Source organism: Papilio machaon, chromosome Z, assembly GCF_912999745.1.
Source record: "Papilio machaon chromosome Z, ilPapMach1.1, whole genome shotgun sequence".
Lineage (NCBI taxonomy): Eukaryota > Metazoa > Arthropoda > Insecta > Lepidoptera > Papilionidae > Papilio > Papilio machaon.
Genome location: NC_060016.1, coordinates 6,993,450 through 7,054,307, shown reverse-complemented (window position 1 = coordinate 7,054,307; position 60,858 = coordinate 6,993,450). Strand labels below are relative to the sequence as shown.

Genomic DNA, 60,858 nt, shown 5'->3' with positions numbered 1-60,858 from the left:
CCAGTTGCAATAAACATTTCAACGAATCATACATACGACATAGATAATTGTCTCTACATCCTCTCTTATGAACAATATTTGATTTTCAATTGAATTTTTAATGCGGAAGAATCTGATGAAGAAGTACTGAAGGCGATTGTAATGATTGCAGTCCCATGTAGACTAATTAAATATTTAAACTTTATTGCATTCAAACATTGATGTATACCATATATCAATATTTTATAACTAACTCCATACTTGGAACCACAGTGGAAATACAAACTTGACAACTGAAGGAAAGCCTTTAAGTCCTTAATGAATATACAATTGCTACTGTCCAATGTAGCTAACTGCATCCATGAAATTTTAAATCGAGGTCTTAGTTATTATTCATTTTTGTAATGAAAATAAATGTGGATTTCCACTGCTGAAATAAAGATACTATGTTAAATACGAAGTTGTAAATAAAACATTAATTATATACATTACTGTTTATTTTATGGTTCAATGGAAAAAAAAACAATTCTAAAGCTAAATAATACACACAATGCAAAATAATGGAAATATCTATATTATAATATTGCAAATACATTTCACAGTTGCACATAATATCCTCTTACTTTATCGTTTTTTCACAATTTTGACACTTATTTTTTTGGAAATTTAAATATTGCACAATATGCTGTGAGGCCTTTTAATATTTATCACGGTTTATTTAAAAACTATTTTCCATTTACTGAATACATTAATTACAAATTGAAAGTAAATAAAAATTGATTAAACATTTTATTGATGTTTACTTCCTTTCTAACTATTGTTCGAAGAGATAGGTACATAATATTTTGGTATCTTAATATTATTTTTCATTACTCGTGCACAATAACATTACACCTGATTTCGATGACGTCATCGTGTCGAACATGTTCTGTGTAATATAAGAGGTAAAATAAAAAAATGTTACATTGACGGACAAACATGTCTGACTCAATGGCCATAAGTAGCAAAAATATGAAATGTCAAAAAAGTCACAAGATCCTTGTCGGTATATTCCGACAATCATCCGACATCTTGTGACTTTTTTTCTATAGCTCTGAATTGTTTTGTGTGATTTCTGTGCTTAAATAGATTTCATATGCCTTTTGATAGTTGCTATAACTGCTCTCATCGGGTCAGATAAGCTCGTCGCAATATATCTTGTTGCCCGTGGGACTAACATGAAATAAGTATGAAGGAATCACAGTATGTCTTATTATTGTGCACGAGGTATACACGTTTTGTGCGCTACTTATTTTAGGAAAATGCTTGAACGAGGCGTTACAGAGTCATAATTCTATAATACAATCTTCATATTTCATTACATTCAGTTGAATTAGTAATTCGTTAACTAAAGTTAAATCAATTTAGAATAGTGGTAATGAAAGTATTTTTAAATAGCGTTATTATAAATGATAAAAATATCGTTGCTTTTATGATACAACATTCTGAATCATATTCTCGGTCAGAGATCATAAAGTATTGTAGTTTCAAGTGATGTTGTATATAAAAGCAGTTAAAAACATTCGAAATATAGCGAAAGATCATAATAGGCTTTCACAAGTACGAAGAAAAGTCTAATTATATTTAAATAATATGTTCGCTGCTTATCGACCCATGTTAATAACATTTAGGCCCTTCAAAAGGCTACGCAAATTTCAGATACGAGTCTTTCGCCGAGAATTGAATCGCGAACGCGAGTCGTCTATTCGTTCATAACAGGCATAGCGAGTACACAGCTGACATGAATTTACAAAATCTCAACTGTATAGTTTTGCTCTGCCATCTTGAAAATCGCGGCAACTTTTGCAACCACACCGTGAGTCGCTTTGAGACTAAATTGCCCGGTATCAAAGATTTACGTAGCTTTGTGCTCGAAGGGCTAAGTGGTAATAATTCGTGTTGATGATATACGTTTCAAATAAGCTGTGCATCAACAATGTGACGTTATAGTTCTAAAAACTTAAAAAATTCAATGTCAGTAAAAAAGTTATTTTAAAACATAAAAATCTTTACTAAAATAATGCTTTGTTGTAATCTGTATCTTTCTAGCATTATTTGAAATATTAAGGTTGTTCATGCGCACATATTGATTTGAAACGCATATTGCTTGTTTTCATATCCAGACCTTTTTGATTAATTTTCAAAGTTAAACTGTAATCATGAAACAATGTTTCATGTACATATGTACAGTATATTCTACGTTACCTAGGCGAAACCTACATTACAACGTAACGCGCTGGACCCTATTACTTATAGCTTTAATAACACTATTTAAATCGTTATTCCTATATATTTGACAAAAATACGTCAAGAAGTTAGTTTACAAATAATTTTCACTAAATAAAAGCAATTAAATTATGCAATTCCAGACGTTCGTCAGTTTTGACTTAAAAACATTTATAAATTATTGTTATATTAGAATTCTATTTTTATTATTTAATAATCTACGAATAACAATAATTTCGTTGAATAATTAGCAGAATAGGTTAAAATTTAGCATTATATTCGTAGGAACTGATCCAGTTATCAGGTTATTAATATAAAATGTTAGAATTTAAATTAAATGTTATTAAAGTTACACATTTCAGTGAAAATATATATGTATATGAAACAAAATGGAAATTAAATATTATGATAATATGGTACAATATTTTTCAAAGAGATGACGATTGGATAATCTTCATTCTAACATAATATTAGAATGCAATAATATATGACGACTTATTCTCCCTAATCCTATGTATATATGTTTATGTATATATGTATAACACATTACTAAGTCTGTAGGTACTTTTGGTATATAGTAGTTACTTATTAGGAAGGAATAATTGAATGAAAAATTGACGCACTACTTGTAAAGGGGATTAATTTATATACTATAAATAACATACTAAATACAAAATTAGCTTTAAGCGTAAACAAGTTACAATAATTCTTAAGTTAAAGGAGAAACTGCAAAATTTGAAAAGCATGAAATTAATATGAATCAAAATATGTTTAGTAGTCACATATGAAAATGAACACATTATATATGATTATTTACTTTTGATGGATCTTTTAAATAATACATTGAACCAATAAAGATGTCTCATACAGCTATTTTTAGTAATAGAAAATAGAAAAAATCCAGTTGTTACCATACGATGCGACGTATGGACTTGGAATAAAAAGCATTATATACTTTGTCACTTTTAAAGTATGTAGGTACATAGTATAATAAAACACTATATCTAAACTGTTCGAATAGACTCTTATTAAAGTTCAGATGCACTTAATAATTACCTTATATCGATTGCTTATTCCGTACAAAAAAATATTAAGGCCAAGTCATTAATTTCACGATGATCCTATCTGTGCTTTATCTACTAAACGAATCTCTTTCTAAATATACATCCTACACACTCCCACGTATCTACTGCAACGCATCACATATTTAATCATCACCCAAGTCTACATCTAGTGTAAATATAGTCTAAGTTCAGACTAGATTGACTACAGTTTACTTTATATCTAGTTTTATATACGTCTTGATACTTGCCATTACAGAGGCAATGATTAAATGAAATTATAAACAATGATTACTTTATTAACTATTTGAAAGATTTATTTGGTCTTGTTGTTAAATAACGTGAAATTATTAAATACATCATATTTACATTTTATATAGTATTTGATAAGAATCGAATGAATTTAGTAGATAGGGGAAGGAGTTCTGAAAATATTTATTTTAATAGATTAACTGAATATACACCGAAATAGTAGCATCACCTTCATCACCGAATAATAATATTATAACTATGTTAAATTACTTACATTTATTTAAACGCCATCAATAAAAGCTATCACTTAAATTAACGTTGAATTAATATCCAAAAAATTTTTTTTTCGTTGTTATTCGATTTCGATTGTATTGCTTAATTGAATTTATTGCTTTTAATTTCGTATCACAAAATTTATTCGTTATGTTGAATATCTAAATTATTTAAATATTCAATAGGCTGTACTATAAATTATAATAAAACACTTACATTTTGTGTTTCTACAAGTATTAATGTATAGATAATTTTAACACATTCAATGTATAATAATAAATTTAGTTATAAGTAAAAGATTTACTATGATTCGTGGACGCGTCGAGGCCGTCTATTCTGTACCCTTGATAAGCCTAAAGACAGAATACATCAAAAGCAACGTTGCGTTTTCAGAAGATTTTGAATTAATTTGCTTAAAAACAAATACTCGTATAATGAAAAAAAAGAAATACATTTATATGATAATCTTTTGTCCAAAACGACTAAGCTCTTTTTAAATAGAAAATATTAAAGATTTCTTTATCATGATATAAATATAAAATGGCCTGCAAATTTATTTTAAAATGATTTACTTAGATAATTCAATTAAAATATTGATTCATTGTACATATTTTATGATTAACGAGAATAATATGAAAAAAAAACAAAATATTTAACATCATAAATTATATGAACAGATAGTTTTTTGTATTTGTTGTGAAAGGACGCATATTATATAAGTGAGGTGCTACGAAGCGAAGGCTCGCACGATGTTTAGTTCTCTCATCAGTATTAACATACATATATATCACTTGATTGCAGTCTCTGTTCCCTATACAATGCCGACTACCAATGACAATTATTGCTTCTCAGTAACAGTAATATAATTACTAATCTTAACAATACGTATTAATTTATTGCTCAATACTGTAATTAATTATTTTTATTAATTTAATATTGCTTATACACTTCTTATTTGGACAATTTATTATTTTAAAATATTATTTTCGAAGTTTTTATAGCTGTTGATTTGCAGGTTTTTGATTGAGTTGGTGAGATGTAGTTTGGACAGTTTTCGGTATGGATTGTACGTAACATGGAGATTGTTTTCATTATTTTATTGTTAAACCAGGTTGTCATATATGTATGTTGACACATAGTGTGTTTCAATTAATTTCTTTGTAATATTTGTTGTTATTTTGTATAACTTCATCTTTTGTGTTCTTCACTAAATTGCACGAAACTTTGGACAGTATAAACGGAAATGTGGGCATAACTGAATTCCATTTTCGGGTAAATACTCGCTTCCAACTATCACCGCAAATGGTTCCAGTAGAGTATGCTCAATTCTGTCCCAATTCGCAAAACCGCATTATGAAATCTGTAAAATTATATCTCTTAGCCGGCTCCAAATGTATGGTTGAATGAAAGTAGATTAAGTATAATTTTTTCGAGTAATATCTACGATTACAGTGATTTTTACATTAAGATACTGTTAGTTATATATCACTAAGTCTATAAAAATTGTAAAGAAGGGAACTTGGTACACGGGGAAATATTTACATTTACATGTAGGTATATAAGATTTTGTATATAAGTTGGTTTCTTTAATACTAATCGTTACATAATTTCGTACTGTATAATTCCTACAATTATCATAACGTTAGTATAAATATTTGAATATTATATTTTGTCACAAATCATTTTAAAAGCATTTTTTTGCGATTTCTACAGAAAAAATAATGTGACAGCTAGTTATTTTGGGCAGCAAGGAATTGACTCGCCGGGAATTCACTTTGCAGTAAATATATAGATAACTAGTTTCTACACAATAGTGTCTTTATTAAATCTAATAGACGCGTGAAAGATTAATTTATACGTAATTGAATGATTTGTAACATCTGAAGTTACCGTTAACAGATATTTACATAATTTTGAAAAATAAATATCACAATTTTAATGGTTTAAATATTATTCGATGTTAGATTCACTTCACAAGATTTTAAATATAGTACTCACAAGCACCAAAACCTCTATAACTACCAAAATATGTATTACAATAAAAAATAACATAAACTACGTCCACCCTAAAGTATTGCTTATCATTTACTTTAATATTGCTTATTACGCGCAACCATTGTCTGGTAAATGTACATTGTTTAATTGTGAATATAATGTTAGATTGTTTAAGACTATGTTAAATTTATGTGGCACTAAGTCTACGTCAAGTCGGATCACTTGACATTCGAGGAATTTAATAACTAGGAATGAGAAACGTCTCCATTTCATCATCAACTACGTATTGCTATCGCTTTAAATTGACAATAATTATTGCATTTCAATTAACTACAAAAAAAAACTATTCTAATACCAATTTCTAAATCAAAATTATAATAATTTAATAAATTAACCGTTAATTTAATTTTATAAATTTGGAAATTTATTTTTAATTGACGAAATTGAAATTAAATTCCATAATAAATTGACTGTGGAATTATCAAAGTTGACGCAGTGACTAACTTTAGAAACTAATTCCATCTATCGCTATCTATAGCTAAATCAGAGTGGTCAGAGTGCTGTGGGGAATTGGGAATTGTGTTCCGAGAAGGAGGGAGAAGTATACCTGGGAATTATTGGAACTAGGGAACTCTAAGGATAAGGTAGGAGAAAGTCTGCAGCGTCTTCATGACAGCAGTGCGCGACTTGAATATCTACTTTATTATTGCTTTTCGAATACCCATTTCTTACTGAACACCTCGTGCTCGTCTGCCTAAATCTAGAACTAACACTATCTTAAATTACGTTATTTTATTGCCAGTTATATATGCCTTGTCTCTAAACACTCGCACAAACTAAAGGCTTATTAATTGATTCATGCAGTTCAACCCGTCCCAGACGCCGCCCTTTTGCAATAACAATATGTATTATGTACTATTATATACTGTTGTCATAGACGAGCGACAAACGCAACAATGCTAACGATGCGACTATCAGGCATTCGTTGTGCGTCTTTGTAGCCTACGTTACTGCAAGATCAATCACGTGTTGCAGTTGCATTGTCTTTGTCGTTCGCATAGGATTGAATTGTTTCACCATTAGGCAACAAGGTAAGTAAAATAAAGTAATAGAACCTTTTTCGTTAAAATGACACAAAAGAAAGTCACTAGTTGTTAAATTATTACGAAAACTTACAACAAATAAGAAATGGAGAAGACATTATATTTAGCTAGATATAAGAGGTAAAAACTCTATTGTACTCTATTGTGATACCTTAATCAAAACGGTAATTATCCCGTCTATCCTGATTAAGATTCCCACTTTTGTTACGTCACTGATCTACGAAGTAAAAGTACTTTGAGAGTTTTGTATGGATGCTTACTCATTTACCTTTTTTTCTTCAGTCGCATTTTCATACCCCTTTTTCAGTTGAAACAGTCACAGTCCTCTCTTCGCACTTTTCCAATATTATGTTATTAGCAAGTTTGTCGATAATATTCTTAACTTGATTTAAAAATTAAAAAGAGCAAAACAGACTTACATTATCGAATGCTTCGTATCCTTGACTAGGCCAAGGTTATAACGATTTTTTTAATGTCGTGTAATTTATGATGCAGCCGTTAGTGACTTTCTCCTTAGTCATTTGTAATGGTTTTGTTTCACATATTTGTAATGTTCTACTATCGCGTGTTACAATTGACTTTCCTAGATTGTTTCTAATGGCTGCTAAGTGAAGGAAGTTTATTTCTAGTAAATTATTAATACGTAGCGCGGGACGGGCCCGGCCTACTTTTGAATCCTCGCCGTTAAGGCACTGTCACGAACTTGGGGATATTTCGAAGCTTGAAGGTAGACCTTCACATTATTTACGTGATAACCATGAGTAAAGCTTTGTACTAATTGTAACCATAAATATAAGTAAAATCTATTAAAATTGAATTAATGTACAACGCCGTGGAAAATGAATAGAAATAAAAAATGATGGTTAATTAAAATTTTAAATTATGTTGATGAAACTAATAATTTAATAAAAAAAATCCATAGAATCACAATATAAACAGTAACGCCTTATCAGTTTTACTATTTACTATTTACGAATTTTATATCGAAACGTCCCCAAGCAGAGCGGCCAGAGCAAGGGCACTTCTACGCGGTTCAGGCCGTGTCGTCGCGGTTACAGTCGTCGCGCGTAGCTCCTAACGTCGCGTTGTCATAAAACTACATGAGTAGATAAATACCGTTTTTCTACTCATGTGATACGGCGGCGGCACATTTGAAGATTACGACGCGATAGCGGTACGAATGCGTCGCGGTGGCGGCGCGATGGCGGCGCGAAAGCGACGCAACGACGAAGCGAAGGCGGCGGCGCTGCGGAGCTTCGGACGGAAAGTTTTGGCAAGTTCCTCACCGAGACGGATGACGCGTGCGCCCGAGCGCTCCGCCCCTACCCGCACGGTCTCGGCGCTCGGCTCTCGCATCTAGACGCTTAACTTACTCCGTAATACTCTATAACCTATATTGCAGTTGTAAAAGTCACCTACAAAAGATATTAGTTTCATTCGTATTTCATTACTTCTATGTATATTAGGGTATAATTTATAGATAAGTATATACATTACTAAATGTTAATCCGGACGTCTGTCGCTACGGCCTAATGCCGCCGCTGTCGGCGCTACGGGGTTCATACGTGATTCGTTGTTTGCGAAACGTTGCTCGATTGCGAGTCCCCCGGCCGGCGTCGCGCCTTCGCGTCGACGGCGGCGCCGGTCGCGAACTCTTCTTATTGACAATTGTACATTTAATATAGTTCTAACAAGCTAAATTCATATTATAATACTTTACGTTTACATGTAAAACATACGGCAGAGATTACGGTCCCAAGATGCGTCTCGAGTAGTGAGGCAGAGTTACTACTCGGCAGCGGCGTCGGACAGGTCGGGCAAGGACTCCGCCGGCGCTGCCTCGTCATCGCGCACGCACGACGACTCCTGGTGTTTGTTGAGGTAGCTCTTGAGTGCGAATGTCTTGTGGCAACGCGAGCATTCGAAGTTTTTATCGGACGAATGCGTCTGCATGTGCGCACGGAGATTGGAGCGATCGGCGAACGCCTTACCGCAATGAGCGCAGCCGTAAGGCTTCTCGCCTGTGTGCGATCGAAGGTGGCCCTGCAACAGCCAGGGCCGAGAAAACAGTTTACCGCACACGCCGCACACGTGCGACAGTTGGTGTGTTAGCACGTGCATGGCGAGGGCGGGCATCGAAACGTACGCCTTGCCGCATTCGCCGCACCGCTTGGCCGCCACCGAGTCTAGGCTGCGGTGAGTCTGTTTGTGCCGCGAAAGGTTCGACGAGGTTGCGTACCGCTTTCCGCACTCGTTGCACGTGTACTTGGACTTCTGCTCGGGCAACTGGGCGCACTCCTCCGGGGCGTTGACGAAGTTGCGTCGCTTGGAGCGACCGTCGCTTACGAAGAAAGCGTCGTATGTGTAAGCGATGGTCTTTCGAGGCCGCTCGACCGGCGGCGGTTCCGGAATCGGCGGATCCGGCAGCACAGGCGGCGGCTCAGGAGGCGCCGGCTCGGGGCGCGGCTGCGTCGATAGGAACACAGCGTGCGCACTCAAATCCAATATCGCATGAGCCGCGTTGAGATCCTCCTCTGCACGGTGTAGAAACGCATGATCTCCGAGGCAGTAGGGGCGATAAATATCTTTCTTCTTCGGTGGCAAAGATAATATTGCACCCGTACTGGTGTAGCACATGGAGAGAGACTTGCCGCTCGCCGGTGGCGGAGGGGGGGAGACAGGCGAAGATTGGAGCTGTACTTGGAGGAAAGACGGTTGAGACGGATCGGATGTGGAAAGTTGTAGAAGGGCATAGGAGACAGGCTGAGGCGCCGGCTGTGAGGCGGGGCCGGGGCCGACGACCGGCCTCACCTCGCTCGGAAGCTGTGCCGTAAACTGCGTGGAAGGCTGCTCGTCGGTGTATCCTGCAAACAAAAAAATGTTAAGCTACTGTGCTGTTGGTTTTTGATCCCAATAATTTATCCTAGAGTTAACTTTTATAAAAAGAATTATAAGAAGTTGTCGCAAAAATATAAACAAGTCAACAGAAAGGTTGCTTCAGTAGTGGTGTGAGGCGCTGGGGCGTTGGGTGTGCGGAGGTGCAGGGCGGGCGGGGAGGGTGCGCGGCAGGAACTACGCTGCCGTCGTTAATAACTTGCAGGCAACCTGTGGCGCAGAGCACAACCTGTAGCGCTCCTTGCAATACCCTAACTACCAAGTCACTTTCAAAAAGTCAAGTGCAGAAGGGAAATAATTGTCGTTTACGCTCAAGAGCGCCCTTTGCATCACCGTCACACCTCTCAATAAATTAATAAGAATATTACTGAACAAATCGTTGTAGAGTATACATATTTACCAATTCTAACTACAACTGTTATAGTTTTAAAAATAGGAACAAAACAATCATTTTTACAAACCAAGTTGTAAACTTAATGCAGACGTTCGGCAATCAACAGTAAAAAAAAACAAGTAAAGCGATGTACATCTCATACTTAAAAATTCAACTGAAATTATTAAAATTGTCAGTGACTTAATGCATAAAGGAAGAGGACATAGAAGTGAGCACTTAAGCCAACGTCAGACGAAGCACTTAACCCGTCGACATAATAAAGGAAAATATATATAAATAGAAATCCAAGTGACATGACATAAGCTTTGCGAATAGAGAAGATTACAACTGAGCGAATAAAGTAAATGAAACTCGCTCCCCAGTTGGGGATTAGGCAATGGAAACAGTTACCTCGAACAATGTATACGATACTCTTGTGCGCGGATTACATCTGAGTAACAGCACATTTGTTCAAAAATACCTTCTCAAAAATCTTAAGACAATATAATCTAAAAGGCAGGCAGATTACTAATGCAGCGCTTTGTCTTAAAACATTCTAAAATATTTATGTTCGCATATGCTAAATGCAAAGCAATTTTAAATGTAAATAATTAAATTGATTTAAAAATAATTTATAATAATTTGTTTGAATATGAAATGAATAGCATTTATTTTGTTATATGAACAAAGGACATAACATAATTAATATTTCATAGTGATCTATTTGTTTCCATTTGTAGCTCTCTAGAGCTTTCATTAAATTAAAGCATTTATTTACACTCAAATGTGTGAAAATCAAAGTATCTTTCCATAAAAGCAAACTTAACATAATAAATAATTTCACAAATTGTTCTGTAAAATTTCAGTAAATCAGATATTTTGGTCAGCAGTAGTTGCAACTCTTAAACAGATTTAACGAGTCATTAGTTCATTTTGGTGTTCAAACAAATCGGTTGATTCTGGCCTCTGTTTACTGGCGTCATTCGATTAATTGAATACGAGCCCTATTACCCGAGGCCCCACATTTTGCCGATGCGACAACCCGATACAAGCGTTGTCCGCGCTACGTAATATCGAGCGCTTCTAAAAGGTTGGAAATTTGATTGATATATCTTTTTTATATGAACATGGTTAAGATGACATTATAAGTAAGGTAGATCGATATGGAGATTTAAAACCTAATCCACCAACCTCATGTTAGTGGGATAAATACAGGGAGGTTTGCTACGTTACACATTAATACACATTAAACCTGCTAATGTCATAAGAGTTAAGGAATGTAATTTTTCAGGAAAACACAAAAAATAGGGACCTATTTGGTATGTTTTCACTTGTTAAATGGCTGTAGCTGCAATGATCCAAATCGTCAATGAAAATGAAACAAGTAATACAGTGATAGGATCTATTGAATATGCAAGTCAAATATTTATTGATCACTATTATGAAACGAATTACCAACGAGTGCCGTGACTAGTGTTTGTGGAACAAAACAATAAATAATTCCATCTGTAAACCACTTTTGACTCACAAATGCAATTCATAGAATAATAAACAGGAATCCGTGTCGCTTGTTCGTTCCAATAACGAGACCGCGGCGAGCATTTGTAAAGCAGCAGTAAATTTGATCGTATTGTTTTGGAAATGCACAGGTTAAAAATATTTTGTTCATTTCTCGCCATTGTTTCCCTAACAACGTCCTCAGAATAGCCTTAAAAAGAGGCAGGCTAACATAGAAACAATTTTAATGATTAATTAAAAAGACGCTAACGGATTCACTTAAGTCCACTTACACAAATAAGGGCATTACGAAATAAGTATCATGGACTTGCTCCTACGAGATCACTAAATATTAAATAGCGTTAAGGTATAGTGTGCGAGGTTGTTGGAATCTAAAACGAGGTTGATATTGACAGAAACAGCGAGATATTTGTGCCAGGACTGCACAAAATGGAAATTCTACGATATTGGCACACGACTGAGATCACATTTAAATAAAAAAAACTGTAAAGTTTAAAAACTGTCTGGGTCGCGGGAGTTCCTGCTTTAATGTATAATAAATTTTATTCGCATGACGTAATTTATATTTGTACATGTGCATACAAAAATTCCGCATTCACAAGTAAATAATCAATTAAATCAGCACTTCCTTCAGCAGTAGACCATACCCGTAGTAATTATCAAAATAAACATTAAGGCGCCGATTAAATTAACAATAATAGCAAAAAATTAAAAATTGCCCTTAATATGTATACTCGTAGTTTATCAGTTCAGTTATAAAAAATTGCTGTGGCCCATCTCCCTCCGGAGTCCATTCACGAGGAATTAAAAAAAGTTCGTTAGTAGGATATGTATTCTTCCAGTCTATGTTCTACGCCTATGACAAATTTCAGCGAGATCCATGCAGCCGGAGATACCTTCTTACAAACCATCCATCCATCTATTCATCCAAACATTCGCATTTAAAGTAATAGTAAGAAGTAAGATAAGATATACGAAAGTACGACCTTAATAATGGCATTTGTTAATTAAATAAAACAGACATATCTTATATTAACGCAAAATATACAAACATGAAAATTATAAATTGTATTTCCTAGATTTGCATCTAATGTTTAATACATCTGTAAAAAATATTACCCATCTATCAATCAGGCAAAATTGAATATACGAAAAGTAAAATACGAAAGAAATAATTGAAGTCCGCCATTGTGAATATTATGTCTTCCTTTCTCAAAATTTGCCGAAAAAGACAGGCTAATGCCCTTTCAGTAGGCGCTTAAGCGTAATAGTCGTTTTTATCGAGCCCACCCTGATGAAAAATGAACGAAACTTTCGTTGAAAAGAAGGAAAATTTGAAATGGAACGGACCTCTTGTCGCTTTGTCTGCCATTGCCCGAAACTCTGTTGTATTCAGACTTTTTATTCACTCGCCTATATAGTGGTAACTACTTCTGTTAGAACATTAAACTTCTAGATTTCATAGCTTTTTCAATGTAACTGATCGTGTATGTATGCGCTCGGTATTTCTAGCACGCGTCGAAGGTAAGCGGCTTTACTGTAGGCTTTAAGAGAAATATATTCTTGAAAATTATTTGCCACAATTCCTCTTACGTTACTTTATTCAAAGTTGAATCTTCGTCTTGGAACAAAGCAATATCTAAATTAATGTTCATGCAAGCGTTAATTGTTTTATATAAACCGTTTCAGAGACAAAAATATTATTACGAGACACTAAAATTATGATTTTCATTAAGCTTTAAATCTTTGTTACATATCTACCAGCGTGGAAGAAACTTCGTACAAATTTAAAAGTATACTAATTTGAAAATTAAAAGCTTGTGTATTTTAAATTGTAAAATTCTGGCAACTGTACACTCTGTATTAAATAAATTGACGAATTTGCAAAACAATCGTCGGCCGGCCTTTATCATCGAAAATCAATTATGGAGTTTTAATAGGTTTGCATGTGTTGTTTACCGAATTCTGTTAGTTGTTGTACTGCTCAATAATAAGTGCAAATTCATTTGCATTTTACGTGTTTTATTATCACTATTTTTATTATTACGTTTTTAATTTATTATCATTATTATATCTATATATATATAAAAGAAAGTTGTGTTAGTTACACCATTTATAACTCAAGAACGGCTGAATCGATTTGACTGAAAATTGGTGGGCAGGTAGCTTAGAACCAGGAAAAGGACATAGGATAAGTTTTACCCCGTTTTCAATTTTTTTTTATTCTGCGCGGACGGAGTCGCGGGTAAAAGCTAGTCATAGATAAAAACTCATGAATAATTTACCTTTTTATTGAAATTGGTAAACAAGATTAACTAACATAAAGGCTGTGTAAGGTAACACACAAACTACTTACAGTTGCAAATACCATAGCAATTGCAAAATACCTATCTTTTCCACAGGTGACGTAACTCGGATTTTATTCAATTAAAAACGAATATTGCTTTAGCATTTGGGTTTTTAGTGACCCCGAAACCCAATTAACTTCGGTATAACATGTTTTTTGTAACATTTCCTATCACAGTTTTATGTTTGCATATTCCGAACGTGATAACTTTGAATGAATTTCAAACTGTCCGATTGAACAGAATTTGATAGTACGAGTATATTTGAACATTGCCTTACAAAGGAATAAATTCCTTTATAGCTGTAATACATAATTTTACGTATTTTATTGAATTCTTCTCAGACGGGCAAACATGAGTTTTATCATATAAACAATCTCTTCTCTCTTCCTTTAAATAGAAAATACATATATGTAGTCGTGTTTAAAATGCTAATGCAGTTCAGAGCGGTTCACGTCTCGCACATCTACGAGTATATAAAATATATACATATTTAAGTTGAGCGGTTGCTCCGCGCCGCGAGAGCGCAAGTTCAACATGTTGTTTACATAAAATGCTTCAACTTTGAAATTCTGAACATTTGTTCCTCAAAAGTATTTGCGTACTCACAATGGGTGTATTTACAGAACTGAACCCTGACGGGCTTCATACAGCTTTATGAATGATTGTTCATGTTTTCGTTGTCATTATCAAATTGTTTTTGCTGCATTTTTTTATTTTGTATGCGAATTATTTTTTTTAACGAATATTCCCATCGATTTTATTTAGGAACTTAAGGATGATTGAACTTACTAGTTCGTTCGATACATTTATCAGACAAAAGAATAAATCCTTTCATTAGTATTTATTCACAACCTAATTCTAATCCTTACTTATAAATATTATAAATGCGAAAGTAACTGTGTCTGTCTATCTATCTCGCCCTTCACCCAAAACTACTGAACTGATTTAAATGAATTTCGGTGCACAGATAGTCTAGGGCCTGAGAAAGGATTTGACTACTTTTTAACGCAAAGGGGTTGTAAGGGGTAGACATTTTATGGTAGTATCTTAATTTTTAAACTTAGCAGATTTAAATTTATTTTTTAGGCTGTTAATTTGATATAAATAAATATGACATTCAAAGTTCGTAACACACGGACGAAGTCGCGTCCACAGCTAATTATAAATATACTCAAACAACTTTAAAAAAATAGGGAGAGACAAAGAGAATGAAAGGTTGGTGATAGAGGTATTAAAGTTTATTCGTATATAACGATTTTTACCTTTCAACTGTTTTGTTTTTCAGTAAACTTTACAGTAACTAAGTAACGTAGACTTATTAAATACATATTAAATTTGTAGATTTCACATACAGACACTCAACATGTTTATATATTCCTCCGCCTATGTTAATTGTTAGTTACGGTATTATTTTATTAGTTGCTTTAACTATAAGTTTCGTTCTAAATCAGTGAAAAATTATTACTTCATTTATTAATGTTTTTCTATCAGCTGTTTTTGATATATGTAGTAAAATGTTAGGTCTCATCTATCTATCTATATATATAAAAGAAAGTCGTGTTAGTTACACCATTTATAACTCAAGAACGGCTGAATCGATTTGACTGAAAATTGGTGGGCAGGTAGCTTAGACTAGGAAACGGACATAGGATAATTTTTACCCCATTTTCTATTTTTTATTTCGCGCGGACGGAGTCGCGGGAAAAAGCTAGTTGTTTTATAAGAAGCTGTTACTAGTGATTTTACGTAACGTAGTTATTTTGAAGTGTGAGCACTAACGGCGTCTGTTATAAGTTTTCAAATCCATTTTTCAATCGAAACTAATTTTTATTATTATTGTTATTACTTTTTTTTTAAATAAAGAAAATTCATGGAAATTGTTTCATTAAAAAACTTAAGACTTTGCTGTTACAGACGAAATTTTACTTATTTATCAAAGGTGTATCTTATGTAAGAAAACCGTCATTAAATCATTGACTTTCAAGATTATTATTTTAAATAATTAAATCTCTAAATTAGATAATAATTTCACGGATTAAGTATTTTAAAGAAGTATGTGTGAGGTTATAGGCGTAGTTCAGATATGCGGATCTACTTCGTAAAATAAACCTTGCAAAACTTCGCTTCAACAAACTTACTAACGAACTAACCGACGTAGTTGAATAATAGCTTGTAAAACGTGGTGCGACACTAAATTTCTGCGAACTTTGTAGCAATTATTTTAACACTTTTTGGACCTGGGAACTTTGATTGGGTTTCTAAATGTAATTTATAAGATATATCGCAATACAAGTGTAAATTATATGTTAGTATACTAACCTCTATTACTAAATCCAGAAAATATGGTGAAGAAGGAATAGTTGATCATAATTAGAAGCAATTGAAACAGGGATCTCAATTACGAGCCAATCACAATAAACTGTCGTCGCGGACGATAGAAGAAAAAAAGTAAACTGAATAATGACGGAGCTACCCTTATTAAAGGCGCTGGTACAAAACAAAATCAACGCGTAGCGTGCCAACTGTGCGCCGCGGATACAATAGCAAAACAAACCCGGACAGTGGGATGAGCGGAGGGGTACGCCGCATTGCACCAGTTGAATCTCGACCCCTACACACCCCAGGGGCGCTCTGCCCCTCACCTTCCCCGCCGTCCGCAAACCCTCTACCTTCCCTCTCCTCCCCTCCCCTAACCCCCAAGGCCCGTTTACCATAACCCCGCCAAAGAGGGGAATACGCCTCTATAGCGTTGTTGTTGACGTACCTACACATGGTACCCAGTCGCTTGCTATTCGTAAGTAAGTAGATTGATTCAAAAGCAAGCGACCTACGAAAATTGAGCTCTTGAAGAATTCAGACACAAATTTACCTTTTTTCTCGTCATTAAGATTTATTTGAAACACTGTTATTTCAGTTTTAAAGTTTGAAACAATGGAAAATCACGTAAAACGTGGAGTGCTCTAAACGCGGCACGGGAGGAACAATAAAACTGCCATTACGTGTTCACTGTAGGAACAAAGTTGCGATTTTTTTACAAGAAAAAAACCGTACCGGTACACTCTAATTCAAATCGGGGATGAATTAAATAAATGTGTCGGATCGAATACAAAAGAAGTCGTATCTCGCAGAACGCCTTCTGTTATCTGAGAAATTTGTATATAACTTATCCCATGTGCCCGTTCCTTTTAATTGGATGCATGCTTAAGAAGAAAATCTTCGAGAAAATGCTTGCAATAGCAGACTAGTGCGTAGAAATTATGCATCGTAAATTAAAATTAGAAAATAGCAATAAATTTATATTTTACACACAAAGTTTATATTTTAAATTGATGTTCGTCAATATTAAATCGGTTTATAACAGTTAAGTAACAATTTTGCCAATTAGTAAGTTTTCGGATATATTCTGCGTGTCGTCCACTTGGTATGAAATTCAATTTCAACGGTCCAGTTGAACAGTTGCGGATGGGAGACGAGAAATCAATTCGATTAATCAAAACGCGCACGCTCTCCCGCGTCAAAAATTACCTCCGTACGTCGGATGCCCTGCGGCTTGCGTATACTCTAAAATACGATGTAACTAATAGGTCAACTATATCTGATATATCTCAACATGAAACATACATACATATACAAAGATCGGTTGAAAATTCACATAAGCAATTTCAATATTATATAATTGACTACCTAATATAGGATTTTTTTGTTAATTTTAAAAATATAAACATTGACAAAGCATTTCAACGTAAATTAATCTCATTAATATCAACCCATTTCTTAAAATGTTTTTGGTTAATTTTTAAAGCGTTAATAATAATTAAGTAAAGTAAAATTAAATCCAATTAAAAACGAATTGATGTAGGAAAAAACTTGTGGAAAGAAGTACACTTATTCTTGAGGGTATTGAGGCTTGTAAATGGACCGACGATCCTCTAGCCATTGGATGAGTTCATTGGATGAGCGGCGGAAACAGCATTCATCTGTTTGTGTTGTCAGTTCTTAAATCAAAATCATCCTTTTTGGTGACAAAGTGTAAAGACTAAGGTTGTCATTGTAAGTGTTTTAGTATTATAATTTCTTCATCAACGGTAATTGCTACGCGAGGTACAGTCGGGCTGGCAAGTGGAACCGTCTCGCATCTGGCACCACATCCGTATTTTCCCACGATTAAGTGTACACTTGCCCGTTTTCCACCGTACTTACTGCCATTTCTTCGCTAAGAGAAGATATATACTTACATAAAATAAACTTTCAAATATATTTTGTGGTAATTGTCTATGTATCTTTAAATACACATTTCTTGGTAAATCTGAAATTTGAAGAAAATTTGCTATTATAATGCAGGAAATTTAAAAATGTCTTAAACATGTGTTACGGGAAGTATGTTAGAAGTACTTACAAGTAACATTGTAGCAACCTTAATAGTAGTATCAGCTATCTCTATCCTTCGCAGCGTGTGAGAAAAGAATAAGGCGATATTTCGAGCTCTTTATTACGGAGGGATGATTCAGCTTTCTAGGTCAACCGGCAGCCGGGGCAGGTTTGCTGTAGTTTTTACTATAAAGTTAGCTGTCTATATTAAAACAAACTATTGAAAAACTGGGTGAATGACAGAGAAGGAAACACAAATTATACCAATACTACCTGTCGCCCGCGCCTCTGTCGGCACGGAAATAAACAAAACTTAATAATGCCTTTGTGTTCTTCAATAGTTATTATGTTCGATATCTGTGCCCTATCCATACAAATAATTGCATTTATAATATTAGAAACATGTAAATTGAAGACATAATCGCATACAGAAATTATAAGTTAGAGTTCATTGGACCCCGTAATGGATACGGCACCTAAAACTGCACAACAAAAAATACTGCGGCGACTTCGTATAACAAATACTACTTGAAAGTCCATTTCAATGCTTTACAACCCGAAATCATGTTTACCAAATCTTATGAAAGATTTAAGTATAGATGGCTGGTTTGTTGACTTCTCTTTGAGGAATTGTATCTCCCCTGTTAGTTTTAATATTTTAGATATTATTATTTAATAGTCAACCTAAAAAAGAACGATATTCGCCTTCCAATATCTAACCAAAACGATAAGGCTACAATAATTAATTCAAACTGCCTAAAATCCTTTACAGAGGACTGCAAAAGAGCATGCATGCTTAAAACGGCTTTTTTGATTTTAATTTGAAATTCTGTGTAAGCGGAGAGAAGACGAGGACGTCAGAGATGTAAATGACTGTATATTATTAAGAGATTTGACGCTCTTTGACGATCAAAAGAACGAAGTAAAGCCTAAGTTTATTTATTAGAACGCTCTTAGCTTAGAAGCTACCGATTGGGTGTGAATATTTATTTTTGTATTACAAAATGGTTTAAGCTATATCACGGCTAGATCCTAATAAACTGATCTAATAGAAAATAACTCTAAGAGAGAAAATTATAAATCTATTTATACCACTGAGACTCTTAATAACATACACAAACCATAAAAGGGGAAATAAAGTATATTTTCTATGTTGAATTCCTAACCAATTTGTTTCATCCAATAAATTGCTGAAGCGACGTACACGGGTAATACAATGTAGTAATACTTTTCCAATCGAACTACAAGTGCAACCGCTCTTTCGAATTGTCTTTTGTGACAGTTTCTAAGTGTTGCCGGAGCTCCATTTTTACACTGTACCCACTCTTCCTTCAACATCGTAAAAGGCACCTCTGAGCTTGACATCGTTTTTCTATTTATTTACCTACGTACTAATCACTTTGCACTTGGCATTTGTTTCATGTACGAATTTCCACATTATCACGGCAACCCATATTGTAATTACAATTAAAAGAAAAAAAAAATCTTTAATCGATCCTTGTTTTTTGTATTTCGGGACTCAAAAGTTTTACTAAATTTCTACACAATCAATCTTATAATCATACACTCCAGCTCTGCATGCTTTGCAAGTAACCGTTGCTCCTTGCGTACGCAGCAACTGTTTTCAACAGTCACAATGATTTTTCTTCAACACTCCGATGATTCGTTACGCCACAATGAACACTTTCCCGGTAATCTGTCTGTACATATATATGAGTGTAACGCACGTCCCAGCCAGTGCCTACGCGAACGGGGAGACAATTTAGTAACATCTGTTAGTAAAAATAAATTTTGTCACATAAGGAAAATTGCCTCAGCAAAAACATAATTCCGCTTCGCCGTGCCGACGTACATGTCTTTCTTTATTTAATATTCTCAATAACATTAAATATATTCAATATATATGTCGGTTATCATTGTATTATGTATTTTTATTTTCTGATTTTAAATTTTTTACCTGGAGGTGTAAATTGAAATGCGGGATTTTCAACGTCACGAGGTTATTATAAGTGCTTTCGAGTCATTATAAGCATTCGACTCTTGCTTTATTCTTTGGTATGCGTTATTTTATCTCTATAGTGAGATTTTTAAGAAAAGTATTTTTAATGCATGAATAAATTAGATACAAGAAAAACCTCACACAAAAGGCTGACTGTCTCTAAGACGATATCTAAACGACAAACGTCTAAGTAAATATGTTGAAGTGAAAAAAGAAATGACACGAGAGTGAGTACTGAAACTATTTCAATTTTTTTACCGTATAGAATTACTAGAACACTTGAGTGTGATAAACGTGAACAATTTAACGGACGGCCGACACGAGAACTGTCGCAAAGCTGGTGCGAGGGCGGGGCGGCGCGGTGTGCGGCTGCCGGAGCCGCTATAATTTGAGAATTAAGTAGAGCGCTTAGGAACCCGGGCGTGGGCTCACCGCACTCGAGCGATCCGATTTAGGTGGCAATGACACCGGCAAATCGTGTACGTCGCCCGTTTGTAATTTTCCCAAGGAAAATCGTAAGGACTAGGCAAATGAATGAGGTTATCATATTCATGAAATATATGTCGACATTTTGTAAAGATGAATAAAAATACAATGGATGAAGCAATAATATTGGACTGTTGAACATTGAAATCACTGGATCTCTTATAAAATGTCCATTTTACTTTCGCCAATATGACACTTTTTTTGAGAACGAATTCGTTTAAACTGCAATTTGCTGAGTCTACGATTTGCCATGGAAAATTACAAACGGGCGGCGGCGTACACTATTTGCCGGTGACAGCAATACAAATGCGACGCCGCTCCTAACTAAATGCTGTTGTAACGCAACTCCCCAGAATATTGTATTTGTGGCACCTTTCTATTGAATAACGCGAAGCATGTGGACGATCTCTTGGTGTCGTCGCAACGCGTCTTGAAGAAGTATTTCCTATTCAAAAGTTTAAAATTAAAATATATTGTAAATATATATTTAGATAATAAAATATGCAGTTTTCAACGATGTTGATATTTTATAAATAGGAGAATTTTAAGCTAATGGACTTTGCGGAACATTAAAATATTATAATATGTTGTTGATTTGCATTCATGTTACAATTGCATTGTAAATATTAAAATAAGGAATGTAAGGTATGCAAAAGGTTAAAAGCAAACTAAATTGTATTTTAACTCTAATTACTGTGTTTAATTCTATATTTTTATATTGTAGTGTTGTACCGCAATTGATTCCCCTCGGAAAGTATTTCCACGGCGCGGTAATAAAGCTAGAGCAATAAAATCGAGTGAAGCGTTGCGCCAAAGGCAGCTTAATTTGCCACCGATGTTTTTATTTCGTTTAAAAACTCACTCTTAATGATCGCTTTTAGTGTTAAACTATCTCTGAATTTCGATGGCGCAACAATTTAATCTTACTAATATCTGTTTGTGTTACTAATAAGAATTAGATGGATGGATGGATGTTTGTTTGAAGGTATCTACAGAACGACTCAACGGATCTTGATGAAATTCGGCACGGTTGTAGAACGTAGTCTGGAAGTCTGGCTACTTATAAAGCTTTTTTTTCTAAAGCCGCACAGAAAGGGTCGCGGGTGACAACTAGTACTTAAATAAAACTTGGCTTCTATAAATGATAGGAAATTTCGCTGTAGAAATATTTTCATATTCCGAAAAATAATACAGAATCATATTAATACAAATGACGAAGGATAAAAAGAAATTGCTAAATGTAAATTAATATCTACCTTGGAAAACAAAACCGCTTACTATGTAACAACAAATCAATTTATCGAAATCAGTAAAATATTTGCGCTATTTGAAGTATAGCCAATAAATTCTATCGCCCGATTGGAGATATTCAACCGCACATACAAAAATTCTGTTCGACTGTGAATTTGTTATAACCTCAAAGCATTACAGTGCCAAATTCAGGTCGATTTTCTAAATATTTACATTGCAATTCAAAGTGTATGTATCTACTTAAAATAGATGGAGGTACTTGCGTAATTGTTCCGCAATTGATTCAGAACGGAGTTTTTGTTTAAAAATGTTTTGAGTATAGACAAATTATTCAAATGAATTTATCACACCGGATAAAGTTTTCTGATTGTACAGTTTCTTAAACTTAACTGTCAACTAATAACAATGTGACGCCAAACGCATTTTCTAGTATGTTATTAATTTTTCATATCAGAAACGGTTAGTTTAATAAAAAAGATAAGAATAAAAAAATCAGTCTTTTAGAAAAGGTAAGCTAATGCTGTAAAAGACATACATACTCGTATTTATTAACAAAACAGCAAAAAGCTTAGTCGACATCACAGGAGACCGAAGAGCTGGCAGCTACCTCGGACAAAGAATTAGTCTAGCCATTCAAAGGGGGAACGCTGCCAGTATCTTCGGAACCTTACCTAAAGAGACACCTTTTAATGACATATTTTAGTTTTTATGTATTATATTTAAATTAAATCCATGTTTAGATTTTATGTAACTATCATTTCTAAATATTAATAATGTCATGGATTTTTTAAATTGAAAAATGTTAATTACTTTCGAAAATATTATGTAATTTTAAATTTTGACTAGCATATGATGTAAAGAGATTTAACCTACTCGTACATTTAAGAACAGAGACCAATTTGTAAACAGACATTATTTTGATCATTTTATTAATTTATTTATATTATATTACTAGGAGCATCGGTGGCAAAGTTGTTCGACCGTGTCGGACCGAAATATACATGTACCAATGTGTTTTTCAATTGTTGAATTGCATATGTTCATTTATTCGACGATTTTTTACGTTGAAGGAAAACATCGTGCTGCATCCTGCACATATCGGCGAAGGAATTATATGTACATACGAGTATGTAGTCTACACCGGGAAAGCGAGGTTGACCATGGCGTTGTCACCCCTAACTTGAGTAGGTTCCGAGTACCTAGGACCATACATTAGCTGATGAAAATTATTTTACTATAAGCCTATCTTATTTTATAGGAACAGACAGAAATAAAGATAACATAGGTGTTGATGTAATCCCGGCCGATAGCGGCCACGGCGACTGTCTTTAACTCCGGTTTTGACGTCGATGTGCTCGCATGTGGCTTATGTAGCCAATTTTGTTTGTAAAAATCCTCGTACAGTGCAGACATGAGAGCACACCGTTCACGTAATTATAGCCACAGGTGGTCGGGCTTTCAGCTTGTCGCGTCTGACATCCAGCTCAAGGAGCCGCCGGTTTTCAAAGGCTTTGATGCTATATTTAACTAGCGCTCTCGATTCCGGCCGTCTAGCAATATTCGGAAGCAGTAAGTTACGCAGGAGTTATTTACGTGCACAAGCGAACGCGCAAACGCATGTGCACACCCTCGTCTTCATCCATCTTTATCCAGTGGAACGGAGAGACCGATACGACTGGCGATTGAGATGATGTGTCTGTCTGATGAACATAGGTGTTAATTTTCCTGTGAAACGTATTTTTTATAATTGACAATATAAATAAAGGTATCCAGGTGTTGCGCCGCGTCTGTTTTTTAGAAATACATTTTTACCGAAACTGACGACATATTCTCACCCTTTGTTATATTTGGAGTCTAACATGTTTGGTAAAAACGGTACAACGATTGCTAACCCAATTAACTGAGTTGATAAGGTAAGCACTTTTTTTAATCTATGCGTCATTATTGATCACTTGATCAATTGTTTTACGTTAAATATACAACTTCTATCGCCTATCAATCGATGTCGACTTTTTGAACCTTGACTATATTTTAAAATCTAACATCCGCGAGGCCGCATGCAATAAATTGTTAATACACTAGCACTGATATAGGATATAACTTGATTAAATTATTGTGCAATCAATATGAATCAAGGTTTTTATTGATTGAAATCTCATTTGTTTAAAGAACTTATAGAAAGACACGTAGGCTATTGCAAATATTTTTTAAACCCCTAGGAAAGATGAAACGCAATGGGAAGAATAAAAGAGAAACAGTTTTTAAAAACTAAATGTAAGAATTCGTTAAGTTATTATTCACCTTTGTCCTTTAGCTAAAAGAGAATACGGAAAACATTTGCGTATAGTTCTTGTCCGAGTCACCAACCTATTTCTCAATTTATCCTCCCAGGTTTAGTCTTTGTATAATTCTTATCGTTTGAAAATCATAGTTTCATGTTTCTATCATGTTTGGTGGTAATGTAGATTTTAATTTTAAGATATGAGATAAGATAGGCATCGTTTTAAAATATCTCCAAATGACCCGATTTAAGTAATCTTTTTTTTTATAAAATGTATCTTGTCACAAACACAGAATTAACTACAAGTATTCGCCACATAATACCAATTTCAAGTAAAGTAATTAATGTAACAGTAAACTGTAACAGTTTGGCATTTTAATAGAAAACCCTTATTCTTCTTATTAAAGTTTGAAATTCTGTGATTAATTAATGGGAAAATGTGTGAAAGCAAAATCATTAATGCCTGAGTTACGGTCAGAACATAGATACTGGGCGCTACAAACACAAACTGTTGCAACGTTAGTTTGCACAAAATTAGACATTATTGGGTCTACACGCGAGAGTGATGTGAAGCTTAATTGGCAAATTTCACGTTTGGCTTAACCGTTTGCAAATTTCAATTTACTTTTGGTTAATTACTATGGATACTTCAGATGTGTAATTCAATGAATTTACAAAAATCCTTCAAACGGAGAACCAATGCAGCTAATGTGGATAACGTATTTCTAAAGAAGGTTAAATAAATTAAAACATGAAATTTTTCCTATGTCTTTAACTTTTATTATTTAGTTTTAGGTTTTGTGGGACAGAAGTGATCGCTGGTTAATCGTTTAGGATAAAATAACTTATTATTACTACTGAATTGTTTGGGATCGCACGGATGAAAATATATTCGATTTCTATTGAGAAACATTAACTACAAGTCTCACAAAAAAAATGATGAAGGAAAATAAGAAAAGATCATTGAAAAGAACATAAGCCTTTCATGTCGAGAATAGACTTCTGTTAAAATAGTTTTCTATTAAATAAGACCAGTGATGGTTATTGAAATTCGATTTCATTTTAAGATTGTGGTAGAAAGAGGATACTGGAAATGAAAGGGGTCTCAAGTTTTCAATTTGCCGAGTTCAAGTCAGATCTTAAGAGGAAAACAATACTGTCACTCGACGCTTACATATTGAGTTTTGTAAAATATTGTCTTACATTTGATTGTCAACTTGTTAGATGCATTTTTGATAAAATTTCATCAGATTTCAGAAAGGTTCACTTTTAAGTTTTTCTAAAATTTTATGTAATTTTCAATTTGCTCATCTTTGTTTTACTATTTTATAAATATTTAATATCTGATGAATACCCTGACTAAAACGTTAAATTTTGGAAAAAGACTGAATGAATTAATTTGGCAATTAATTAATTTATCCTTCATTATAATAGTTACAATCAGCAAATTTGTTAAATCATCCTAATTCTACTGACAAAATGGAATTCTATTTAAAAATATCTTCAACTACTCATTGAGGTACATTTTACAAAGAGAAATATGTTTTTAAAATATCTGAAAGGATGCTAAAATCTGTCAGGAAGTCTTATTGAGGCTTCAAGTATAAATATTTTACCGCCTTTCAAAGAACTTTTCAATGAGTAAAATACATTATTAATTTCTAGAATACTGTTTCGCTCCATGAAATAATTATTACATTTAACATTCACGAGTGATTTAGTATTTCGTTTTAAATTATGTACTTATTTAATAAATTAATTGTTAGATATTTTGATAGAAGTAAAATGTGACCGAGGAATATGCAGACTAGCTCCACCACCCGCAGCTAGCTATTTCAACGGTGAGCGAGCAAAGTATTTTTGCTATTCCATGTTGCAAGCTTGCATACCTGCATGTTCAACCGTAGCGGAATCAGGAGTATTTCTTTGGAATATTCGCTCTTGGATATTTGTATGGAGGAAAAGAATTCTTCTAACAGTTTATTATTCTTTAGTTAACATTCGAATCTATTACATTCTTTAGTGTTCGTTCACAAGGCAATCAAAGTTTGACGATAAGATTTTAAACAATAAAGTAAAATACTTTCTTCAATTTACTATATACGACGGAAAGTCAATTAAATAAAATAAAAGAGATGACAAGGTAACTATACAGTGTATTGTATAAAACCAGCGTAATTTCCACACAGTAGTTTGCGAGGTGAATAAGTAAACAAAAGTACAACCATAATAAATAATTTGTCATCTAAAATATCACGTACAAATTTTAAATAAGCGCAGGTAACACGGTAAAATCAGGTGAACTCGCGAAACGTGCAAAACCGGTTAAACTTTGTCCTTTCAGACGCGAATTCCGCTAGGAGTGAATTATTTAGTTGGCCCAACACAACTGACAGCTTTAGACAAATCTCGAACTACGTATAACATCCTGCATTATTAATATCGGAGCGCTTAATTTTATGTTGCATTTCACTATATCATATGAATAATTTTCATACTAAAAGCCTTAAGGGAATCAATTTCGTACCAAGAGTGCTACGAGTTAGTTATTTTGAAACGCGTTTGAAACTGAAATATAACTTTATGTTATGATTCAGGATGTTCTTTTTGTTTAATTAGACCGTCGGTAAACTCTTGTTTTTTATCGTTCACACTTATTAACTTTACCATTACCTGGTATAATAAAATAAAAAAACTTCTGCTTTCTCATCATAAGATGGAAGATATGAGGTAAACGAAGGAGATACGAGTAAGCTACTTATCTCCGAGCACTAGAGATACACGAGCACGGTACACACCTGTACAACTTCTTGAGTAAATCTTAGGTTGAGTTTATAAAACAACGGTGGCAAAATTAAAAGTTTAACAGTTTCTGATAGTTTTGTTAGCACTTGCGCAAGTAGCTAAGACAGATGTTAAAATTTTCAGAATTTAATCAACAATTAATCTAAACTTTTACTTCATCTACGCAAGTTATTTTCTAAGAGGTTGGTGGCAATATGAAGGGTTATACGAATATATGAAATAAATCAGTATTATCGCCATTGCACCAATGCAAATACTTTTCACCCTTTCAGTAATAAAATGCTTAGTATTCGGATCTTATTAGGTTCCCATCAAATCTTAAAGATCTTGTGTTCAATTATAACAATATTTTATAATTGTTTATTTATAATGTAATCCTAATAATAAATAGTTCCATATATCATAAAGACTAGCAAATATCAATTACTGTAAGCGTGCTTTGTACACAAACCAAAATTACATTGGCTTACTGTCTGGTTTAATTTATTAGTGGCCGCTATTGTGCTGGATTGCGTTAATCCCCTCAAAGGCAAGTCGACACTGCATTCGGACCGTCCCTCGTCTAGTTTTATTTGAAACTAGCTGTTGCCCACGGCTCCGTCCGCGTGGAAACAAATATAAAAATATTTCATCGATTCGCAAGTTTGTGAAACCCCGATATCATTCGAATAATTAAATAATCTGATATTATTTCACCATACATCAGCTATTTTCTAAAATAAGTCCCGTAAAAATTGGTCCACCCATTTTGGAGATCATCGGGAACAAACGCGAACTACATTGGTAGACGTCAGCAACAATATCTGTTGCACGAATTAGCCGTCTCGCCCGGTGCAATGCCACTACCATACAGAAAAGAGAAGGGAAAATCTTCTCTTTCTGTGCGTCCCCTTCGTAAGTAGGCAAGGCATTTGCAATGTCCATTTGCAGCGGTCGTTTCGTAATTTCGGGGAATTCGAAAAAAAAATAACTTGCGGACAGACAGACAGGCAGACAGGCAGACAAAGCGACAAACAAACAAAATTTAAAAAAATCTCGTTAATTTACATGAAATGTGAAAATTTTATTGAGATACACATACAGACACTGCATTTTTTTTTATCTGCGCAGATTGCATGTTTCCGCATCGTTGCGATGAAATGCAATTGACTTTCAATCTCGTCGGGCAAAGCCTTTATGTGATTAATAGCGACTGTGTTCCAAAAATAAAAAACAATACAGCGAAAATTCCTTTGTCAGATGTCACAACTCGAAACCGGAATAGAAACATTCAACGAAATACGAGTACACAGAGGAATTAAATGGGTTTTCTAATGGATGGCTATATCGTTAATGAATGTATAACCTATATTTTTTCATTATTATCACGAGTACCCATAGCTATCTGGTTTACGTAGGTGTTTAGATATTAAGACTATTGGTTGTCAAGCGGTGTGTGTTTATTAATTACATTAGTTACCAAAGTAAACGATATATTAATCACTAACATCAACTTGAATTGGTAATATTTGGTATAATACTGTGGATAAAAATACTAATTAATAATTTTTATGTAGGTTAGTCCAAGTGACATATTTTCATAAAGAAAATTTGGAATTCCTTTACAGTTTAATTATTAAACCAACTAAGAAGTTAATAATACAACGATTGATATTTATAATTACTTAATTGAAGTAGAATTGGAAGCAACTAGGTTTAGATACTCACTTTAGATATTCACAATAGACTGGTTGGCTCGCCTCAAATTCTCCTTTGTCGATCGTCTCACTAACCGGATCGCTTTATTTGACCACTAGCGATCGACACAAAGGCTTCCCCGCTGACAGCTACCTTGCATGAAAACACCAAGCCACTGACAAACATCACCCTCATCCTCAATATGTTGATCAATAGTTATGATACTGTATAGTCAATACGTAAAAGTGAGCTTAGAATATTTTACTTTATATTGTGAGTGTACAGGTAATCTTATTAACTGTTTTTAATCTATATTTTTTAATATTGTAAAAAAGTAATAAGTGACATCTATTTACGAAATTTTCATCGAAGAAATAAACGCGGTTGGAAATCGCAGACAACAGTTGGTATTTAGGTTCTTCCTACACAAGGCTACATAAATCTTGGAAACGCGAAGATTTTAATCGGTAAGCGACTAACGTCATAGTGTCCTTTTAGACGCCAAAGTCAATCGCTCACCACCTGTTCGTCAAGGTCGTCTTGGGAAAAGTCATTACAATTCCAACATGGCCGACCAATTCTATACAGTTGATTTTTTAAATTCGTGTTAGCCATGTAGTCGCTATGTCTGTATGGATCAAATAGATGAGTTGCAAATATTTACGTTCTTACATGTAGAAGGGCCTTATATAAAAATAATCGGATGAAAGTTGTCACCTACTTTTACATGTACACAAACGAGTAGGCGGTAACTTTGTTACAGCATAAACATCTGCAGTGTCAGACATTCTGTGGCAATACATCGAACAATGCTCAGTGATCAATTATCACCATTTATGGCTTCTTTATATAAAAGAATTGTTCATCAATTCTTAGCATTTTCAATATTTGTTTTATATCGTTTCGTGTGTTTTGAATATTTCGCTATAATATCTATTTACGATTATTAAAATCACTCGGCGACACAAATCGATGAAATTTTTATTAAAATGTAAGTACATGTTATTTTTTACATTAAAAATATACTTTTAAATTTATTTTGAAAAATACACATTTTAACTTACTCGATGTTAAAATGTGTCCGAATGTAAGCAAAGTGAGAAATAACTGTTGGATACATTCCGATGCCAGATCGCTTGGTTTTCGTCACGGTAGCTCTGGCAGTGGTACAATGTATATTGCGCCAAAATGACGTCATAGAATGCGGCTCCATCGGCCTCCCGCAAAATTTGAACATTACCTACTTGAAAACTATACGCTACGAAGCCATAAACATGCTTTAAATTATCACCTCTTTATAGGATTATGATTTGCTATTTAACCTGTCTTATGTCATATGTAAATGAAAATATAAAACGTAAAAAGTAATCTGAAATCAATATAACTAATAACAATTTAGGAATGGATTAAGAAAATACCAATTACTTATAAGATAAATAAATTATAGAAAGGAGAAATAAAAAATGATCCTTCAAGCAATTATAGCGTAGGTAGGCAGTTTAGTCTTTCGTAATGTGGTCTTACACTAACATTTTGGCGAATTCACATTCGAGGCCTCTTGAGACTCTTCTAAAAGATTTATTTCGTTTGCCACTAACTTTGTGTCGCAGCGTAACTTCTTGCCGTTAAGATTGATTCGTGTAAAAGAACAACTCTTAAAAATAACTCAAGGCACATTGGAATTGGAAACGTGAAATATGGATGTTCTATTCAACTTCTTTATGATATATTTACGGTATGAATTACAGCTTTAAGATTTTTTCGAAATATTCATGGTGCTTTAACTATTTCACTATATAATAAAGTAATAAAGTAACGTGAAAAATGTGAAATACTGTAAACAGAATGATTAGTTCATAACAAACGAACCAACAATGTTTGTAAGTTTTGTCTCACAGTTCTCAAATTCTCAAAGTCTCATAGTTGTTGAAAATATACTCACATTTAACAGTTGAATGTAATAATAGTGTAAGAGAGGTAAGAGATGACGCAAAAGACAAAAAATTCCTCTTTCCGAGTCGGTAAATGTAATAAAAGTATTGCTACTTGTTAACAAGGTGTAGGCTTAGAAAATACAAATTTCAACATGAATAGGTATCAAATTTCCACAAGAATCGATTGCGTCAATTTAATCAAAGGGCTAGAAATACAATATCTCGAGTAGGCCGATGCGCTCCCGGGACCCGCTCGCCCCTACGTTAACGAGGTTTCCTGTGGTGTTGTTATAGTATGAAATGAACGTATAGTCTTGTGGGATTGTATTAGGCTGGTGTATCTGTAACCATTAGACCGTCCTTTGTCTAAAACTCTCCGTGTATTTTCAGAATACGGAATGCACGGATATACAGAATACACACATGGCAGTAATCTACTGCTGTATATTTGCGCTTGTTACTAATAGCATCACTATTTAAAATGGAAAAATATTAAGTATAAAAATAACTTTTCCTAATATAACAGCTCTTGTCAATTGGATGGGAATATGATTATTTTGGATACAATTAACGATCGCCCACAAAAAAGTAAGGTAATTTGTTCATAAAAACGTCAAGTAAGGAGACTGTTTAGAAATTAAATTGGTTTCTCTAGTGAAGCCCTCGTTAAGAAAGGTGAGACGCGAACGCACGCGTAGGTAGTATATGTAAAACATGCGAGATATCTGGCCACAGGCGCGTAGCTCAGTGCTACCGCGCCGCGGTGTAATTGGTTACATCCGGCACAGGCTAGCCAGAAAATCAATATACAAGCGGTGACCCTCATTTCACTGAAACGACCTCCAAAGCCGAACCAGCCGAAAAAAAATGTTTTCAGATATAACGTCGGCACTTAAATGAGCATAATTGATCTCGCTTTCGCTCCGCGTGAATGCAATATTCATTTATTTCATTATTTTATTTCGTCTGTATTACATTTTAAGTTAATTGGATGTCCACAATCGAAAGCTTTCGTTGATTGTGTCTGTCAATCTTTGTTGAAAGCAAACCAATCAGTCTTTTATTCACAGTAAATTTTAAATCCGAATTACATTTTCCTTTTGAAAATAAAAGCACTACTGATTAAAGAGATTCAAATTTGGTTGCACTCGAGATTGACGCATACTCCATACTCGTTACTCCAGTAAATATTGTTTGTTTGTTTAATCAAAACGTTTCAACTGGAAAATCGTTTGTGTCTAAATTACACACTTCGTTTCAACAATGTTCGTGAAAGTTTGCGTAATTAGGTTATTTCTCACTTATTAATTTACCTATAAATACATTACTATTTATAAATTTACATAAATAGGACACAGAAAAATCTAGTCTATAACTGTACTAAATACAATGGAATATTCTATGTTTTGTAATTCGTAGATTCAGTTGACATTTTCACTGGGTGTCAAAAAATCGGAACAGTGTTCGACAGACCGTAGATTAACTTGTTGTGTTCAAAGCGAACAGTTGAAACACCGCGTAGAAAAGTCTACAGTTCACTGATTTCGACAAGCCTATTGTTATAACTTAAAAATGTCAGTGTAAAGGGAAAAATACGGCAATGCTGAGTGACTTTTTTTTTAAATGTACAGTCTATTCTGTCGACGATGAAAAAAATGTTATCAATTTAATTAGATATTTAATAACCAATGGGTATATTTTTAATATAATTTAAGGAAAATATAAAAGAATATCGTTATAAAAACGTTGTTTGAAGGAAAAGTTGTGATTAGAACTAGGTACGGATGCTTCGATGACATGAGCGTATATAAAGGAGATTAATTTTGATTAAAAAGTTAGCGGCTACGCCCACAAAGTACATCAAAGGCAAAACTAGATCCTGCATCGAATGACATATTTAATAAAATAAATGACTACCTTCTGATGTAAATATAACAACGTAGAAATTTTTCAATATTTAGATATAAGCAGAAAAAAATCCATCGACACTAATAATGCTACGATAGAGTAAGATGTTGCTGCGCTACGAGTGCGGTTGCGTGTATGAAATTTTACTTTGGCAATTTTTTCAAAATTGAAATATACCAGCAACCAACTAGTCTGCAACCGAATGTAAATTTTTTTACAAAGCCTAGCGTTTGAGACAGGTAATTTCAGAGAATTTGAAGTCCTATAACAATTTTCGTTCAAACAATTTCAAACGCAGACTGTAATCTGATTTGCTGTCCAAACGAAATTCCGACACGGAGTGTACATTAAAGGACATTAATTTCCAACCCGTTTCGGCAAAGTGCTTTATAACATGCTCACAATGCAATATAGCTTCTACCGTGCATGTCCACTGCTGTGACACTTATTGCAGTCTCTGTTTTGTGACAGAGACTGAAAGTGATAACAAGAAGACATTTATGATAATGGTGAAATATTTCTGTTCGATATACGATCTCATCATGGGAAGCGAATTTAATTCTTCGACTGTACACGGCGTCCCTACAAACCCCTGCGGCCAACTTTTCGTGTGGTTGTTCGACCGTTTCATTTCAAAGCTCAATGGTACTCTCTATATACAGTACGATGCGTGCTACTCGTACGTATTTCCACTTTGAATTACCTAATGGCAAGTGCAATTAAAACGTCATGTCCGAATTCCAATTTGCAAAGGGGATATCTAGGGGAGATATCGGTGGCGTTGATTAACAACGAAATACCTATAACATGCATCACATATGACAAAAAGCGTGGTCTCTCGTCTGTTTAATTAAAATTTACTTGATACGGAGTATTATTATATTAACTACGAGGTGTTTGCGGCCGCTGCGCTGTCCACATCATGATTTTACATTGCACTATTAGTGTTTCTGTATAGAGACACTGTAATAGGTACTTAATAATGTGTTCTGTTTACAATATGTATTATTTATATTACTATCAGCTGAAATTGTCAAACAATAAAACATGTCTTAACAATCAACATAATGAGTAGAAATTGACTATTTCGTTATTATTTAGATTAATACATAAACTATTTATTTGTTTCAAAGTAAAGCTATGTTCTCGATTCTGAAAGTGTTAACAATTGGTGCAAGAAATGTCCCCTCTCTCAAATTAAACTTTGTAAAATGGGACCTATAAAAACTTTCTTTAGTAGCAAGTGCTTCATTGAAAGTTGGCGAGGACCTTTAACCCAATAAATACTATCAAGAAAATACTTTTATGAGAACAAATCAGATAGTGGGAATTAATGTTTTTTAATTAATTATCATTACATATATGATTTTTAAGAGAAGAATGAATAAATTAATAAGTCTTTTTGACCTGTATTTTAAAGAGCTAATAAGTAAAATTTCGGTTAATATCTTAAGTAGCTCATTCCAAATTCCAATAATAATTTATATAAATTTGCCTGTCTATCTGAGTGGCCTGAAACTCTGTCTGAGTTTTATAATCTTTTATCGTTGATTATCACTGCCAGTGAATCTACGTAGCAACATCCTCTCAAAAAAAAAACAGATAGTAAACAATGTTTTTTGTACAGACATTTTGGCAGGTAGAAACCTAAAATACTTACCTAATATAAATAATAACTAATAAAATCCGTGTTTTACATGTTGTTTTAAAATATAAATTTATTGTTTTAAAAACGGTTAAAATCAGAATTTTTGTAACTTCTAGGAAAACAATGGCGGAGAAATTATCGACATCATTTTCTGTGCAGTTATGACACGGTTATTATAGGAAAACTACTAAAAATATAAGATTCATACATAATTTTTATCGAATTTAATTGATTGATCGTTTTACGTTTTATAACATTATAAAATGATATAAAATAACAGAAAGCTACATAAAAAGAATTTAAATGTGTAATCGTCCAATACGATTCGGTTTGTTTAAATCTTCCCGTTTAAGTTTGATCCAATCACAACAGTCTCTCGTGCCGTAAATCAGTAAGATCCTCGTAAAATGATATAGCAACGTAGAGACAATATCAGGACATACAGTTTATGACTGATTTAGTTGGCGTCACATCTTGGACGTTAATTTTCCATTTATAATAATAACCATCCCTTGCTCGTGAGTATTTATTTCATTAAAAAAATTCATATTGGAAAATACAGATCTATCGGACGGGAATAGCACATTTCTGTGGTTTATAATATACGAGTATATCGTATGCGTAATTCGTCTCTGCCAGCGTATCGTAAGTTTCAGCTATTTTATGAGTGTTTTTCAAATATCACGAATATCGGCGTAAACGACAGCGAAGGCGATACGACGGTAGATATTTGAAGATTTTTGCTATCATAATTTTAACATAAGCAATAAGTAGACACTAATTAGTAGTCTCCAATCTTTATTACAGAAAATTTTCTGCATAGATTTAGAAATCCGCTTATCTGTGAGAATAGTCTTAAAGATACTTAGTATGCGACTTAATCAATTCTCTTTAACGACGATCTACAAGTACTACCTGTTGTATTGAAGCCTTATGTCATAATGCCAATAGGGTAACGCCTAATGAATTTACATTTGTGACGGTGTCTCAATGTGAAATTGAAGACTATACTTACCTACTTTTTCCAAAAAAACTCAAGGGGTTTTTTTTCCATCAAAGTAATGAATTGATGTGTGGTTAAAATCATTTCAATATAGCGTGTAAAAAGTTTTGAAATTAAGTTCCGCAGGTGGCGTTGGTGAAAAACCTTTTCGAATAAAAACTTATTTGAGCGCTTTATATCGGTGAAAAATGTTCAGCCAATTATTTTTACCAACAAGCGTTTATTTTTCCGCTTCAGTTTTATATTATTTTTGAAATCCTGAATTCCGATCGATAGCGACTTTTACTATGTTTTATTGTAAATATTTTTATCTGATTATATGGACATGTTCTTTTGTAACTTAAATATGATAATTTTGTTAATTGAACCATGATGTCTATTTATAATTATATTTTATATTTAATATTTTTAGCGTTAATTTAGTAGTATAAACTAATGAAAAACAGTTTACACAGTTAATCAGTTTAACAAGATGTTACTAATGTTTTATTTAGAAACTAATGAGATTTATTTTCGTTTTATAAAAATAAAAGGATACAAATTTTGAGTTAAAAGTCGCGGGCGCGAAGCATTTGTGTAATCGTTGACTCACATAAATCAAGTAGATACCTAATTATTTTAAAACAATGAATTCGCAGGCGGTCGCATCTGGCAAAGCATTGATGAACAAAATAAAATATGAAATGACATAATTTGCGAAAGATTTACGAGTTGCGCTATGAACTTAAGTTACAAAATGAAACACGTGTTCTCCTGTCGTAGGCCCGGTACAATCGATGACTGCTTATCTGGTGGACTACTTTTCTGAGCTAAAGGAAGAAATGGAAGAATTTTTAGTCTTCTTGAAAGTTGAAGTCGCTGGATCCAAGTGATGATATGGGAGTTCTGTCTGTTCTCTGCAGTTATATTCAGTGGCTTGGGCAAAGCGTGATTAAAAACGGTATGCTTACCATTGTAAAGGAGCGTGGGCTCAGGATCTCGAGGCGACGGGCCCGGAGCGGTGGCGGCAGGCGCGGGACTCCGGCCGCGCCCCTCGCCCACCACGTCGATCTCCTCGTCCGTGTCGTCGGCCAGCTCCGCCGCAGGAGCCGCCTTCCACTTCTTGGCCATGAGGCAGCGCGGCATGGCGGTGCCTGCATCGGCTTCAGCGCGGCCGCATCAGCGAGAAACAGACGAACAGAGAAAAAGAGAGAAAAGAGAAAGAGCGGCGCCCCGGGCGAGCGGCGTTGTAGGCTATCGCGCGCGTCCTCTTGCGTTGTGGAAGGTGCACGGCAAGCACGCGGTATATATGCGGCAGAGGGTGGTGCGCGCGCCGCGGGTTCGATCGATGTGGGCGGCGGGTGGATAACACCACGTCGCACAAACTTTGCCGCGCCAACTTAGAGGGACACTTTTGGGGACCGCGACCCCGCTCGCGATCAACCAGTGGGAGCGCTAAGGCATTCGCTCGCACATGCACCTCGAGCGCGCTCAATCACCTTTACTACTTATATTACTTTGCGTTTTCACTAACTTTGCCCTTATAGTTGGCATTTTGAAATTACACACTTTTGAGTTTAGCTTTGAAATTTGATTAATCGTCGTTCAAATTACATGTTTTTATCTAATAGACAATCAACTAAAATGAAATCTTTATTAATAGACAAACTCTCTTAAACTCTCCATTAAATATCGAATGTTATAATAATCATCGGATAATTGGAATTATACGTCGAAGCGTTTTGTTTTACCATCTCGTGTTTATCATTTCTCGCAACAAGCATGCCATCATAAAAGGTCCCCGTTTTATAACTCCTCGGTGACCCATAAAGTCAAAGCCGCAGCTTTCGTTTATAGAAAGAATATTTTTGTAATCTAAACAATGTGATGTAGCAATCTCAAACGCATTTTCTTTCCATATATTTTTAGTAAATAACCGTAAGCATTATAACATTATAAGAACGTAAATTACTTTAAAAATGTTATTCTTACATTGTTGCCACACACACACACACATATGTATAATTTAAGGTTTCTTAATAACAAATAATTCTAAATAACTATGAACGAAATTCCACCACAGCGGTACAAATTAACGGAAACTGGAATAGCTTATTACAGTGAAATACAAGGAGCGAAATTAGCAGACAATAGGAATCTGCACAGGGCGGCGGTTTAGCCATCGTCTAAAATGTGTGCTGTGGTCTGGCGAGAAGGTCTGCATGGAACTCATCATAATGCAACTATAGAATACGATTTGAACATTTTCTCTTTGTTATCTCAAATTGTCTGCAATTTCATCTGCTTTGAGTAGTCCTCTCTTTTGTTTCTAACCAGACTTCTATAAATCAGTGTTGAAATTAGTTCTTATAGCTATTTACAATATGATATCCCACAATTTTACCATTGAAATACTGAACTATTACCACTTGTGTAGCAACAAGTCAATACTTCATTACTGTTTTGCTTGCAGTTTCCAGGATTATACTTCGTTCTTCGTTACTTTTTGTAGAGAAGACAAATAAGCAAACGTTTACCAGATATTTTTGACAACAACTGTCTTATAACGTGAGGTGGTTTTTGAAAACGTAAAAGAAGTTTTGAGTTATAGGTGCTTCACTCGCCAAAAATAAATCACGTGCCGAGATCAGGCGTTCTGTAAGTTCTGAATATTTCCACTCGCTTCATAATTCTACGAACTTACCCGCTCGAGTCCGCCCCGCATCGCCTGTTGCTAGTTGAAGTTGTACCGCCCTGTTAATTTTAACATAATCGGCTTTATTTTGACTAATATTTAACCATATTTCGAATAAATAAAACTAGATAAAACTACCTTGTTTTCCTGTTTAATACTTGTTTTAACATAGACATTTGGCCATGTTTGTCACATAATCCATACTTTTACATTTTTTTTCTAAGTTGTTTCTTAAAATATTTAGTTTGCTATTTATTTTATGACTAGCTGTCGTCCGCGTCGCATTAAAAAAATTAATAAGTTGCCTATGTTTTTCTAGACTATGTTCTACATCTGTGCCAAAATTTCATCAAGATCCGTTGAGCCGTTCCGGAGATACCTCAACCAAACTTCCATCCATCCATCCATCTAAACATTCGCATTTATAATATTAGTAAGATGTATTTTTCATTAATTGTTAAATAATAAAAAGAAAAATAAAAATTTATAATTGCAGAGCACTTTGCGCACGACACTTTAATTCAACAGCTAAAGCTGACTGACAGACGTTTTTTCAATAGACACGCTGACATGTTAAGGACTCTACAATTTAAACGTTGAATTATTAATCCATATTTATTGTGTAACGCTAAAAGTTGATGGAATATTTGATAAGTTTCCTTCTTTTCTTTTTCTTTGTAAAATAAGTAACTGTGTGTACAAAGATTGCAGAACCAATTCGCTTATCAAGACGTGTATTCTATTTGGAAAAAAATTGACTACTACAATTATTATAAGGTTATTAACAAAAACACAGTTGTATTCCCGAAAATTATTATTTTAATTTAATAAAAATCTCCATAATTTCTATATAACATCATAGAATAACTATCGTGTTTTTAAAATAACATTCTCTTATATCGATTTATTGCTCTTCGAAGATTTACAATTAAGTTTTAATATTAAGATTTCTTTACGAATTAGTGCCGATAGTAAGAAATATTTAATTATTTAATTATTGCTAGGAAATGTTGATAACTTCTAAAAAACATCAAAATAGTTCTATTTCTCTAGTCATCATCATCATCAGCTCACTATACGTCCCCACCGAGGAGCTCGGAACCTACCCTACTTAGGGGTGACTAGGCCATAGTCAACCACGCTGGCCAAGTGCGGATTGGTTGACTTCACACATATCATTGAATTTTCTTCTCAGATATGTGTAGGTTTCATGACGATGTTTTCCCCGTAAGAACGTCGGATAAATGTACATATGTAAGTCGAAACTCGAAAACACATTGGTACTTGGCGGGATTCGAACCCAGGACCTGCAGATTGCAAGTCAAGTACTTAACCTCTAAGCCACCAACGCTCTAGTTATAATATTGTATTTATCATACAAAAACTGTTAAAATAATGGTGTATAAATTCTTAATCACTTTTGTAATTTCTTATTAATTATATTGTTTGCAATAACTAAGAACTTTTGTATATTATGTAAGTAAGTATGAAATAAACTAAATTCTTTGATGATTTCAGTCTATCAGTGATGTTCGTCGTTCGTCTATACTTTTTATAATTATAATGTAATAAATATATATACTTTTATTATTAATAACGGTATAAACACATATCGACAATATTCTTGTAATCTTTATATAGAGTAGAATCTACGTATATTAATAACCTCTAAGAATTATTAAAAAAATGTTTTTTTTAATATTACATAATTTTACATCTCATTTTATATTATTAAATATAACAATATTGACTTAAATTCTTCGAGACTTTTCGTTGTATCAATTTCCGTTGTGCTTGATGTTTACCTAAGTGCTTAGTATCAAATGTGGAGTTTGTTTAAAATGTGTGATGGGGTAAGTACATTGTTATTATTATAAGAATAATTAAAGGTTGATTTTAAGATATGCTTCGAATTATTAATATGCATATGCAAAATATTTCATGTAATTAAATTCTTTAAACAATAAGTGTAGAGAACTTACAGCCGAAATCAATATTCGAAGCGAAACATTTTTCCCTATACTTGGTGTTTTCCAAATATTGCAATGATAATAATCGAATAATATTATTTATTGTCTGGATGATCGAATAATTTTTGAACACCATTTCATCTAAAGTAACCTAAATAATTTTCGGATTGATCACAATGATCGAATATTGATTTCTGCTATTAGAGGAATAAAAAATTAGCAGTTTAAATATATAAAACTAGCTTTTACCCGCGACTCCGTCCGCGCGGAAAAGAATAAAAAATAGAAAACTGGGTAAAAATTATACTATGTCCTTTTCCTGGTTCTAAGCTACCTGCCCACCAATTTTCAGTCAAAACGATTCAGCCGTTCTTGAGTTATAAATAGTGTAACTAACACGACTTTCTTTTATATATATAGACTAGCTTTTACCCGCGACTCCGTCCGCGCGGAATAAAAAAAATAGAAAACGGGGTAAAACTTATCCTATGTCCTTTTCCTGGTTCTAAGCTACCTGCCCACCAATTTTCAGTCAAATCGATTCAGCCGTTCTTGAGTTATAGTGTAACTAACACGACTTTCTTTTATATATAAGAAGACTAGCTTTTACCCGCGACTCCGTCCGCGCGGAAAAAATAGAAAACGGGGTAAAAATTATCCTATGTCCTTTTCCTGGTTCTAAGCTACCTGCCCACCAATTTTCAGTCAAATCGATTCAGCCGTTCTTGAGTTATAAATAGTGTAACTAACACGACTTTCTTTTATATATATAGATAATTGAATTGTATGTAATTGGAATATGTCGCTGTATTACAAGTGTGTGTGAGTCTAATGGATCACGTTAAAGAAATAAAAAGTTTTATGCAATTCCATTAGACGTTTAGCGCGAGTTAAAATACTTCCTAGTTCACGCAGTTAACGTTTGGTCAACATCTGATGATTTTTGTCCTGATTCTATGAATTTCTTACATTACCTTGTAAATATCTTATGTTGAGAAATATAAATTACAACATCTCCATCTCTGTATAGTAAATCCACAAAACTGGAATAACTTCAGTTAAGATATACTCGTTTATAATAAACAGCCTTTAGCTGTTCATTCATACTATCGTACTGTTATCGTATTGTGTTTGATTCTTCCTTTAAAGCCCGGTTTCTGAAGCTTCCATTTATTTTTCACTAGTTTTTACCCGCGACTCCGTCCGCGCGGAATAAAAAATAGAAAAAGGGGTAAAAAATTATCCTATGTCCGTTTCCTGGTTCTAAGCTACCTGCCCACCAATTTTCAGTCAAATCGATTCAGCCGTTCTCTTTTATAAATAGTGTAACTAACACGATTTTCTTTTATATATATAGATTATCACTAATATGTCACTTCAACAGTGCTATCTATATGATATCTTTAGTTGTGTTTCCAAGTATCAAACGAACTGTTCAACAGTTTTGGAATCGATTAGTAGTCCCACTTTCCGCCAAAGGATAACTCGGTTATGAAAATGCATTTTAAATTGATTTTATCGCTTTAAATTGTCTACAAATATAAAGTGTAAAAGTCGAAATGGTCGTTTTGTTTCCTTTTGTTATATTTTTATTTTAAATTTTATTGCCATGCCATACGTGTCATAAATCATGTAAAAAGTAAAAGACCCAAATAAATCGATACAAATTAAAAAGAAATATTCGTCGCTAAGTTACCGTGTGTTGACACTGCTGAATAATGATAATTTAGTGACAAAAAAGTCAAATTTATGTTTACTACCATTTAACAGCGGAAATTGGTCAGTTACTAACACTTGACGATTAAAATTGGTCATTAAGTTAAAGTAAGTTTTACGGAGTTTTACGGATGATACCTAGTCTGCAAACGCATTTCATTAAATTATCGAACCATAAACACCATGGAATTGATAAGAGGACATCGGAAACCGGGCATAAGTAAATTTCTTTCAATAATATATAATTTATCTTCACATAAAAAATTACTAGTCGTATATAAAGTTTAATCATTTATAATCTCTCATGTAACTACGCACGTGCTTTCTAAAATATTTCTCAAACTCGTAAGTAAAACGCTTAATCTATTTGTAAATATAACAATGTAACGCACCTTTGATTCTTTTGGAAACATGTTGCGATGTATGACTAATTTTGTAAAAATACTACTGTGAAATTTGTGTTCAAGCCAACTATCTAATGTGCCTCATATCTCTACCAAACTTGCGTAAAAACTGGCAAACTAGATGCTGTATTCAACGTCATTCAAACCTCTACTATTGTTATCTACAATATTGAAAACGGAATTCAGTTCTTCAAATTTCTCAATAATATTAAAATAAATATACTTACCTTGATTCCATCTGTGTTGTTTATGCGCATTTTAAAAACAGCCATTTAGATTTGGACTTCGTCGTGATTCCATATTTATTTCCGTAGGTGTGAAACATCGAACCAGCTGACTATAACTTTTTTTTTTTTTTTGAAACTGAACTAAGCTGTCTTAAGCTTCGCATATTATGCTATGTATATTACTTAATAGTCTTGCCGTTACATTAACTTTTGCATTAGGTACAGGACAACACCAAGTAGAGCTCAACAACCAGGAAATCACAATTCTGTCATGATCTTCAAATTAATATAGTAATGTACGTGCCATAGCTACATTTTACCATTGTTCTAAAATCAAATCTTTCAAAAACCTACAGTAAAAAGTGAATCTACTTCTTGGATTTCACTGTATACAACTTCCCAGCGGCAAACACACGCGGCATCATTTGCTAACTTTCAGACTGAGGCATTCCTTTGACGCTCGTCTAAACAACCACTATGCAGTGTAAATACGTCGTGAATTCCAGCAATTTACTTTGGATCGGTACTATTGCATCTGATAGGTATAGGTTCGTACAACTCTGTCTGTATTCAATTTGTCATTTTTTATATCTGTTATCAAGTTTTATCAACTCATGTGTAGGTTTTGGTGAATAATTTAAATTAAAACCACTTACAAAATCCCCTCTCTTTTTGTCTTAAATTCGTACTCCCGTAAATTGGTTTAGACTTAAGATACAAACAGACTGACAAACGAATTTGTTACTTGTGTATAAAGAGAAATTAATATAAAACCAAGGAATCATAAATTATATTTATTTCATATAGAATACAAGTTTTAAAGTTACAAAAAAGTGTAATTAATAAAAAATTTAAAACTTAGTCGTTATACGAAAATACATTTTAGATGTACTAAGTTTGCATAATAACAAAATTATTAAACATAACTTGAAAATCAAAAACTTTGTAAAACTTTTAGTAGAAAATTTATGTCATTTTAAAATTGTAGCATTTTAGATATAAAAAAATCAACAATAAAACCAGTATTAATTAGAAAAATATGATTTTCTCCTAACTTTGTAACTTACAATATTTTCATTTAACAATGTCAGATACGAGTTACATCTAAATTCGAATCAACTTTGGCATACGAATAAAATAAAGATATTATGCGACATTTTCAAACAAATCTCAATAGTCTTACGACATACTTTGGTGGCTGCTTACGCCGCCTGTTGCCGCCGACGGGAACAATTTAAATTTTAAATTTGACAAATTCAGGCACGCACGTTGTTATCCAAATCCAATTTTTTTTTATCATCTCAATTTCAATCAATTTTTAATATAATGGCTATATAATGCATTTTTGTAAAACTAAATACAAATTTAATAACTATATATTAACAAAAAAAAAACCTTTTTTAATACCGCGTAATCATATTATCGGCATAAAAAAACAGTTATAATGAACTTTGAATTTGAATCATTTTCTAATGCAAAACATAGGTAAAGCAAATCACAGACATATAATTATACCATATATATATATAACATGAACAGATTTAACATGTAGGTAATTCTTTGGCACTACAATGTACACATACTTTAAACTCGTAGTTCAAGTTATTTATCTAATATAGTAAAAGCCGTTGTCAAAATATAATATAATGGATGGTACCCCTTAAGATGAACAAAGAGTTTTGTTAAAAATTGGTAATTTCCATTTAAGGAAATTAATAAGGGATCGAGTCATATATAGTCTATTTTTCTTATAAATTTTGCTAGTATAAAGATTTATCAATGTACAACATGTACAGCTTGTAGCTGTAATAAATATGTAGAGATCAAAAAAATGTTTTGCACCTATGATGTTCTAGACCAGGGATCCCCAAACTATTTTGGACAAGTGACCCCCTTTTCTAAAATGAACCGTTACCACAGACCCCACGGCCAAATTATCTACTTTTAAGATCAATTATTGTTATTATTATTATTTTTAATAAATACATGAATACAACAATGGCTACAAGAGATCTCTATTAAATTAAATATCTTTTTGACCAATAAAAAGCATTTAAGAAAAACAGTTGTTTTAGTAATGTTTACACTGGTAGCACAGTAAGAGTAAAACTAAACTTTGTAGTATAAAAATAAATAAATCAATCAATCAATTATTTATGGAAATGCAACATAATGTTGTCACAAAATATTTTTTACTGAACTACAATTGCGCGATATAATTAAACAGCGAGAAATATACAGCAATAAATATACATAATTAAAAAAAAATGACAGACGATTCACACGAGGTCAGTTGAGAGGCAAATAAAATGAACTGTGTTGAGTACAAATAAATGAAAGTAAATTATTTGATAAAGATGCAATAATAAATTACGTGGTTAAATGTTAACGTGATCATCTTACATCCTCTTCCGCTTCTTCGAAGCTGGAGATTTTTCTTTCTTGGCCCTTTCCAACGCTCTCTTCTTGGCCTGTATACGAGCAAGAATGACGCTTTCATCGCTCGAACTGCTGTCGGAAGAACTTTCCACTTTTTTAAATCTACGTCGACGCCTTTGCTTTCGCTTAGAAATGTCGTGTGATTTCAGTGATGGCAACGGTACAGCTTCCCCTTTTGCCGTAGTTTTCGAGCTCGACGGTCCAGCAACAGCGTTGTCTACCCCATCTGCTGAAAAAATAAAACAAAATTTACACAAACCAAACCAGTGTTAAATAAAATATGGTGGTTTGAATATTATTATGGTATAACAAAAGAGAAACTATTTAAAGTATAAAAAAGAACTGCTCTATTCTCTAAAATTACTACTAATTTAGTAAAATACTATATCTATGGTTTAAACATAGATGATTAAATAAAGAGATTATTAAATGCTTGTTCAGTGCATATATTACCTAATACTATTTCTATTTTATAAAATTGAACTCCAATAGCCGTGTGGTGTAGGACACTGATGGTACAATATTTAACTTAAAGTCCCGATTCACCATTCGACTATTGTCTGTGATCTAACTAAAGATTTTTAAAAATTCTAGCAATCATAAAATAAAAACACATTAATAAAACATACATACATTAAGATGACGTAAAAGAGGTCTATTTCAACCAAAAAATTTTGGTAAACACCAAATACTGAACTAAGTAATGCTATCTAAATACGTATCAATAAACCAAAAATATTTTGAGTCAAAGAAAGACCTGAACATGAAAAGACGGTATGATAAATACAGATAGATAATGTCTACACTTAAGTGTAGAACAATTTCCTAGTCTATTGTCTATTGTCTAGAAGATATTGTATCATTTTGCAAATGCAATACTATCACAACATTGTAATATCTTGATCTTCATTTAAAAATCCAATCAATCTTAAAGTCTTACGTTTTTCTTTTCTGTAGTTAAGTACATCATTATTGCTTTAAGGTTTCATATTCATTCGCAATTTAGAATAATGGCTACAATTTTTTTCACACAAAGGTGTAAAGAAGTGAATAGTGAAATTATTCGTTGCAAAGAATTCGCTGTCAGAGTGTTAATTATTAGTAGCAAGACGCGCGCACGCCGACTCGTGATGTTTATTAAGGTAAGTTCTGAGGGCAAAAGTTTTGTTGCAGCGCATGCATTCAAATTTCTTATCAGGAGAGTGTGTTTGTAAATGAGCTCGAAGATTAGATCGGTCAGCGAAAGATTTTCCGCAAACCATACATTTATAAGGCTTCTCGCCGGTGTGCAAGCGCAGATGTCCGCGCAGCAACCAGGGCCGCGAGAACTGTTTGCCGCATTCGCGGCACGCGTGACGCATGCGGTGCGTCAGCGTGTGCATGGCCAGCGCCGACATCGACACGTACACCTTGTTACATTCGCGACAACGCTGAGCCAACTCTGAGTTCAAGCTGCGGTGCGTCTGCTTATGACGCGACAAATTAGAAGAGGTCGCGTAATATTTACCACATTCATTACAGTCGAATTTAGTTGGCTTCTCGTTTGATATACCTTCTGAAGAGCTGGCATCATAAAAATAAATCTCTTGGTCCCTGTTTGAAAGACTCGAATTTGAAGACCACGATGGATTAGAGGCACTCGTGCCAGTTGAAAGATATGATAATGCATCATCTTGTGGAGGGGCTTCGTAGCTATTTGGTTCAGATGCCTGCGATGTTATAACTGTAGACCGTTGATTATTTTGCGCCATCATAATTAAAGTTAGGACGGCTTCTGAATCGTCAGGAGAAAGTAGTAAGTTATGCCCGGTGATGGGCTCTTCAATGTTATCGCCACTTTCTAGAATAAATAAAGAAACTGTGTAAGAATGTGCCGTCTCCCTGCGAGCATCGTGAGACGGCTCAGGGTTACTAAAAGGCAAAAGAAACAAAAAAATGAATTTTAAAGGAAAACACGGACCAATGAGCCTTTTGTTGACAGGTGGTTGATAAATTGGACAATGAAGGTTTGAAAATTAAGATCATGCATGTGATACACGTATATCTCATTTGCTAAGAGGTGAACATTGCTGGGCAGCGTGAGTTCGTATGTCGTGGGTACCAACGAAAAAAATACGTAGTAGACGTTGCTGTGGATGCTTCACAGTGAAAGTATCGATGTATCGTCACGGAATAATCCCCTTATTCTTTGCATTTTTCAGTTTGCCAAAGATTTATATTTTATATTTCGAAGCTTAACATGAACTTTTTCTCATCAGCGTTTAGCCAGAGGAATTGGGAGAGGGGATCTTTATACATGAGATATCGTCTTCTCTACGGTCATCTTCTGATTCTATAACTAATTGATAAAATATGACCTCGGTGGTTATAGTGTACCCCCTCCCGAATTCACTCATACTATTAACAGAAGCTTCGGTCGTTAGAATTGTTTCAGGAGACTTAATCAATTTTTGAGTTCGAGTTCAGCTCCTGTTGCCTTAAACAATCTTACACTCTTAACTGGACCTTGTATTTAAATTAGGTTTTGGTAGAAGTAGGGATCTTGTCTTATCCGTCGTTTCTTTTTATTACATTCTTCATTTGAATTTTTGTTTGTCTGCCAGGTAGAGTATATCCAGTATTTCGAAAACTTTTTCATCAAAAACATTCAAACATCAACAACGCGTAGCAACTAAATATAAAAAAGAAAACAGCGATACAAAGTTCAGAGCTTTAGTATACTTCATTTTTATTTGAAATTTATTTTTCCTTTTTTGAAGAGTTGAACACATACAGGGCCGTGCAAAGATAAGTAAGAAAGAGGGGTAACACGTTTCATATTTTTGTGGAAGCATAATTGGAACCTAATTAAGTATAGCTGGCATTCTTTTATTTGGAATTGTTATGAAAACTATCCATTTTTTGACGCGTATCTTTTTAGGAAGTCAAATTTTATGCATAAAAATTATGGCTTTTAAGATATAATAATTTTATATACACAACAAGCCAAGTGTAATTCTCTTCTCGTTGCCATATATAAGATTTCTTGTGCGTTTAGAAATGGAGTAATAAGTAGTAAGTAGTGGAGTAGTAATAAGAAATATTATAACAAAATCTCATACATGCGTTTTGCACGCGCTGTATGTTACTTATTATTTTCCCTGTAATTCTAGGACCAGAGCTGGGCATTAACTCGTTAATCCGTTAATCGTTAATTAACGAAGTTAACATTTTCCTTAACGGATTAACTTTTAAGTTAAATTCAAAAAGTGTTAACGCTCTTGTTAACTTCCGTTAAATTTCACTTCCGTTAATTTAGTCCGTTAATTGTAACAATAGACACTTATTGACGTGTTGTCATTTTATTTAAATTATGCATCAGGCTACATTCGTAAGTTCGGCTATGTTCGGGGACCGTCGGCGAGTCGAATGGTGAACGAGAACGAGAGAGAACGAGAACGAGCGAGTGTGATGCATGTTATACAAATACAATACACCGAGCGGCCGGGAAAGACGTGATCAAAAAAGTACCGCAGTATCCTTGTTAGAAAATAGTGACGATTTAACCAAACTTACCTCTATCAAATATTGCGAAGTTTAGGCGCTAGACACCTTCAAAGTTTTTTAATTATTTCACATTTACACAAATATCTCGAAAAGTCTATATTACATTTTATTCACATTAAAACTGGTTTTCATTTATTTAACATCACTTTTTTTAGAACATGATTTTGTTATAAAACCAACATAAGGTACGAAAGTACTTTATTCTAAATACAATAATTGTACACTTATATATATAGATAAACACTGCGTTGAATTGCAATCAAAATAATCAAGTGTGCATAACTCTTCAACGTCGTAACTAAATTACAACTAAACTTTGTTGGCGACGAAAATGTTTATTTTAATATTGAAGTTTAAAGACAGCAAAAAATATAAAAAAAAATCGTTTATGGTTCATTTGAAAAGGCGTACAAATAGGATTTTTTTGTCATTGCGTAGATAAGAAACAAACAATGAAAAATAAATTTAAAAATACGAAAGACGAAATGTGCACGCAATAAACATTCCTCAAAAACAAAAGGGATTTAGGTGTTTATTACCGTCGTTTGTTTTTTTTGGGGCTTCTTCATAGTCAACGAAAAATAATTTTGCATTTTAAAAATATGAACAAAGGATCAAATGGACAGCCCGCACAGAGAATACGATAACGAACTCGATGGATTTATGGCCCCAACCCTTCTAATGGTCGGGGATGCACGTGCGCTGCGCAAAGACAATAGCGAAGATAATTTGTTTGTTTACAAAAAAAGTATACGACAAAACGAGAAAGAATGAGGAAAAAGATAAAATAATTATGTTAGTGAAATAATGTTAAATTGTGTTATACTAAAATTCATATATGAAATGTCGTCGGCACAAGTGACCTTTACAATAACATAAAAAACAATCTCAAATAAAATGCACTGAAAAGTAACAAAATAATGTCATGAAAACCCTCTAAACTCTAAAGAAAGTTCTCTTCTTTCTTGTAACATTTATTGTATAATTATTGTTATTTCGCAGTCGGTGTCGGCCGAAGTAAATAGGTGACATTTTATATTTGAGATGTATTAAACATACTTACGTTTATGTCCCTTCTTACTGCATTTTGTTTGAGATTTGAGATTGATATTCTTTTGAATATTACCATAATACGAGTATGTCTCACTGTTTAATAGAAAACTTGTGTTGTCTAAATTTAGTTAGCTCTCTAATTCCGTGAAGTTGGATGGTCGATAAAAAAAATGACTGAAAAGGTCAATTGTCCATCATTGTCAGTGAAGTATATAAGTGTGTGTAACTAGTGCATGCTATGTCATTAATATCGTACAGGCAGTAGTACATCACCCCAATCGTCAAAATTTTATTTGAGTATATTATATAACTAAACTATAGATAGGATTAGCGCTCGCCCGAGATTTCGTAAGCGCAGTAAAAAATAGCCTAAGTTCTATAGAAAGTCGGATTCGGAGATTATTCGTATGGCCATTTCCCGCTTGAATATATTCGTAATATAAACCAAAATTAACTTTAACTGTTAACTTTAACTTGCGTTAAATTTTCTTAAATTAAACGCTTTAACGATTAACGAAGTTAAATTTTTATTTAACGAATTAACGATTAACGAAGTTAACTTTTTGATTAACTGTGCCCACCTATGTCTAGGACCATAAATAATGTCACAGTAATAAAAAAGGGAAAGTACGATTGATTCTATATTTCTTGTTCTGGCATCCTCGGTTAAAAACATATTTAATTGGTACATATGTTTTAGTCTGTACAAGCGTTTTATATCTTGTTGCTCTTCAAAGCAATAATCCCAATCCATTAGTCCCAAATTTTTCCACTCACAAAAAACGCTACTCCATACAAAATTTCTCCTCTCATTTTCCTTTTCCTCACCTTTAGGGGATGGATTTTGTATAACCTTTTACAGTGCTCAGCTACGCAGTAACAGTAACCTCTAAGCAAGTAAGTCTTTAAGTCTTTAGGTCTCGTATCTACGATGTGAAAAATATTTCTAGATATAAACTTCGATCCCCATTTTACACTTATACCGAATAAGTTTCAAAACAGCCCGAAACACGTAATCATTTATTTTTTATAGTGTTGATATCTTTCTTAATGGTCCGCTTGTAGTAACAGAACCCTATGAGCCAAATTTCAAGTCTCTAGGCCCAGCAGTTTCGGCTATTTTAATACAACAGTCAGTCAGTCAATAAATCAATTAATGAATCGGATAAACAAACTACAATACAATATGCGTTGGCAAAAGATAACACGACACTTGCTTATAGTATTTTATACCTTGTCTAATATAAGTTGACGATGTTCATAATGAAGAGAACTACTACCCAACAACTAATAAAGGCCCGTTACAAAAAAAAAACACACAGATGAATTGAAAATCTTCTCCTTTTTGAAGTCGGTTAAATAGGCAAGTTATTTTAGAAACCATTTCAATAAATGAATATGTAAAAAGAATAATAATTGAGCGAAAAGGTGTTTATTATTTAATATATTTTTCCAATAATTATATTATTATAGTTGTATAAAAAAAACTATTTTTATTTTTAATTTATCAACAGGCTAATTTTGTTTCAATTTATATTTCTGCCTAATAAACTGAAGGGAGACTAGAAAGAAACAGTTTGTATTAAAATTAAAGTAATCTAAAAATTTGGAAAAAAAATTTCATTTGGAAACCGCATACAAAGAGTTTTGTGGTAATCATCGCTTAACATTTAATGTTTTCTTTTTTTATTTGAAGCGGTGCATAGCATGTAAAGAATCATGAATAATTTTGAACATTTTAATACAAAGTTGACCTCAAATCTATTTTATTAATCATATTAAATAGCTTTGTCTTGGCGCAACAACGATATAAAAAGCCCGTATCACAAATATACCTAGGAGTCATCCGTAAGAGTATTTTTTTTTTTAGTAAAAAGTAATATTTAAATTTTCAGAATATTATCTTTTAATACAGGTAAGATGTGATTAAATTAATTTGTCTGATTAAATTATTTGGATTAATAATTACCTCACGTAATTAATGGAAGAACACTATGCTAAAATTTGTCAATTTACTGGTTTGTTAGTTCTAAACTTTACTGGTTTCAATCAAAATTATCAATTTATTTTAGACAAGGTACATTCTTAAACTATTCACAAGCAAACCAAGAAAAAAAATTAACTCACCCGAATTATCCTTGGAGGAAACGGTGTTTTCCAAATCACCTGTCGTTTCCTCAGTCTCCTCGAGGCGTGGAGTTTCCTCAGTTTTAAGAGGAATCGCCGACGGGAGATTTTCAGTTGGATTCGCCATCACAAATAACGAATAGGCGGCCTGAACTTCAGTTAAAGTAAGTCCCCAGTACTGCCTACCTACCTTGTATATATTTTTATTTCCTGTTGAAAAAAAAACATTTAAACACGTTTCATTTTATTATATATTTATATATTACTAGCTGTCGCCCGCGACTCCGTCCGCGCGCAGTTAAAAAAAAATGAAAAGTAGATGTTGGCCGATTCTCAGACCTACTGAATATGCTCACAAAATTTCATGAGAATCAGTCAAGCCGTTTCGGAGGAGTACGGGATCGAAAACTGTGACACGAGAATTTTATATATTAGATTGTAAAATACGAGTAGCATAAATATGTTTCCATTTATTTATTTAATAAATATCAAATATATTGGTACCAAAATATCTGTACAATGTAGTAATTAAATTTTTTCCAGTGGCAATACAAATTAATTTTCAATAGATATTAATAAATCAGATCAGAAATGATTCGGGCGAACCACGAATTTTTTATATTTTAAACTTGATATTTAAGATTTGCCTTTTTTAACCTTTAAATGAGTTTAGTGGACGTTATATGTAATAAGAAAATGTTTCGGTTATTACTCTGAAAAGAATAAATTGCACAATGATGACGCTATGTCAAATTTTAATATGATGCTGATAGGATAAATAACACAGAAATGTGTTTTTATAACCAAAATATAAATAAGGCTTAAGAATAACATTTTATTAAATCCATTGAATTAAAATTAAACATATATTTCAAAAATTAATTATTAGTTTCGGTATTGCCGCCAAAAATATAATTTAGAGAAAAATCTATTGGAATAAAAATGAAACCACAAATTTATACAATACAACATTTATTTGTAATGAAACAATATTGTTGGCTACAATCAATTATTAAAATATTAATAATATAATTTTTAATATGGCTAAAATAAGCAGTTAACATAGTTTTAGTTTTTCGCCATGCCATTTTAATTCTTGAACTTAAAATAAAACTAAAATCGGAATAATTTAAAAATAAAATCGGAATATTAAAACTAACGCCTAATTTTAGAAACATTTGGAGTAACTTACCGTTACGCGCGCGTAGCCGATATAAAATGATCACTTGGATTGACAAAGCTGACCTAGAGATGTATATCCTGTCAACACTTGTATCTATAGTGCACTGGACAGACTATAAACAGTGGTTTTTTGTGCCTTATTGATTTTCGCCATTTTTGCGCTAACTTTTATTTATTTTTTTTGGTTATTAACTTTCATGAATTTTCTGCTGATTTTTTTCTATCCAATTTGAAGGCTAAATTAAACATTGCTTAATTTATTTGAATAACTGTTGGTTTCTAAGACAAAAGAAAGCATATTGTCATCCCTGACATTATCTTTGACTAAACAGAGATAGCAGTATGTCTTGAATGGGGATTTTAGTCTCAGAAACCAACGTAATAATCTTACTTATTTTTGTTGTTTTTATTTTCGTAACAGGGTTCTTAGGAAAGAAAAAATAGAAAATAGGAATATTTAAATTCAATATTCATAGTTAAGACAAGACAACGTCTTTTGTATCAGTAAGATCCGGTATACTCATATTTCAAGCTTAAAGAAGACGACGGACAAGTTCGTTAGTTTACCTTTATTGAAAAATCATACTTTCAATGTCTGTGGAGTTCAGTTGGTTACGTCTGGCACGATGGCGGATAATTCATTATCTGTTGAATTGATCCCAAAATTTGTAGTAACTTATTTTTACCAAAACGGTTAACATATATTAATAAATTGACGGTTAAATTTTAATGAAATTATACAAAACATATGTGATTGTTAATGAATTAATTTTATGTCTTGTTTTTTAAATTCAAGTACATTTATTTTTCTAGTGGAATATATGTATTCTAGAAGTTTCTTTTTTTATGTATACGTATTTTTATTTCATGTACAGTCTAGGAATGGAGAGAAAAAGTGCCTTTTGCTCAGATGCTTGCTATAGATGTTATATACAATACAAAGTACTCTATGGACTCAGAAATAAGTATTTTTAAGATAGGCCTAAGTTTTTTATAAGAAAGTAAGGCATTATTTTTTTAGCTAGAATGAAGTATAAAATCTTTACAGATAACAGATTTCAGCCCACTCTTGACGCTAGCGCCACCTACTTAGAGCTTTCAGTTTTTCTCCCCGCTACATGTTAAAATTGAATATCGTACACCTGTTACAATACAGATAAGATATAATTTAGCACATGTAGTGCGACAAGCGTACTTGGGCCGGTAAGAGATGCGTTGCTATCATAGTTAGTTGATCATATTTAATTGTTATCATAGTTAGTTGTCAGGTATATTCAAAAAAATAAGAAACTTTAATTATTAAGTAGTTAGTGCACAACAGCCATCAGACCGAATAATTTAATGAAAACTTTAACATCTCTATAGGTATATTCTGTATATTCTGCTCTTGCTAAAAGGGATTTGCTGTAGCTTACCTAATTATTTTGTTTTGACGGGGCGAAACAGTTTTGTTTAAACTTCGCCGTGATGGTTGTGAAACATCGAAGTTTCAACTCCAATTTCAATATTCATTTAAGAGGAAATATAAGTTTATTACTGAAATGAAACCCGTCTAATAACGGATAAAATATTTTATCGACTTTCTTCTGGAGGTTGCCATCTTGGAATTAAATTAATTGTTAATATAAAAAGTTTAACTGTCATCAGAACAATGTGTGACAAAATTTCTGAACTGGAATGTTATGAAGTGCCAGCTCAGCAGCAGCAGTCAGCTATTATGTAATTATAATTAATAGGAGTTCTTTTTTATTTCATATTACATATTATCATCTTTCATCCTCGTTATAAAATATTCATAAACCTTAGTAGAATTTTTAAATGTTAATCAAATACTTTTGTTTACTCCCTTAGGTCAATTTCTAACACATCAATTTACATATAAGGGAAAATTCTACTAATTCTATTCTATTCTACTAAGGAACAAAACTTCTAGCGCCATCTATGTTCAGTTGAACAGAAACGATCTTTTATAATTGCACTGCGCAAATAATTTTCAACACTTTTATCGACTTTACATTCTAGAAATCGATGGATACATTATCGACGTGACCTCATATTATAACTAACCTTAAACTGTATAATTTTTAATTACGTGAACCATTGTTTCCAAAAGAAGAGATGACAACACTATTTCTCAAAAGATATTATGTCCGCACTTTTGATTAAAACGAACAAGGCATAATAAAAAATTATTCATTCCTATCCATCATTTTTTAATTTGTCACTTTAGGTCGCTAGGTGGCGGTGTTTTTATATCAAAAAGTTATGAAAACGTGCGAAACAAAGCAACAGTTGGTTCTATATAAATACATTTTGTTTAAAAAAAAACAATTAATATTTTACTCTGAGCGGTCGTTTTGTTATGATCCATTAATGAGTATTGACTAAAATGTTGTTTATAGCAAAAGAAAATTCGCAATGAATAACATTTTAAAATGTATTCGGAAACTCCGGGCAGGACCATTAGTAAAGCTGGATAATACCCACATAGTGCTCCTCGCGCTTCAAAAGCCACCTGAAAGCTACGGCTTTCATAATAAATTCGGAAATTCTACCTAATGAAATATTGTTAGGTACGAGTATTAATGATTCTTTTTTAATAATCTATTTCAATTTGCACGAACATACGAATATACTATCGCCATGTGCTTTTCATTCCGTTTAGGATTTCGGATTATTTCCATCAATGCTTTGATCCCCTTTTTAAAAAAAACTTATAAATCAAACTGCAAAGCTACGTAGCTAAATGAAAAATTTCAGTTTCCAAAATGAAAGTGTCAATAATCGTCGACGAGGCAATGTTGAAATCATTCTGGCGTATGAAATGCGTTTGTAAAAGGAAACGCGCGCGGTGCACTCGCATTCAACTCGATTTTGTTTTGTCCCTACAGCCCTTTGTCGCTTTTCGAAGGGACACTGCACGTGTTAAAAGCTAGTAACAAATATATTATAGAAATAATTTCGTTTCTGCATTTTTTGTGTGATGTCTTTTAATGTGATGTGAACAAATTTTTTAAATTAATATCCTACATCGAATCTATTTCAGAATATGTTCTTGGATAAATTGGTTTTAACAATAATGGCCACTTTCAATGATAATAAATAATTATGAAGAAAGATTTTTTAAAATCGGATGTCGGTGGTAAAAAAAATCCAATTAATGTACATAATAGTTACAATAAAACTAATCTTCTTAAAGTGCCTTACTTGAAGTCTTCGTTTGCAAACTTTAGACTTGAAACTTTAAAATCGATAGTTCAGAATCGGTGTTTATATCGGGAAGCACCAGTACCTATATATTCTCTCAAAACTAGCAATAACTGAACAATATAGACCCAAAAATACGAAATTGCTTTTATTTTTATGGTCTATTTTCGTAAGTGTAATTTTTTTTCTAAGTGTTGCTTAACTTAACAGCACTCTGTAGAAAAATTTAATATTTTCAAACCTTTCTACAAAAAATTACTATAAAATATTTTGCACATCTCTTTACTTTAGTTAACTCTAGTGGAAACGGTATACAAGTTGGAGGCATTTTAGTAATGAACGGAAGATGTTCTGGAAAGTTTAAAGTTTATTTTGAAATTTGAGAGTTTGCTTTAGTGAAACTTGACGATTTTATTATTCTGTGGCTTATTACAGATAAAACGTGTGTCAAAGAAACCGTCATCTCCTTTCAGCTTATCGAAAATCTCAACAAGCAATATCAAATCCATTTTTATTTTTATACAATAAAGAGAAAAGATTTGTTTATTCCAAATAATCTCAAACAATATTGTATCCATTTTAACAATGTCACCAATACAACGCTCTTGTCAGCTTTATAATATAAAATTTATTTTCTGTGCACTACATATTGAAGTTAATTTAATTTCATAATTATAGGTTTTTTTATAGATTAATCACATTATTAAAACGTATTATTATTAAATTATTAAAATACATTTTTACAAAGAAAAAATGAAAATACAATTTTTAAAAATATAAACCACATTCAACTTATTCCAATTAATTTCAAAAGTAAGCAAATGCATAAAACAAATTTGACCTGACGTCCGACATTCCCATTAATGTAAACATCTCTATAAAAATAAAACAGACTATAAAAAGGTAAACTGAAGCGGTGACGCTTAATTGTTTACCGGAGAATGCGAATATAAAATTGAACGTTGGTATCAAAAATATTGAAATAAAATACACCTATTTACTTCACTTTGGTTCCGCTTCGCTTTGGTTCCGCTCCGCTTTGGTTCCGGTTCGTTTTGGTTCCGGTTCGCTTTGGTTCCGGTTCGCTTTCGCTGCGGTATACTAAAAGTTTAATATATAAGGGATTATATTTCCACACTTGGATTGCACTCAAGTTTATGTGGAAAATTAGATTAAAAACTACGACTCCTCTCACCGGGAACTGAAAGAATTTTATAAGAAATAAAGAAGAGCTTTGTTTTATGCATTTTGAATATAAAACTTGGGGCATACCAAATAGGTTATTGTCATGTTTTTTGAAGTAATGTAATTTTTTTTGTAATTTTTCGTGAGAAGTTATTATGTAGGAAGGAAGGATTTGTATGTGAGTTTCGTTGTGATCGCCTATAGCCTAAAGAACTGAACCTATTTTCAAGTGAGGTTGTTCGATTCGTATTATTCTATTTTGCAAGGGTACAGTTAGTCGGGTTTCTGGGTTTTTTAATTGGTAAATAATGTTATTGTATTGATTGAATTCAACGAATTAAGTAACATAATTTAATAGATTTAAGCTTCTTAAATAATCGCTGCAACAACGATGCGTAAGTTTTAATAATACCAGTGTTCAATTTAACTTGAGCTGGAACTACGATGATTATCCGATAAAAGTTTAATAACAATGTTCACCGAACACGACATTTAAAGTTACGTAACAAAGACAAACTTAATAATTATTGATACTACACAAGCCCAAGATGATTTGAAAATATAACGCATCGGTTTACAAAGTTGTTGAAATATTTTGTATATTGTGTTTTAATAGATATGTCAACTTTAAATTAGCTTAAATACCATTCAAAATTTACGTCTCGAAAGAGAATTTGTCAGTTAATGACGTCATAATAGAACGTTCACCATGAGAATTAGCGAGCATAATATGTTGAAGAACATGTGAACCCATGACTCGCTCAAAGTTGCGACTGCAATGTTAAAAAATTAAGCAAAAAAGCAATTTAATCAAGCAAAGCGGTTGAAAAATTTAAAAATAAAAGAAATTGACACTTTAAATAAATTGTGCAATAGATTTATTTTACTTACTGTTTACTCTCCAAAAAATCGTGTCCGCTTCAAGTTTAAGATTTCTATCACTTTGCTGTTTCCTATTTTATAAAAATTTATTCAGTTTAAACAATTTATAAGACTCAAATCATAAATTGTAAACGCTAAGTCGCACGTACAGTCGTAATTTATACTTAGACTCATTTATTGGCTAATCAACAACTTTTTATTCGCAAAGGTTAAATTACTTAATTTATAAAGTAGATCAGGCGATTCTATATTTATAAATATATATTATAACTACGTTAATTTCTACTTAACAATTCTACAGATGACTGGGCATAGAAACTTTGAGTTTGGTTCGACAAAGTTGACTACTCATATTCAAAGGGAACGGGAAATTATGTTTGAAATACATCTTACTCGCCGTTATTAGTTTCCTGCTAAATTAAACCATTATGTGCAATGCATGCATTTTCCAATATGGCATCTATCTAATCGTATTAACAAAATTAATAATGAGACAGAAATGATATGTCATACGTGGATATGACAAAGCGTGTAATTTTAATCGGATCGTGTCATGCGGGTAAAATTGAATGATGTTAAAGGTAGTGAGGTAAAGCGGATTATATTTATACAATGATATTCGTTTAAAATGCTATTTTAATGAATGATCCTTTTTGATGTTGCCATCGACATTTATAATAATTTTATAATTAGTCCAAATATTAACTTAAAATTGTTTTGATGCATTTCTTATTGTGATTTTATAAAATCTATATAATTTCGTACGAACTATTTAACGATTCTTTGATATGTTATTCAGATATAGCCGGCCTTCGTTTTATTCGGAGAATCACATAAAAACGTACCAAATAAAAAAAAACGCAAAAATGTCATTATGCAGACCTATGAGTTCTGATCTCGGTATAAAGTAATAATAAGCATGAACGGCTTACTCATCAGTAATCATAATTATATATCTGTTCCAGAACTTTCTGTAAAGGGAACTACTACTACTAATATAGTATTCAGTAATACGAAGATGAACTGTTCAGCATCATTTTAAAGTCGTTCTATGTTAAAAGAGGATCAACGTTTATCTTGAAGATCTTTGTAAAATTGAATAGTTATATTTCTTTCAAGTAAGACTTGCTACCAACAAAAATTACTTTTTCAAAACCCGGTATTGGAAGACATTTTAAAGGAATGTTTTTCAATAAATTATAGTGAAATTCACAAATATAAGCATAATAACAAATATTTTTCAATCGGGTTCATCAATATAAAATATTGAAATGGAAATATTTAAATGTGTACCGAACATGGAATACGAAAATCACAACAAACTTAGTTTTCGTGTAATTTGGTTGAAATCGCACAACGAAATAATGTTTCTTTAAAACATTTTTAGTTGTACCAAATGCATCAAAGTACATTCTGTCAATTTATAAAAAAAGGGTTTCTTCCAAAAAAGACGTAATACTACTCGTCTATTGCAAACACATGAAAAGTTAATAAAACATATGATCGTTTCAGCTGAAATTTAATGAATGTATAAAATTATTTTATTTAATAAAAATACTTTACACTCAAACTCAAATAAAGTAATGGTAGAGGAAAAACCTATAGATTTTTAATTTTCTATTGTACAATACAAATCCTGATACTCTGTATCCATTATAAACTAATTGATACTAAGAGAATCTACTCAAAGTGCTGCATCCTTTGGCTGAAAGCAAAGTTTGTTGGGCTAATATCTAGCACTCTTGCTATAGTTTTGCCAATCTTGAACTTGTAAAATGGAACGTATTGTAGAACCATTAAGCGTTTCCTTTGATGTTTAGATAATGTGTCGTATCGTCTAAATATAAACACATAGATGATTTATAACAAAAAAAAAACATTATAAATAAAAGCATACACTCGCATAAAACACAAACTCGCAAAAGAGTCAAAAATAGCAGTAGCAAACATTTAATACATTAGCAGTTTAGTTTTGATAACAAGTGTATTGATAAATCGGTAGTCGTTATATTAAAGGTCACAAATTGGCAAAGCAAAGGCTTGGATATATCGACGCCCATATATATGGTTACGCTCAGTTCTTTGTGAGATCTTCACTATTCAGTACACATTCGAATGAATGTTTCGTATTATAAAGAATCGCACAAGTCTTCAAAATACCGGGTAAAGTAACAAGAATATTCTGTTTATATTTTGATCAATAATTAATCAAATAATATCGGTTCGCATGAGGACAGTAAAGCGCTCAGGTAAAGACTGGAAATCGGATGTATACGCTTCGGTTACAATCGAATACAGTAAAGGAAAAAAAGTAAAATTAGATTTAATAAAGTAGGAAACGATTTCTTCGCTGCGGAATTCTTCAATCTGACTTAAAGCTACCTTCAGGATCCGAAAAAAGATAAAGACATATATGTTCATGCTACCAGAGACTGCAATGTATCCATACATATTTATTTCGGTCCGCGTCTGTCTGCAGAATCAACAACGTGGAAACCCGCCTTAAGAAATTATATATTTAATTGTCAGTGAAGCTTACCTAGCACTGTAAATTTTTGGAATGGACTGAATGGTGGTGCTTTGCTTGCTTCAGCAGGTCTGTATAAAATAACATTTTTAGGACCTTGCATACTTTTCACCAAGTGACTAATATTAAATACCGGCCAACACTGAAAAAAGAAACAAAAAGTTACGAAATTTTATTGGTAACACATTTTTGAATCATAAATAAAAAAAAGACTGCGATCTACTATCGACCTACAATACTTAGTTTAATCTTTAATTATGTTTATATATATATATTTTCACAGTCATTTTTAATGTT

At 33.0% G+C, this 60,858-nt stretch overlaps 2 protein-coding genes across 3 annotated transcripts; both read right to left on the bottom strand.

The window, feature by feature from the left end:
- Window positions 1-8,491: 8,491 nt before the first annotated feature.
- On the bottom strand, window positions 8,492-36,547 carry LOC106717006 (transcriptional repressor scratch 2-like). Its single transcript, XM_014510692.2, has 2 exons — window positions 36,373-36,547; window positions 8,492-9,792 (listed from the first exon to the last, which is right to left on the bottom strand). The coding sequence occupies exons 1-2, from the start codon at window positions 36,545-36,547 to the stop codon at window positions 8,717-8,719; spliced, it is 1,251 nt and encodes a 416-aa protein (XP_014366178.2). The 3' UTR covers window positions 8,492-8,716.
- An 8,252-nt stretch (window positions 36,548-44,799) lies between these two features.
- LOC106717162 lies at window positions 44,800-51,753 on the bottom strand. 2 transcript variants are annotated; one of them, XM_014510890.2, is made up of 2 exons: window positions 51,579-51,753; window positions 44,800-45,081 (listed from the first exon to the last, which is right to left on the bottom strand). In XM_014510890.2, exons 1-2 carry the CDS (start codon window positions 51,703-51,705, stop codon window positions 44,813-44,815), a joined length of 396 nt encoding a protein of 131 aa, XP_014366376.2. In that variant the 5' UTR covers window positions 51,706-51,753; the 3' UTR covers window positions 44,800-44,812. The 2 variants fall into 2 exon arrangements, with proteins under 2 accessions (XP_014366376.2, XP_014366377.2); XM_014510891.2 differs by having other exon boundaries at window positions 44,800-45,078.
- Window positions 51,754-60,858: the final 9,105 nt, after the last annotated feature.

Coding starts and splice junctions, on each gene's coding strand:
- LOC106717006 (XM_014510692.2), bottom strand. CDS start 36,547: ATGCCGCGCTGCCTCATGGCCAAGAAGTGGAAGGCGGCTCCTGCGGCG. Junction 9,793..36,372: donor GCCCACGCTCCTTTACAATG/GTAAGCATACCG, acceptor TTTTGTTTGCAG/GATACACCGACGAGCAGCCT.
- LOC106717162 (XM_014510890.2), bottom strand. CDS start 51,705: ATGGCGAATCCAACTGAAAATCTCCCGTCGGCGATTCCTCTTAAAACT. Junction 45,082..51,578: donor TTCCTCCAAGGATAATTCGG/GTGAGTTAATTT, acceptor TTATTTTTTCAG/CAGATGGGGTAGACAACGCT.